This window comes from Myotis nattereri, assembly GCF_964212035.1.
Source record: "Myotis nattereri genome assembly, chromosome: 7".
NCBI lineage: Eukaryota > Metazoa > Chordata > Mammalia > Chiroptera > Vespertilionidae > Myotis > Myotis nattereri.
The window spans coordinates 11645887-11717975 of NC_138082.1; the positions used below are offsets into that span (position 1 = coordinate 11645887).

General features: G+C 39.8%; 1 protein-coding gene and 1 pseudogene across 2 annotated transcripts; one reads left to right on the plus strand and one right to left on the minus strand.

Moving 5' to 3' along the window:
* Positions 1-32763: 32763 nt before the first annotated feature.
* Positions 32764-51661, plus strand: ICOS (inducible T cell costimulator; the record flags this gene model as incomplete). The annotated part of the gene is made up of 5 exons (XM_081095135.1): positions 32764-32821; positions 46580-46909; positions 47829-47935; positions 49038-49122; positions 51621-51661. The coding sequence occupies 5 exons, from the start codon at positions 32764-32766 to the stop codon at positions 51659-51661; spliced, it is 621 nt and encodes a 206-aa protein (XP_080951261.1).
* Positions 51662-58435: 6774 nt separating this feature from the next.
* Positions 58436-59414, minus strand: LOC308522683 (glyceraldehyde-3-phosphate dehydrogenase-like; annotated as a pseudogene). The gene has a single exon. The product of its transcript is annotated as a glyceraldehyde-3-phosphate dehydrogenase-like (transcript).
* Positions 59415-72089: the final 12675 nt, after the last annotated feature.

Sequence of the window (72089 nt, forward strand, 5' to 3'; positions counted from 1 at the left end):
GAGATTTAAAAATTCAAGGGAAAAAAACAAATAAAATGAAACAGTTTCCTGTGTTTTTTTTTTTTTTCCTCCCTTTCTTCTTCTCTTTCTCAATTTTGAAAAAAAAAAAAAAAGTATAATAGTAACTGGAGGAATAATCTAAACCCTCTGGAATCAGAAGCTCAGCCTTACCTCCCAGCCAAATCTCTAAATTACTGCTTGGCAATTTGATTCATTTCTGAGTCCCACTCTCCTTTCTTCTTTAAAGGGCAGAGAAGATCATTGTACCTACTATCCAATGTTATTGTGTGGATTCAGGGTAGTACTGCCTTTGGGTGTGTCAGATTTTAAGTATTTTAAGCAGTCAGATCATGAAAGATTTTTTTTATCATATACAATTTATACAATCATGTCCCCATACAGCATAGTACTTAATTATTGTAAAAAAACAAAAACCAAACCAACCTTATTTCCTAAGGTTAATATCCTATATAAGCCTAATATGCTAAGTGTCCAGTCGGCCATTCAACCAATCAAAGTGTAATATGCTAATGATATGCTAAAGTTGATCAACAGCTTGATATGATGTGCACTGACCACCAGGGGCAGACAGTTAACCAGTAGGTTAGCTTGCTGCTGGGGCCCAGCAGATCAGGACTGAGTGAGATGAGCCGGACACACCCTGGAGCCCTCCTGCATTCCCTCCCCAGCTGGCCAACTTTCCGCATCCTTCCCTGGCCCCTATTGTGCACTGAGGGTGGGGTCCCTCGGCCTGGCCTACGCCCTTTCACAATCTGGGATGAGGGGCTACCTGGTTAATTTCATGCACCAGGCCTCTAGTATATATATAATTTACTGTAATAATAAAGCTTGGGAAACCATCCCCCAAGATTCCTGACAGCATCCCTCCCTACCTCCTACTACAGGGGTCCTCAAACTTTTTAAACAGGGGGCCAGTTCACTGTCCCTCAGACCATTGGAGGGCTGGACTATAGTTTAAAAAAAACACAAATTCCTATGCACACTGCAGATATCTTATTTTGAAGTAAAAAAACAAAACGGGAACAAATACAATATTTGTATTTGCATGTGGCCCGCGGGCCGTAGTTTGAGGACCCCTGCCCTCCTACAACTCCCCTGACCATTCAGTTCCCTTTGCTTAAGGGCTGTGATTCACCCTGCTGGACCCTGGAGATATGTGCCAGTTATGCAGGTGATGAGATTGCTCCAGAGGAGGGAATCTTGAGAGGCTAACTCTGCTAAACTGATAATACTTCAGTTCCTTGACAATGGCCTGGATAGTAAGTAGATATTGGGTGTTTTTACTTCTGGCTCCCCCACCCCCTGCCCCCGTTTATAGCCCAGTTTCAAATATGCTGCTTCTAATCTTTCTACCCCTTGCCACAGTTCTGAAGGAGATCAGGCTAATAATGTGCCAGGTCTGTGGTCTCAAAAATCAGATTCCCCCCTCTTTTTTTTTTTTTTTTTTGATCTGGTAGAAGATGAAGAGATAAATTCTCAGGTAGGATGGAGGCCACATGCACCTTTTTTGGGAGGTTTCCAGATACATTATTTGGTAGAAAAGGTTAAAAGCCTAAAAGGGTGGAACCAGATTCGATCTAAACAATGTGGTAATTAACCGACTTCTCTTTAATTTTTAAAAACAGGATATTGCTGCTCAGGTGTGTTACATTTGTGGTCTTATTGGGTGTTCTTCCTAGCATGGGTGCTGGCACAAGCCATAGAATCACATTCTCAAATAATGGCCACGCCTCCTTCCAGGCAATGTAATTGCAAAACGTGCTTTTCCTAAAAATCATTCCAGTTCATCCCTCAAAAGTTTGAGAGGACATTTTATGTAAGGCTGTGAACGGAGCCTTCATTTTCATGAGGCCTCTCTCGATTTCTTTAAATAGTGAGTTCCTCATCTGTCTTTCACTTCCCATTAGAAAGTGCTGACATTACTTTTATTTTTTTGTACACTTATTACTCGTTGTGACTTCTTTAGAGCTCCTTCTTATTTTTCTTCCTGTTATTTTGATTTTTTGAACATTTGGAGGGTGTTGGGTGTCAACACCAATGAACTGCAACCATAAGCTTTTAATCTTTTCATAGTGGGGAACCTATGGTCTTTACAACCACGAGCAGGGAGCTCTGTGGTTTGCCAAAATTCCGATCAGTAAGGAAGAGCCCCTTCCTCCACTCTATTCCATAGTACGGCTTTTCCCCTTCTGGCTGCATGATACTTGGAGAGCACCAGAGTTTGGGGAAATGCAAGATGGCTTCTGTCATCAAATCTCACAGGGACTCTTGCTTTCCAGAAAACCCACGAAAACATAGTTCTATTCTCATAAAACTCTCCACCTTTCCAAAATCCTTACGATTTAAGAATACACTTCTTTAAACCACATCTTTCCTTTTTATTATATTTTTCATTTCATTCTTTTTAAAAAATTTATCTTTATTGTTGAAAGTATTACAGGTTTCATGTGTGTGTGTGTGTGTGTGTGTGTGTGTGTGTGTGTGTGTGTGTGTGTGTTAATCCCATTGATCCCTTCCACCCCATACCTGCCTCTTCCAGGCCTTCTCCATACTATGGTCTGTATTGATGGGTTAAGCATATATGCCTATTCTTGTGCCAGGCTGTTTTAAGTACAGTAGCTTTGTAGTATAACTTGATATCTGATCTTGTGATTCCTCCAACTTTGTTCTTCTTTCTCAAGATTGCTGTGGCTATTCGGGGTCTTTTTAGATTCCATATAAAATTTTGAAGTGTTTGTTCTAGATCTGTGAAGTATGCCTTTGGTTTTTGAATAAGGATTGTATTGAATCTATAGATTGCTTTGGGTAATACGGACATTTTAATGATGTTGATTCTACCAATCCATGAACACTGCATATTCTTCTACTTGGTTATATCTTCCTCTCTCTTTTTTCAACATCCTGTAGTTTTCTGAGTACAGATCTTTTGCCTCCTTGGTTAAGTTTATTCCTAAGTATATTTTTATTTTATTTTATATTTTATTGATTTTTTTTTACAGAGAGGAAGAGAGAGGGATAGATAGAAACATCGAAGAGAGAGAAACATCAATCAGCTGCCTCCTGCACACTACCTACTGGGGATGTGCCCACAACCCAGGTAAATGCCCTTGACCGGAATCGAACCTGGAACTCTTGAGTCCGCAGGCCAGTGCTCTATCCACTGAGCCAAACTGGTTAGGGCTATTCCTAAGTATCTTAATTTTTTTGTTTCAATGGTAAAGGAATTGTTTTTTCATTTCTATTTCTGAGAGTTCATTATTTGTGTATAAAAATGCCATCAATTTTGGGGTATTAATTATGTACCTGCTACGTTGCCAAATTCATTTATTAAATCTACTAGTGGCCCTGCACATGAATCTGTGTGTGAGTAGCTCACTGCTGCTTGCCTCAGCTGGCCGCCCCGCCCACCGCCACTTGTACCTCTCCACCGCACATATCTCACTGCCCCGCTCTCCTGTAGCTCTGCCCCACCCCCTGTAGCTTTCCGCTGCTTGTAGCTCACTGCCCTGCCCTCCTGCTGATTGGTCGTTACATGAAGGTATCACAACCAATTTGCATATTACCCTATTATAAGTATAGATTCGCTTTTTGGTGGAGTTTTAAAGGTTTTCTATGTACAATATCACGTCATCTGCGAATAATGACAGTTCCACTGTCTGCACTGCCAAACTGATGTGCTGGAAATGACCTGTCAAATACAAGATCTGAAAAAAGCATTTCTGAGAATTTAGGTTCCCAGATGGAAAGTATTTTGTCTCCTGAATGTTTTTTTTCTGCTTATAAACAGATTTTCAGGTAATGGTCAGCTCTGCTTTTCCTCTGGAGACCTGAAGAGAGTATTCTCATAGGCACTCTCTGAGGCATACACTCTCACACACATATAGACACAATGACATATAGAAAGACACAAAAAGAGACACTCCCCTGAACTGGTCACTCAAAGACCATTTAATAAATGTGTGCACACTATTATCATGGATTTTCAAGGGAAATGCTACCTTCAGGTCCTGGTTTAGTTTTGGGTCAGCCCAGGCTGTATTAGGACTATCTGAGCCTGCATTTAACTGATAATACTTCTAATTAGGCACATGTTCTCTTTTCTGAGTTCTTAGTAACCCACTGAGTATAATTGGTTGTTAAATATGCTCAGAAGCATAGAAGACCCTGTAAACACCCTTTGAAAGTATTGGTCTTTGAGCATTGTTTTTGACCCTAAAAGAGTTTGTTTTAGGGATTAAAATTCACAGACATGCAGAGTTGAATACTGATAAACACTCATTTTCTGTAAGCTTATTCTTGACTTTGGCATATCACTCCCTATTCTGCAATGCTATAAATTCCTAAAACCAACCAAGGACATCATCATCACAGCCTCTGCATAGCTGGCCAAGAATAGTGAGAGTGAAATAGACTGGCTATGCCACAAGAAATTCATAGTTGAAATTTATTCAGCATATGCTCAGTATGATGAGCAAGAATACGGTTTTATCTGCCCTCTAATAAGACATTCAAGAGGAACATAAATATTAAACACTTTAAAGACATTATTTATAAAGCAAAGCATTTTCTAGTTATTTATTCATTCACTCAACAAATCTTTATTTACTTCACTGTTACTGGCAGTTCCAGTTCTAGGCACTGAATTTGCATCAGGAAAGAAACAGACAAGGATTCCTAGCCTCGTAGGATTTACACTCAGTAGCCTGGAAAAACATTTGGGAGTTGCAGTATCTATATGGTATTATAGGTATGGGACTGGAGAATATCACCAAGAAAGTGAACATAGATAGACATTTCTAAGGACTGGGGAGCACTCCAATAATTTGCAGTGAGGATGCTAAGGAGGATGGAGGAAATCCAGGAGAGTGAGGTGTTTTCTAAGTTAAGTGAAGTGTTTCAAAGAGGAGAAAATACACAAATGCATCATAGTAACAGGTGAGTACAATGAGGGTTCAGAATTAACTATAGAATTCAATGAAATGGAAGACATTGTTGATTCTGATAGAATCAGTTTTGATGGAGGGGTGGGGAGAAAGAACTTGACTAAAGCATGTTCAAGATAGAGTGAATAGAGAGAAATATATGGAATAATAATCTACACTAAAAGAAGACAAACATGCAAATTGACTATTCATTCACTATGCCTTAAGCCATGCCCACCAGCCAATCAGAGCGACTATATGCAAATTAACCCAACCAAGATGGCGGCTGGCAGCCATGGAGCTGGAGCAAACAAGAGGCTTGGTTGCCCCAAAGATGGAGGAAGCCAAGCTTCCTGCCTGCTGCGGCAGGCTCTGAGCTCCACTCAAAGCAACAAAGTTTCAATTATAGAAGGTAAATAAATCCCAGAATAAAAAAAAAAAAGAAAAAAAGGAGAGGCTGGGAGCTTCCGTCACCAGGGGGGCTTGGCCAGCCTGAAAACGGCCCTCAGCCCCTCACCCAGACTGGTCAGGCACCCCAGTGGGGACCCCCACCCTAAACGGGGTGTGGCCAGTCTGAAAACAGCCATCAGCCCCTCACCCAGGCTGGCCAAAACTTCATGGGGTGAAGGTCCCCACTGGGGGGGTTGACCAGCCTGCAAACAGCCATCAGCCCTTCACCCAGGCTGGCCAGACACCCCAGCGGTACCCCCACCCTGATCCGGGACACCCTTCAGGGCAAACGAGCCGGCCCCACCCATGCACCAGGCCTCTATCCTATATAATAAAAGGGTAATATGCAAACTGACCCTAACAGCAGAACGACTGGGAATGACTGGTCATTATGACACACATTGACCACCAGGGGGCAGACGCTCAATGCAGGAGCTGCCCCCTGGTGGTCAGTGCACTCAGCCACAAGCCAGGCTGAAGGCTGCCAGTACAGCGGTGGTGGTGGGAGCCTCTCCCACCTCCTCAGCAGTGCTAAGGATGTCTGACTGCAGCTTAGGCCTGCTCCCCGCTGGCAAGTGGACATCCCCTGAGGGCTCCCGGGTTGCCAGAGGGATGTCTGATTGCCAGCTTAGGCCCAATCCCCCGGGGAGCAGGCCTAAGCCAGCAGGAGGTCATCCCCTGAGGGGTCCCAGACTGCGAGAGGGCACAGGCCAGGCTGAGGGAACCCCCCCACCCCCCCAAGTGCACAAATTTTTGTGCACTGAGCCTCTAGTCTATATATAAAAGCCAAGTGACCGAATGGCAGAACGACCAGAATGACCAGAACAACCAGTGGCTATGACATGCACTGCAACGGTCAACCGGCCTGATTGGAGGTAGGGCCAGCCAGCCAACCACCCGTGGCCCCTCCCCCCCTGCTAGCCCCACCCCTAATCGGCCCCCCCATCCTGATCACTAAAGTGTGACCTTCAGTGATTCTAAGTAAGTAAATGCTCTCCAGCCTTCATAGACCAGGAACCTGAATGCAAGTGATCAGGAGAAAAACTGCTCACGGTTTGGATGTCAGTCAGGTGTCCAGGAGAGGTGCCCAGCACAACTGCCATCTTCCCCGTCCCCGATCGGCTCCCCCACCCCACCCCGATGCAGTCAGATGTCCAGGAGAGGTGCTCAGCACAACCACCATCTTCCTGCATTCTCTCTCCACTGCTTCCTACCAAAGGGGGCAGCCACATCACACCACGGTCTCTCTTTTGAGGGTTTGTCAACAAGGAACTAAATCTCATTACCTGTCTAGGGAGGGGCTTAGAAACGGAAGTGGTAAGTGTCCCTGACACTAAAGTGCCTCTGAAGCTTCAACTCATCCAAAAGCCAGCAGCAAACGTGTATATTCCCTGCAAAGATCTTTGACACGAATAACTCCCCCGGTCGGCCCCACCCCCCCAATTGGACCCTTCTACCCCGATCGGGGGTGTGCAGCCAGACCCTACCCGTCCACGAATTTGTGCACTGTGCCTCTACTACTACTACTAATAAATTGGTATCAAGGTAAATTCAGTTAAAGATATTACTTACTTGGTCTTTTTGTTCATTTATTTTGCAATGCCAATATCATGGCTATAACTAAAATCTGCAGCCTATTAGATAAAAATACTAGTCTTCAACAACTCTCTAAGTCATTTTTTTTTAAAACCTGGAATTTTAGACAAAGATTGTATTAGTTAGGATACTAATTTGGCAGCTACAACACAGGCCAAAATAGCAATTGCTCAAACAATATGAAAATCCCTCTCTTACTTAATGGTCTTAGTGAAGGAAGTCAAGATGACCAATAATGTTGGGGTCCTTCTTGCTCTGTCATGCTCAGCACATGGCTTCCATCTTGTGGTCTATTATGCTGCGCTAACTTCCACCATGACTTCCACATTCCAACAAACAGGAATAGGGAAGAGGATATTTCTATCTTTTTAAGGGTGTGACCTGTGAGTTATACATCACCTTCTCTTACATCCTATTGGCCACAACCTAGTCTCATGGCCACACCTAGGTGCAAGGGTAGCTGAGAAATGTAGGCTTTGGTTGTGTAGTTATGTGTCCAGCTAAATCTTACTATTACTAAAAATGAAAAGGGACAAGGTGATGGGGGACACTTAGCAATCTCTGTCACAAAGAATGATTGAAAAAAACTGAACTATGAAATGAAGACTTTATATATTTTTTCTATACAGTTAACTTGAGCATAATGATATTTAAGAAATAACTTAAAATTAAGTTTTTTCCCCATTATGAATTAGGCAAAATCAGTCATTTTCTGTGCTACAATGGTTATTTCCTTTTCTCTAGCTTGTATCTTATATCTACCAATCATGTAAAATTCTTATTTTATGAAAATACGTTTGGTTATGGTATAGTCTACAAAATGCCTGCTGCCAGCTATTTGTTTAATAAGGCACAACTTCTCTTTATTTTCGTATGTCACCTGCGATCTTTCCATTGCTTCTGCCCATCGTTTCATGCTTCAGTATCTTCCCAAAGAACATTTTGTAACCATTTTAAGAGATCAGTATTACTGAAATACCAAAACTGGACAAAGATATCCCAAGAAAAGAAAACTACAGCTGATATCCCTTACAAATATAGTTATAAAATCTTTAGCAAAGTAATAGCAAGATGAATCCACCACTATATAGGAAGAATTATACACTGGGACTAAATGGGATTGTCCCAAGAATGCAAAGTTGGTTTAACATACAAAAATAAATCAATGTAATGAACCATTAATGGATTAAAAGATTGTCTCAATAGATGCAGAAAAAGCATTTGACAACATCTAATATCGTTCATGATAAAAACACATAACAAACTACTAATAGAAGGGAGCTTCCTCAACCTGATAAAGGTCATCTATGAAAAACATCATACTTAATAGTGAAAGACCAAAGGCTCTTCTCCAAAGAACAGGAGAAGACAAGGATGCGTCTTCTTGCCACTTCTAACCAACATTGTATTGGACATTTTAGCCAGAGAAATTAAGGGAAAAAATGGAATAATGGAATAGAAGCACCTAGATTGGAAAGGAAGAAATAAAACTCTCTCATTTGCTTATGACACAATCATATATATATAATATATATATATATATATATATATATATATATATAGAAAACCTAAAGAATCCCCAAGAAATCAATAGTGCTAATATACAAGTTCAGCAAGGTTACAGAATATATGATCAATATCCAAAAATCTGTTGTGTCTACTCAAAGCATGATGAAGGTTGGTAGTTTGCTTCTTTTGGAAAATACAGTCACTTTCTGATGGGTATTCTAAGAAGTTCTTCAGAGTTGTACACACCATGGCGCTTCCTATGTAGTACTATGAAACCACCATCTGTCTGCGGCGTTTTGAGCTTTTCTGTCTAATTTCATGTTCACAATGGAGTAGTCTAGTGGTTTTCAAATGTCAGACCTAGAAGGAGGAGTACTTTTCTTTGACAAAGTTTCACTTGTCTGAAGTTAGATGAGAAAAACATGATTGATGTAGTGTACTTTTAATTCCATTTATATAACCTTTGTTACGTTGAGAATATGTTCTTTCTATGAATTTTTCTGGTACCTTATCCTATGATCTTTGTTGTTTAAAAAATTATTTATTTAATTTTATTATTTGGCAAAGTGAAAGTTAACAAAGTTCCCCACTGATTAATCAATTTACTTTGAAAATTTACTTGGTCAAATTCAAGACTCTTGAAATCATATGTGGAAACGATATTAGCTTTTTTAAACTATGTTTTTAGGGCTCTCTTCTTAATTGTATCTCTCCTCTTTCCTAGTCTCATATTTCTCTTTCTCTTCCTCTTTTTATTTTATCTAATAAGCTAGTCTTCTCAATTCTGTTATGAACTAGGGAAATGTTGGGGTGGGAAGAACCAGAAAATAGCTTGGAGGGTTTGAGATTGCTTAACTTGGAATCTTAATATCATTCCTCAAAAATAGAGAAGTTGTAATGTGAAGGGTATGGACCTTAAATATTTTTAGTCATTAAAATAGGAAGAACTGAGTTAAAATTGTTGAGCAACAGGAAGGAATTCAGGAAATGGAGCAGTTCTTAACCTTGGAACAGCCTTCTGAGATCCAGTTTGGAGTTTTCGCTCTATGGAATGCTGGCCAGGTCAATTTACATCTGTCCAAGTTTCAGAGATTAAAGCTTGGCCTGGTAACCTCTGGAGAATCATTCCAGCTATCTAATTACACAACATTTTGATGACTCACCCAACATTCCTGCATGGTTTATACATCACTACATGTGCTCTCAAAATTTCCAAGTTTTTAAAGTAAGGTCTATATAGCAGCACTGACCCAGGGGCTTAAAAATGTGTGCTGCAACCAATAAAGTGACAAGCAAGCAACCAAAGAAACCTGAAAACCAGTAGCCAGAGTTTGAAGTACTTCATTTCCAATGTTCTCTTGACTTGAATTATTTCATGATTATCTTGTTCATAATAATAAAAGCTGGCAAACCTTCTGCAGGCAAGCCAACAGAAGTTTTGGAGATTCCGAAGTGCTTTTTCTGTGTCTTCAGTAAAGTGAAATAAAAGGTTAAGTATTTTCTAAATATATCCTTTATCTAAAAAGGTATATATTTCACAACAGTAGACTTAGAACCAATAAGTGCCCGAATGGCACTCTGTTTTGTTCTGTTTGAGCTAAGAAAATGTTCTCCAAGTCTCTATGTAAGGGAAGGAATGAAGGTCTGTAGAGGTTAATTCTCCTGCTTAAGGTAATGCAATAAGGATTAGAAGCCAAATTTCTTGCCTATTATTCTTTCCATATCGTCAAACTGTCAGGATGTGTGCTCTGAAAAAACAAAACAAAACACAAACAAACAAAAAAACAACACAAAGAAACTTTAGAGAGGAAGAGTCAAGCAGGGCGAGAGAAATTGTGCCATGTCTCTGAAAGCCTTTTTAGTTTGCAAAATGGAACTCTGGCACTCCACATTTCAACAAATGGTATTGTTTCTCAAACTCACCTGTGTTCATAGACTCATGAAGTGTTGGAACCTGGGAAACGTTTGAGATTGTCTAATCTAGAAGCTTCCAAGGGACTCAAAGCTGCAGAACTCTTTCTTCAAATGAAAAATTCCATAGAAATCCATTCTAAAAGCACTTCCAAGTGAAGCTCCTCCCATTGAGATGGGGACAGGAAATGGGGGGCTGTATCACTCTCTCTGTCATTCCTCACCCCAGGAACCTCTGTGGTAGAGTATTGGGCTCTCTGGTTAGCAGTTTAAAGACCAACAGCCCAGTCTTTGGCTCTCATTTTACTCTGAGGAAATTGAAAATATACCTTTGTTTTCTTAAAGTATATCCTCAAGTAAATTCTTTTTATTATTGTTACTAGAGGCCCAGTGCACAAAATTTATGCACTGGGGGGGGCATCCCTCAGCCCAACCTGCACCCTCTCCAATCTGGGACCCCTTGGGGGATGTCCAACTGCCGGTTTAGGCCCGATCCCTGTGGGATCGGGCCTAAACCGGCAGTTGGACACCCCTCTCACAATCCAGGACTGCTGGCTCCTAACCATTTGCCTGTCTGCCTGCCTGATTGCCCCTAACCACTTCTGCCTGTCAGCCTGATCACCCCCTAACCATTCCCCTGCAGGCCTGATTGACACCTAACTGCTTTCCTGCCAGCCCGGTCGCCCCCAACTGCCCTCCCCGCAGAACTGGTTGCCCCCAACTGCCCTCCCTTGCCAGCCATCTTGTGACAATGTGGGGGCGGCCATCTTGTGATGACATGGGGTGGCCATCTTTTTGATATGAGGGCATGAGGGTCAATTTCCACATTACCTCTTTATTATATAGGATTGTTTAAAGTATTACATATATTTCCTTTTACCCCCATCAACTCCTCCCTGGCTACTCTCACCTCCCAGGACAAGCCCCCACTGCCCTGGTGTACATGTCCATTGGTTATGCTATCAAGTAAATTCTTAAGAAAGGGTGTGTGTAAGGCAAATACTTGATCCCTTTGCAAGTCTGAAAAAGTTTTTATTTGGCCCTTATACTTGATTATATATATGTAAGTTAAAAATAATTTTCCTTTAGAACTTTGAAGACATATTATCATTGGCACAGTAGTCCATGCCATCTGATTTTCTCATTTGGATGAATAAGAATTTGTAGGGAATATATTTTGCCTTTCTCTCTTATAGAATCTGATTAAAAAATTTTTAAAAAATTTTCTTTTGCTATATGCTTAGCCTTCCATATTTTTAATTATTTGTATGATGTGTAAAAGATACACATATATAAGTTTGTGTATGTAAAAAAAAAAAAATTCCTTATCACCCTTCACATGTTAACGTTCTCTGTAGTCGTTACATTTTGGATCTTATTTCATCTCTGTTTCTACAGAGAAATGATTCACTTTCATGGCAGCCAGCATTGTCAATCCCCTGCTGCTGTTGCCTTAAAATCCACTTTAAAAAAACACCTGGAGCTTTTAGAACATCTGTGGGTTCAGAGACACAGGAAGAGAGGGCAGGTACCATGAAAGCAGGAACTACCAGAAGCTGATTCTGAAGCTAGAGTCATAGCAAGAACCATTTTTCCTATGCCCATATGGTTGTGATGGTTAATTTTATGTGTCACTTTGACCAGGCCATAGGTGCTGAGATATTTGGACAAACATTATTCTGGGCATGTCTGGTAAGGTGTTTTTGAATGAGGTGAAGATGTAGATTGGTAGACTGAGTAAAGCAGTTCGCTATACTTGATAACGATAATAGATGACAATGTTACCGATTTTGTATTTACAATATTATACATTTTTGTCATTATTTCAGAGTGTACTCTCTACTGATAAAGTTTGCACCCAGCAGATGTGGCTCAGTGCTTGAGTGTTGACCCAGGAACCAGGAGGTCAGGGTTCAATTCCCAGTCAGGGCACATGCCCTGGTTGCAAGCTCAATCCCTAGTAGGGGGCATGCAGGAGGCAGCCAATCAATGATTCTCTCTTATTGATGTTTCTATCTCTCCCTCTCCCTTCTTCTCTCTGAAATAAATAAAAATATATTTAAAAAAACAGTTTGCTGTGAACCAGTATGCTGTGTTATACTGCAGCCCCAGACATCTTGTATTTACCACCTCTCTTTATTATTATTGATTATTATTATTGAAATCTTTATTGTTGAAAGTATTACATATGCCCCCCTTTTTTCCCTATTGACTCCTTTTAGCTTGCCCTCGCCCCCCACACCAGGCATTCACCACAGTATTTTCTGTCTTCATGGGTTATGCATATATGCATACAAGTTCTTTGGTTGATCTCTTCCTACCCACCCATTCACCCTGCTTCCCTCTGAGATTCAATAGGCTGTTCCATGCTTCTATGTCTCTGGATCTATTTTCGTCATCTGCTTATTTTGTTCATTAGATTCCACATGGGTTAGATCATGTGATAATTGTCTTTCTCACATCTCTTACATCATGTTCTCTTGTGCTTGATTTAATCTTGTGTTGTTTTGTACAGTAACAAGTTGTACAGTCTTGTGGTCTAGGAGCCATAGCCTCGGTGTGTAGTTTGCTATACCACCAGGTTTGCGTAAGTACACTCTATGATGCTTCCTCAACAACAAAATCGTCTAATGATGAATTTCTCAGAAGGTAAACCTTCATTATTCAGCACATGACTGTAGATCAGCGGAATGCAATGGAGATCCCATATAGACCCACATAAAGGTAGTCAAAAGGTCTTTGACAAAGGAGCAAAGGCCATCTATGGAGTAAAAATAATTTTTCAACAAATGATGCAGAAACAGCTGTACATCCCCATGGAAAAAATTAATCTAGACACAGACTTTAAGACTTTACAAAAATTAACTGAAAACAGATCATAGACCTAAGTGTAAAACAAAAAACTATAAAACTGCTAGACAATAACATGGGAGAAAAACCTGGATGATTTTGGGTATGGCAATGACTTATTAGCTACAACATCAAAGGCATAACCCATGAAAAAAATTGATTATCTAGTATAGTAATAGAATATGATAGATTCCCTCATTAAAATTAAAAACTCCTGTTCTAAATTTCTTTTCTTGTCTTATTACATAAACTATAACTACACTAGAATAATGTTGAATAACAGAGAATAATAGTTGGATTCCGAGCCCTGTTCCTGACTTTAATTTGAATACATCAGGAGTTTTAATCTTAAATGTAATGCTTACTTTTTATTTCTGTTAATAATCCAGGATTAGAAAGACACATATATAAGAATAAAGTATACTGAGAGCTTTTATTATAAAATAGGGGCCCGGTGCACGAAATTCGTGCACTGGGTGTGTGTGTGGGGGAGTGTCCCTCAGCCCAGTCTGCCCCCTCTCACATACTGGGAGCCCTTAGGCGTTGACCCCCATCACCCTCCAGTCGCAGGATCGGCCCCTTGCCCAGGCCTGACGCCTCTGACAGAGGCGTCAGGCCTGGGCAGGGGACCCTCATTTCCCCCATCACTGGTTCTGCCCCCAGCCCAGGCCTGATGCCCCCCACCTCTTAGCTCCCCCCTGGGTTTCCCATCACTGTCAGTGGCAGGAGGCTTCTTCCTGCTTTCCCTTTTGCCTCCCTGCATTGTGCCTACATATGCAAATTAGCCGCCAGTTGGCAGTTAATTTGCATATAGCCCTGATTAGCCAATGAAAAGGGTAGCGCCGTACGCCAATTACCATTTTTCTCTTTTATTAGTGTAGATGACTATTGAATTTTATCACATATCTATTAATTAATTTAAATTATTTAATTTTATTTATTGTATCTTTTGTGTAAGTTTCATAACTCTGTGTATATTTACTTATGCACATGCATAATTTTCATAGATGCATAAATGTATAATGTATGTACTGTTTACATCCTTACCACATTTTCTCCTATAATCTTGATTCGCAATCTAAGATGTACCCTTCCATCTTTTCTCATTCTTTACATATGTGCATTGTCTATTCTGTTTTGGAGTTTGCTTTTTTCACACAGCAATATGTCATGGAAATTCCTCCAAGTTAAACAGATGTCACATTTTAAACTTGCCCTCGCTATTTATTAATTGCATGTCCTTGGGTAGGGTCAGTAACTTTTCTGGTACATGAGGATAATTATTCCTCTATCCCAGGACCATTGTGAGAACCAGATGGTACCATATACATAAAGCACCAAACATGGAACCTGGCAGGTAGCAGGCTCCAAACAAGTGTTGCTTAATCTCAGGCCCAGCTTGGGGAGAGCAACCCTTTACCTTTCCCCTTTGGCAGCTGTGGTTTGGGCCTGGTAATTTATAACTCAGCCAATGTCTGATAACCTGCTGCGAGGCCATGAGGGTACCCTGGTGGTGTTCTGGTTCAGAGCAATGGTTCTGGAGCCTCTGGCCTGGTTTTGAATCTGTGCTGCCTTAACTTCCTCACTATGTTTGTGCCCTGGCACAAGTTGTGCTTCAATTGCCTCATTTTAAAAATGGAAAGAATAACAGTACCTAGCCATCCCACCCATCGTGGGCGTAAGTGAAAGGATGCATGTGACACGTGTGAGCGGGTGCCTGGTACAGTGGAAGCACTCGATAGGAACAGGTGAGTCAGTGAAAGGGCACAGCTTGGAAGTCAGTTGGCTTATCTCTGCCATTTGCTGGCTATGTGATTTGGAGTGAGTCTGGGTGAGCTCTCTAATCCCAGTCTTCATCTGTGAAACAAGGGTAGTCATACCCACTTCAGAGCATTGTTTTGAGAGTACAATAAGGTATGGCCGGTGGTCAAGGTATATAGCTCGAATCCAGGGCAGTCTGCTTTCCTCCGTCCATGTTAGTTATAGTCCCGCCTACGGCTGGGATGCGTTTGAGTCATCCTTCAAAGTTCTCTCAATTCCAAGCGTGGGCCTGCCAATGGACCTTCCGGATGTATGTTCTCAGTGAGCTGGGGCACGCCTGCTTCCTGACTGTCCACTCTCTCAAGTGGTTCATGACATATCCCAGCGGACGCTGGGGACATGCTGTGTTCTCAGCAGCCTCTGCTACTTCCTTTTGTTTCATTCTTGCCTGAAATATGCATCTTATTTCAAGTTACTCATCTTGCTCTGTGGGGTCCAGGTTTACTGCTGGTCAGACAGGCTCATGGGAAAGATAAGGTGTGTTTTCACTTAAAGGATGTGGGAATGGGACCAAGATGAGCCTGGTGGATGTGTATCAATTTCAGCTGGCTTTCTTACTCTAACTGGGATATGCAATTCTCCAAGGATATTTCCGTTTCCTTCTCAAATATCTGCAGAGAAGCTCTCTCACAACCCGCTACCCCCAAGGAAAGCAAGACAAAACATGCACAGGCAGTCATCTCCTTCAAAGCAAACACAAAATACTTTCAAGAGAATCATTCACTACCTCCGATAATTTGTCCATCTCTTCTTGCCGAGGTTTGCTTGCTTCTGATGTCAATACAGGAATTCACAAAATTTGCTCTATGGGCCTGTATTGAAACTGTTTTTTCCTCAGATCTTGCCCTTTAACACTGCACTGCACACAGTGCCTATGAAAGAAACTAGTTTCCTTCCACCAGAAAAAACAAAGCATCATGAAGCTGTGAATTTTGCATGAAGTATGGTTCAGCAGCACCCCCTAATGGCCATATTTGGGAACTGTAGAAGGCTCTGAGATGTGAAGGAATCTTGGAACCTCAAAGCAGGAAACTAACAGAAATAATTTTTCCCCCTCTTTTTAACACCTAGTAATAAGAGCTATGCCCGACCATTCCAAGTATGTTTAACTACATAAAACTTTAATTACCTCATTACTTATTTAAAAGGCAACTCAGCTGAACCAAGAGAAACAATTGCATCTCTCTGCTTTGGACCCAGGAGTCATTGAAATATTCCATCTGGGCCACATTCCCTTCTGTCCCATTTAAGCAGCACAGCCCGAGCAAGTGATGCCCAGTTCTACTCTCTTATTAAAGAAGGTTCTGTCACTCAGCCACCGGCGTGGGTCCTGATGAACACAGTGGACTCTGTATTCAACCACAGGCAGCCTCATTTTGATTTCACTGTCCTTGCTTTGGATGCTAAGCATTTATACGACTTGCAGAAGGAATTATCCCAGACAATTACAAATAGGTCCAATGCTCCGGTTTCTCCATTAGACATTCTAGCTCATTGAGAGCTGCTTTATATTCCCTACACAGATGACTAGGGCTCCCATACTTGGAGCCTAACCCATTTTGTACTTTGTACTAAAGTGACACCATTTTCTCCCTTTGGTAACTGAATAGGCACACCAGGGTCATTATCTTTTGTCATAACACCTGTGGATGGATACATCTCTACAGTATAGCACTGATTTATTTTTTAAAATATATTTTATTGATTTTTTACAGAGAGAAAGGGGGAGGGGTAGAGAGTTAGAAACATCTATGAGAGAGAAACATCGATCAGCTGCCTCATGTACACCTCCTACTGGGGATGTGCCTGCAACCAAGGTACATGCCCTTGACCGGAATCGAACCCGGGACCTTTCAGTCCGCAGGCCGGTGCTCTGTCTGGTTAGGGCTGATTTTTTTTTTTAAATTAAACATTAAAATATGACAAAATTGAACACTTAGGCAGTTGAGCCAACTGAAGACTATGTGAGTATAATGGAAAGAGAATGAATGAGTTACATGAATCCCAGACTCTGAAAGTTGCTATTTCCTTGAGCCTCAGTTATCTTATCTGTGAAATGGAACCGCTATAAGCATTCAATGAGTTAATGTGGATTGAATTCTTGGCATAGTGTATAGAAACTTAATGTCAATTCTCCCACATATGTCATGTAGCAAAAGAGAGAAAAGCAAAAACAGAGTTTACTCTTGAGAGAGCATGGCTTGTGGATTTGAATTAACTGATGCTATGGCTTTTAAAAAGTATAGCAGTTATAACCCTGGATGTCTCTACCTCTTCAAATTCTGAATCTGCCACTTACCAAGCCAAGGGACCTTGTGCAACATACAATCTCTTTGTTGCTCAGGCTCTGTTGGCTGCAGAGCAGGGATAATGACAGCATCTACCTTATCAGATTGTTTAGGGATTAAATGATTTAATAGAGGAAAGTGTTTACAAAGGAGTCTGGTGTAGAGTAGGTTCACAATAAATGCTAGTTGTTGTTAGTATTAAAAGGTGAAATACATCAAAAGGAAAAAATAGAGTTAAATCCATTTATTTCTGTTATGAGCATGCTCTTTTAAGTCACATACTTATTATTTTATGTATGGTATCAACCAGCACTGTGCAATAGAATAGTATTGTGAGCTACTTATGTAAGTGGCAGATGCTCAACGCAGGAGCTGCCCCCTGGTGGTCAGTGTGTTCTCACAGGGGCACAGGGGGAGTGCTGCTCAGCCAGAAGTCGGGATCATGGCTGGCGAGAGCAGCAGCAGTGCTGGGAGCCTCTCCTGCCTCCGTGGCAGCAGTAAGGATGTCTGACTGCTGGCTTAGGCCTGTTCCCCACGAGGTGCAGGCCTAGGCTGTCAGTTGGACATCCACCGAGCGCTCCCAGACTGCGAGAGGGCGCAGGCCGGGCTGAGGGACATCCCCCGCCCCTCCCCCAAGTGCATGGATTTCATGCACCAGGCCTCTAGTGTTAAATAAAAGTAGAAATCAGCAGTAACAAGACATGGTGACATCATGAACTCTTTGACAAGAAGCACTGATAAGGACTTCTCTCAGCTGTGATTTTTCTTTCCCAAAAGCCATAACCTCATTCCAATCATGATAAAATATAAGAAAACACCAACCTCATTTGAGGGACATTCTGTAAGATAACAGGCAAGTACTCTTCATAAGCATCAAGATCATGAAAGACAAGGAAAGACTGAGGAACTGGTATTGATTGGCAGAGACTAAGGCAACAAGACAACAAAGTTTGATGTGATATCTCAGCTTGGACCCTGAAACCACAAAAAGGACATCAGTGGAAAAAAGTGTGCAAATTGATCACAGATTGTTGTTTTGTTAATAGTATTGTCTCGATGTTAATTTCTTGGTGTTGATAACTGTACGGTGGTTATGTAATATATTAACCTGGGAGAAAACTAGCTGAAGAGTATATGGAAACTCTAACATTTGTGCAACTTTCCCATAAGTCTGAAATTGGTTGAAAATAATCTAAAAGTTAAAAAAAACCAAGTAATTTAGTTGTAATATTTTATTTAACCAAATGTATCCCAAAAATCACTTAAACATGTAACCAGCATAAAGTTGTTAATAAGAGATTTTATATATTTTTTGCACTGGCTTCAAAAATTGGGTGTATTTATACTGACAGTGCATCTCAATTTGAACTATCCATTTTTAAGTGTTTGGTAGCCATGTGTGTCTGAAAGCTGGCAAACTAGACGGCACAAGGGTAGATGCAGTGATGGGGTGTCATTTAGGGGACCATCGATTCTGGTTAGCATTTCTCTGAGGTAACATGTCTCTTGGCTCTTGTCCTGGTCCTTCCCTTTTACTCTTAGAGGCATTAGCCCCTGGGCTGAGGAGGGTTCAGGCGAACTAAAGTAGCCTAACACTGCTGGCTGGTCTCATGAGAAGATGCATTAATTTGTAAAGAGCATGGTCCTTTCCAGGGAATGAAATGCTCACAGCCCTAGTGCTGGCTAAAGTGTGGGAGAAACACCACTAGTTTAAAGAGGGGTGTAAGAAAAATGACTTCAGGTTGTACTTGGACATGTCATTAAATTACATTGACTCACAGAGTGAGAATATTATTTTTCCCATTTAAACTCTGTTTTCATTCCTTTTTTTTTAAAAAAAATCCTCACCTGAGGATATTTTTTTATTGATTTTTAGAGAGTGTGGAAGAGAGAGGGGAAGATAGAAACATCAATGTGAGAGAAACACATCGATTAGTTGCCTCCTGCATGAGCCCTGACCAGGGCTTGCGCGTGGGAGGATCCTGCAACCAAGGTATGTGCCCTTGACCAGACTCAAACCCGGGACCAAACTGGCTAGGGCTCTTTTCATTCCTTTTGATTACACCTAGGATCAAGTCTCATTTGGTGCCCCTGTATCTTTGCACATCCCAATGTTGGCTAATCTCAAACTCTCTCTGGCTAAAATTCAATGCAATACTTGTTTCTAGTTATTTATTTTTGTCATCACCTTTCATTTATGGGAAATAATATCAGCTTTCCATTTAATGACTGATAAGAAATTTCTTTAAGTTTTAAATAAAAATATATAAATATAGAAACATTTGATAAAGATACAAATATTAAGATAATTGTAACCCAAGTGGCCCTGGGAAATAGCAAAAACAGAAACAAAAACAAAACAAAACTCTCCTCCCCAAATCATCAAGTGACCACAAAAAGGTCTGAAATTTGGGGAGCTTGTAGGTCAAGTCTCAGAGGTTCCCCCTTAAAGAAACTTCTAAGACGACAATTAAGTCTGTGGAGGCAGAATGGAGCGTTTCAATAAATCAGCTCCCTCATTAAATCTTTCCTTAGGAAGATTGTTTTTCCTCTTATAGTCCTCTCTTCCTCTGGTTGTTGTCTCTCCTTCCCCCTTTCACATTATTTCTCATCCCTCTCATCTTTTCTCTGCTTCCTCTCACAGCCTCCTCTTTTATCTCCCACCCTTCGGCCCAAGTTCTGGCCCTCCTCACCCACTAATCACTGCTCACTTCTGACATGTGTTTTGACACCTGACCAGTCAGGATGCAGCTCCTGAGTCCTTGGGCTTTCGGCTTCCTTGTGGTCCCTTCCAAGGAGGCCCAGGGATACACAAGACGTTTCCTGGATATTCTTTAATCCCTTGAAGGTTATGTTAACAAGTTCTGGGCAACTGGAGGGTTCCATTCTCCACAGAGGGAAACGTTTCCCATGGCTTTCTTGGATCAGACAGGTAGGGTATGGTGTACGTACATTGTTTTTCCTATTTTATGCACCCAGGGGCGGCAGAATGGAACTTCTAGAACCTGACTCAGATAATTTATGTTCTTGAAGAATATTATTGCATCAAATTCTGGAGGAATCTAGGGAAAACACTGCCAATGTATCCAAACGAACTCTAACCAACAAGGCAGTCAGTTTAAAGATGATTTGGGAAAAAGTGATTTTCCCCTCTCCTCTCCCATTGTTCTGGCTGGAATTTGATAGGAAGAAAAGAGTCAATGGAGGTTTTCCCACTGTGAGATAGTAAAATACCTCAGATCCGAAAATAATGTCAAGTCCTGCTTTTAGCTTCTTTCAGGACTCTTCTCCTTTCTTATACCTCATATCAGCCGTCGTTTTTATATTCAGCTTTTGAGCACACATAATAAAAAATACCTTAACATTTTCATCAAGTCTTACAAGTCAAGGAAGAGAAAGTTCGAAGTAAGTTGTTGTTGTTTTAAAGTAATTAACCTCTACAGCAGTGGTTCACAACCTGTGGGTCGAACGACCCTTTCACAGGGGTCACCTAAGACCATCGGAAAACACATCTATAATTACAGATTGTTTTTGTGATTAATCACTATGCTTTAATTATGTTCCATTTGTAACAATAAAATTGGGGGTCCCCACAACATGAGGAACTGTATTAAAGGGTCGCGGCATCAGGAAGGTTGAGAACCACTGCTCTACAGCTTTAAAACAAAACCCAGCGAGCAAGCTGGTGCCACTAAACCCTCACCGCCCCTCACTGACTGCTTGACTGGCGTAGGGGGTAGAGCGGAGGCCTGCAGATCAAGGGTGAGAACTCATGCTATTTCTCTGCTCCCTTAACACCAGCGGCAGCCAACACTTACTGAGCAAGTAAACCATATTAGACACTAGCGGGAGTCCTTTGCTTGTGTTAAGTTATTTAATTCCCACAAACGAACGAACGAACGAGGCAGGTACTGTCGTTGTCTTCATTTTGCTGATGAAAAAACTTAACTTAGTTCTGTCACTCCCCCACGGTCCAGCAGCTAGTAAAACCAGAGCTCAGGTTCAGATCCAGAAGCCCAGCTCCCAGTTTCTGCACCGGGTGCCCCACCTTCTGGATGAAGCACTATTGCTCCAACAGTTTGGAGCCAGCAAGAGTCTGTGAAAGGAATCCAGTTCTTGTGTCTTGAAATCAAGTTGTATTTTACTGCAAAAATTTCTGGGCAGAGGGTGTAAAAACATCCCACTTAAGAATGCAGCAAAATGTCTAATTTTATGCATTTGGGAGAAAAACTCACTCCTATAAATTACTGTTAAGACCACGGAGCCTCACTAAATTAAATACAAATGAACAACTCTGGAATTTGGAACTAAAATGAGACAGGGAAACAAATGACTCCATTAATGGGTTTCTATCACTTATGATATTCCATCTTTGAGTCTGAGTTCTCTGAAACTTCAGCATTTTGGTTTTCATTTTCTTTGTTTTTTAATCTGTCCCAAACCTACTTGGTGCTTTTACATTTATTTCTAAGGCAGTGAGTTCCCAAGGACAAATATCAAAGGCGAATTCTATTACTTTTTAATAATTGCATTAGAAGCAGGGGGCATGCTGGCAGTATTTATTCCCATAGACAGAAGGAGAAAATGTGACTGTGTGGGGCTCTTTCTTTGCTTTGCTTTCTGTTGCTGTTTAGACTTTCCCTGTTCATGTAAGATACTGCCAACAACAAACTAAATAGATCAATCTTTAGCAAACAACGCCTACAAATTAAGGGGTTTGGGGTAGATCAGGGTATGAACTCCAAGGGAGCCAGAAGTTTTAGATAGGGCTTTATAAGTAACCTTCATTGGAGTAGCACCATCTACCGGTTAGCTATGGAACTAACCTCTACACTCCAGGAATCCTGTCTTACCTATTTTATGTCTTGCTCTTCACATCAGTTGAATTTCCATACCCTTTGTTCCGTGATCCTTGCACAGTATCATTGTGTGAGAAGCGATAAGCCCTCATATGACAGATCCTTGTTGAGAAATGGAGCTTTGTCCGAATATTTGGTAGGATGGGTAAGTAGTCCAGCCAAAATTGAATTCCAAAAAGAAGCAAGGAACTAAATGCACTGGCAATTTTGCTGCCTAAACTAATAGATCTGATGGCACATATTGATGGACAGGTTTTAAAACATGGTCACCCCCCTCAGTTGCCTAAGTTGCAGCTTCATGATGCTGAAACGATTGATTTGGTTTTCTTGGTCTGGTGGAGGAGGCTTTTTTTTTTTTTTTTTTTCCTGAAGAGAAGTCTTTAGCTTAGAAACCAAGAGGGGGGGTGTATTCCTTTGCTAGGGCTGCCATAACAACGTGCCACAGACTGGGTGGCTTAACCAATGGAAATTTCTCACAATGCTGGACACTGTACGTCCAAGATCAAAGTGTTGGCAGGATAGGCTTCGTCTGAGAGCCACGAGGAAAGGATCTATGCCAGGCCTCAATACTTGGCTTTTACTTTAATTAAATACTTTTTTAGTAACTTTATTTTCTGTCAACCTTATTTCCATTTTCTGTTTAAGAGTCTGTGGAAGAATAGCTTCAGACCACTCAGTGGTTGTCCCTACCCCTTCAGTGGCCTGCGTGGTGGGGGCTGCAGGCTGGTCTTCTGTGGCAGGCTGAGCTCCAGGCTTTAGTGGGAAACGGCTGAACAGGCACAGAGGGCACCTGTATCTTCAGACCAGTCTGTAACCTCGGGCTGAGCAGCAGTGAACTTGGGAGCTGGAGCAGTCCATCCACCCTGACACTCCTCCTTGGTCACAGGCTTTTCAGCAGCGGCCTGCTCTTCCTTTTGATTTTTTGGTCAAAATTATTTTTATTGATTTCAGAGAGGAAGGGAGAGGGAGCGAGAGATAGAAATATCAGTGATGAGAGAGAATCATTGATCGGCTGCCTCCTGCATGCCCCCTACTGGGGATCGACCCACAACCCGGGCATGTGCCCTTGACCAGAGTCAAACCCGGGAGCCTTCAGTCCGCAGATCAACGCTCTATCCATTGAGCCAAACTGGCCAGGGCTGCTCTTCTTTTTGAATCTCTTCAAGATCTCTATGGAAGTAGAGACCAGGAGCCCCAGCCCAACCACATGAGCTAAGAGTTGGGAAAGAGTGGCCCCTAAAGGAAAATCCAGGTGCTGTTACCGGAAAAGAGGAAAAGGAACACTGGGCAGACGAAGGCAGCAGAAGTCTGCAAAGATAGAAAGATGTTTCCTTCATCGTGACACCGGGGATAAAATAAGTGCTCAAGCACAGTGTGAGAACTCACTGTGATAGGATGTATAACCAGACATTTACACTAAATCACTGACAGTGATGAACAGAAGCTTTTTCATTTCATCATTGAAAATAAAGGAGAAAAATGAGAGTCTATAACACTCACTGTTTGATAGTTTGAGGTAACTACCCAAGGCCTTGAATAGTTACCTCGTTTGCAACAAAAATGAAACACATTGAGTGAGAAGGACCTTTCCCACTCTGCTCTGTGTTTTGGGAGGCAGAACCAACTGACCACTCAACCTCTGGTTTCCATTAGCTTTCAGCTGTGAGAACTCTGGTGGGAGAGGGTAGGGCAGGAGGAAAGCAAGGTGGAGGAGTTATTCCCTAGGCCTCCCTTCAAAACCGTATCTCCCATCAGAAAGCCCTTCTCACAGCTACAGCTACTCCTACAACTGCAGATTCTGGTAACGTTCCCTCTCCTTGACCTTCAGATCTAGGGGTGGTAATGGCTTCCTTCTGTTGCTTGCCCTGGTATGTTTCTCCATCACTTACTGGTTTTCTTTAACCCTGCGTACACCTTTCAAATAATCTCTTTATTAAACTTTCTTCAGTTGCTCCTGCTTGAGTTTACTGCCTATTTCCTTTGAGGAAGGGAGGTGCCCCATAGATCTAAGGACCAATTTTGTCAAGAAATTAATAGTAAAAGCCTGACTATATATGTATTGTTAGTTCAGGAGTAAGGCAAGGAAAGGCCTTTATCTCACCCCATCCCTTACCTATTGATGTTACTCATTGATGGGTGAATTTCCTGTAAGTGGAGATAAAGCCTTTCATTGCAATATTAAGGAGAGGAATGTAATGTGCAAATCTCCCTGTTTTAAAATTCCTTCCCTCTATAAATAATTGATATCAGATCCTTTCCTGAAAGATAAGGCTGGTGATAGAGGGAAATGGAACATTGAGGCAGAGCCTGATAAGGATAAAGAAAATGGTGACAACACAATGAAGGATCCATGGAGGGAAAGACTTTGTGTACCCAAGATAGACTATTGCAATTTATAATTTTGAAAACTAACCCTAATCACTTATAATACTAGCAAATTAATATTCTGGTGCCTATTCTTTGAATTTTTTCTATGTATAGTTTTTATTTATGGCATTACATATTTTTGTTGGTAAATTTTTATGCAAGAAATTTATATGTATACGTAATATATATGTAATACATATAAGTTGCTTTTTTCCACTTGGTGTATCATGAACATTTTCTAATGACGTCAAAAAATTCTTAATTTGTACATCTGGCAATTATACTTTTGATAGCATTGGACTCTGCTGGATATAACCTTCTCTTTCTCTTTTTTTTTCTTGGCTTAAAAGATGAACATTACTTTTTTTCTTAAAAAGAAAAAGCAGTTTTTCCACCAGTAGGTGTCATCATTCACAAAAGCTCACCCAGGAAACCTAACATAATTTGACTTAACCTCTGTACTATCTACTGAATTCCAGTATTATGTTCTAGCCAATTTGAGCCACTGGGAAGAGCTGCTACCTTTGCCCTTAAGGGAGAGAGGGGGGGGGGGAGAGAGAGAGAGAGAGAGAGAGAGAGAGAGAGAGAGAGAGAGAGAGAGAGAGAAAGAGAGAGACAGAGAGAAAGTAAGTTTTGGAAGACAGCTATGCTCACCACTATACCACCAACACCAACTAGAGAGAGAAAGTTTTGAAATGGAATGCATTACATAGGCTTGGAGTGATCATTTTATTTCCTAAAAATACATCAATTACTCTAAGAGGTTATTAAAATCCTACACTGAATAGCCACCCAAAGAAAGCCAATGAAGCTATTGTTATGTTTTTCTCCAAGAGGTTTGCCAATCTTACTTAATCCCATGTATAAAAATTCAAGATGAGTCAAAATGTAATAAGATATTTTAAAACATAAAAAAATTATTAAAAAGTCATGAAATTTTAAGCTGGTAAACTATGATTATACGAACTAGATTATTTTGCTATCATGTAATAGTTCTTAAGAGCTTTCCTATGCATTACCTTTTCGTCTGCACTAGAATCCTCTGAGGTTACAAATGAGTAAACTTCTGTTCAGAAAAGGCCCTAGATTAGCTCAGGGCCACACAGCTGGTAAATGATAAAGACAGGTCTGGAGCAAGGATCTTCTAACTTGTATATGTATATGTATATGTATATGTATATGTATATGTATATGTATATGTATATGTATATGTATATCTATGTGTATGTGTATGTGTATGTGTATGTGTATGTGTATATGTATATGTATATGTATATGTATATGTATATGTATATGTATGTACTGCCAAATGCATGTTATCCTTTGAAGCAGAGGTTAAAAATTTGGTAGTGCATGGCCAAACTGGACCTTCAGATATGTTTGTTCGCCTCCTATAGTGTTGGCTCACACTGTATTTTAAATGTTTTGAATAAGTTGCAAAATGTAAATATTGGGATATTTCCCACAAAGACTTGACTTTCATATTTATTTGGAAAAAAAATTAGAAGATATGGCTATATTGGACTCACATTCCCTTGCGGCAATGTACACTGGATCTGATTGGCTGCTTCTCTTAATTTGTGTGCTCTGTAATTTTTCCCAATTTCCACCACTCCTTATTGCCTTATAGCAGGTCTATTTCATTCATTTTTCTATGTCCACCTGGCCTTTGTATGTATATAAGTTTGTGAGTCTTTTTATGAGTTTTAGTCTTTTGGAAGGATTATGTACTCATTTTAAAAATGTTATTGTGGTTCAAAACATTTTTGAAGTGGGACCACAGGGTCAAATGGGAGTTCCATTTTTAGTTTTTTGAGGAAACTCCATACTGTCTTTCACAGTGGCTGTACCAGTCTGCATTCCCACCAGCAGTGCACGAGTGTTCCTTTTTCTCCACATCCTCTCCAGCACTTGTGTCATATGTTGATTTGTTGATGATAGCCATTCTGACAGGTGTGAGATGGTACCTCATTGTTGTTTTGATTTGCATCTCTCGGATGATTAGTGACTTTGAGCATGTTTTCATGTGTCTCTTGGCTTTCTGAATGTCCTCTTTTGAAAGGCGTCTATTTAGGTCCTTTGCCCATTTTTTGATTGGATTGTTTATCTTCCTTTTGTTGAGTTGTATGAGTTCCCTATAAATGTTGGAAATTAAACCCTTTTTAGTGATAACATTGGCAAATATGTTCTCCCATGTAGTGGGCTTTCTTGTTGTTTTGTTGATGGTTTCTTTTGCTGTGCAGAAGCTTTTTATTTTGATGTAGTCCCATTTATTTATTTTCTCTTTAGTTTCCAATGCCCTAGGATCTGTATTGGTTAAGAAATTGCTTCAGCATATGTCTGAGGTTTTGTTGTCTTTGGATTCTTCTAGTATTGTTATGGTTTCCCGTCCAATCAGGAAGGATATATGCACCCCTATGTTGATAGCAGTACAATTCACAATAGCTAAGCTCTGGAAACAGCCTAAGTGCCCATCAGTAGATGAATGGACTAGAAAACTGTGGTACATCTACACGATGGAATACTATGCTGCTGTAAAAAAGAAGGAACTCTTACCATTTGCAACAGCATGGAGGGAACTGGAGAGCATTATGCTAAGTGAAATAAGCCAGTCAATGAAGGAGAAATACCACATGATCTCACTCAGTTATGGATAATAAAGACCATTATAAACTTATGAACAAAAATAGATACAGAGGCAGAGCTGCCTCAAACAGACTGTCAAACTACAGCGGGAAGGCCGGGAGGGTTGGGGGGCAGGAGGGAGGGAGGGTAAGAGATCAACTGAAGGACTTGTATGCATGCGTATAAGCATAACCAATGGACATAAACACTGGGGGGTAGGGGAGGCGATAGGATTGTCAAGGGCGGGGGAAAAAAGGAGACATATATAATATTCTTTGTAATACTTTAAGCAATAAAAAATAAAAAATAAAAAAAATAAACTTCCAAAAAAATTATTTTGAAATAGCTTTCAGAATCAGATTAAGAGTCACAGAAGAAAAATGGTGTTGGTCTTTTAGCCCATTTAATTTTTTTAAATTAACAAGTGACTTTATCTGCTTGATCACTCAGGGAGAGTAGATAGAATGAGGAAAGCCAAGGAACTGAAGCTCAATTTCTGGGGAATATATCAACATCAACATTTAGGAGAAGAGAGGAATTACAACTGGCAGGAACACCCAAGCTGAAAGGGGTCTAAGAGATGGGAGTTAAAAAGAAGAGAGCAATGATTCTGATCATACATGGGGACCACAGAGTAGCTTCAATGAAGTGTTGTTTGAAATTAAGAAGATAAAGATTTTTCTTCTGAGAGTATAGATTTTAAATTTAACATAGAATAAATCAGAGTAGAGGTATACAAAGCAACCTAAAATAAGCAGAATGGTCCTTCGTTCTGGTAACTCAGTCAGGAATGGGTAGAACTGTTTAAAGATAAAGTATAACATCAACATAAAGTGAGTATAGCATCAAGTGATTCACAGAGGTGAAGGAAGGGAAGGATAGAGAGTGTTGGTTGGAGTTGGCAATGTGGAATCCATGAGTGGGCTTTGGGAAAACAGTTTCAGTAGAATGTTAGAGACAGAAACCCATCTACAGTGGGTTGAGGAGCATCTAGGAAGCACCGAGGGGCAGAGACTGAGTGTGGACTTGTCTTTATTAAGAAAGAAGAGAGAAATGTCTGTGACAGGGGTTATAGTATCTGAGGAAATGTGCTTGTATGTGTTAATGATTAGATAAATCATATCATTAGGGGATTTATAAATGAAGGGAAGGAGCTAAGAAGGCAGTTCAGGACCAAAAGACAGGACTGAGGGAATGGGGTCCAGGGGTGTTTTATAATGGTTTGAGTGATAGCACCATCATCAGAATGAAAGCTTTGCTGCCAAAGTGACTAAGATGGATATTTATGTTACAAGTATCAGTCATATCACGTCATAGTCGTATCTTACACTGAGATTTATTTATTATTTGTGGAAATGTGCAATTGGTTTTCTGAGCTTTATGGGGCTAATTAATAACTTTTAAATGAGAAAATATGATTTGGCTGTTAAAATAGGAGGTTCTTTTGTTTGATGACTTGGATGGACAAATGATCAGATAAGAGCTAAATGAGGATGATTTTTTTTTTGAGGATGATTATTTTTTATATTTGTTGGATTAATTTCAACATGAAATACAAAAACATCTTGATAATTTTCTGCCCTCACATTTTGCATTATGATTCAAAGAGCAAAGTGTTAGTTGGCAGTAGTTCCTTCAAACATCAAAAATTCTTCAAATACTCATTCAGTTGAGACAGTTAGGGAGCATCTGCTGTGCCCCAGGCCCTGTGTTGGGCATTGCAAATATGGCTGCAAAGAAGGCATCTTTGGTCTTTGTTCTGATGCTGCTCACAGTAGGGGCTGTAAGAAAGCAAACAGGCCTTTACAGTAGCATGATGAGTTCTAGAATGGGGGACACAGAGGGGCTTTAGGAGGATGCAGAAAAGCTACCTAATGGATACTAGTTATGGAAGTGGTTGGAAGTGAAACGAATGGATCAGGAAAGGCTTTTTTTGATGAATTGATGGGCATGTAAGCAAAGATCTGAAGAATGGTAGGATTTCTGCAGAAGAAAAGAAGCTGGGCTGGTGAGGAGGGGAGTTGGGGCAAGAAGAGGGCTCCTGGCAGGTGGGGGAAGCCTTAGCTTGGGAATGTGGAGAAGGCAGCATCATTCAATAGTTCTGGCACTGTCAGTGCAGGAGGAAGAAGGAACAAATGTGTCAGGAGAGGAGGCTGAGCTGGAGGCCTATCATAAAGGGTCCTATGAGGAGGTTGGGCCTTACCTTAGACTGACAGGATGCTAAGCAGGGAAGCACAGATGAGTTAGATTTACATTTTATAAAGATTACTTTCTCTGGTTGGTGTGGAGGTGGATTGAAATGGAACAAGGGGACAGGAAGACCAGGAGAAATATGCTGGAGGCCTGATCTGAGGCAGTGACCCTGGCAAGAGAGAGAAAAACACATGGCAGACAGAAGAAAATAGAAGAATGGGGCTTATTGGTAAACTAGAGGCCCGGTGCATGAAATTCACGAACAGGGAGGGTCCCTAGGCCTGAGATCAGGGCCTTCCAGTTGCTTGGCCAGGGCCTCCATTCATTCTGCGCTGCCCCCTGGTGGTCAGTGCATGTTATAGTGAGCGATCAAGCTCCTGGTCTCCCAGTAGAACTCCTGAGGAGACACTTTGCAAATTAGCCTTTTATAGGCATAGATTAGTGGAGAGTGGAGAGGGCCGACACACAGATTCCTGGCTAAGTGTCTGGCTGGTGTTGCCACTCAACAATCAAGGGAATGAGTGAGGAGAAGCAATTTTGATGAGGAAGAACCCTCTCTTTCCAGGCTTTTCTATCTCAAAAAGGCAAGCCAAGTTCAGGTGACACACAGGTGCTTTGGGCTGCTTTTTAACCCATTGTTTGGATTCAATGGCCTCCGTGTGTGGGTCCCCTAAACATGTAGATGTTGCTCTCCGTGAGTTTCAAGCAGAGCAAAAGAAAGATATTTACCGGTGAAACTTCAGAAAAGCAAGCACACACTATCTTGAACTCTGGTGCCCACAAGATAAGTCATAATAAACATTCTACTTTTAATGTAACAGATTTTCCATTCCCCACCTTTGCCCCAGGCATCTGCACACACAAATCAAAACCTTCTTAAGTCATGGAATAATAAAAAAAAAATAACATAAAAGCAACTGAGAGTGCTTCCTGTGCGGTGAATGGAAATTTTTTGCCCATTTTATTTTGCAGGCACACGAAAAGTAGTTCTGAATATTTAAAACCATAAGTAATTGTATTTATTGTTGTGTAATTTTCTCTTCTTGAGATAAAAATGTCACACCTATATTTTGTTAGGAAATCTCTTGTGTTCAAATATTTTGGAACTTTGTCTAGGTCCTAAAAGTACCCTTCTTCTGTCAAAATATGAGGCCAAAAAAAATCATGTACCAGTAATTTCTGGCTAGATAAATGAAGACTAACGTGAGACTATAGTGTGGTCATTAAGTGTGGAATTCAAAGTTTCCTTATCTGGGACTGACGTGTGTGGTTCAATCACTTATCGACTGTGTGATCCGAGGCAAGTTACTTAATTTCTCTATCAGTTTCCTCACCTCTAAAATGGGAATAATAATGGGATCTATCTTATAGTGGTGAGAACTAAATGAGGTAATTATGTGAGGCACAATGTCTGACACACAGCATGTGCTCAATAAATGTTCATTACTCCCTGTCCATCTTACCCCCTGCATAACTAGTTGAACTCTAGATCTGTGGCAGCTTTTATCAAATAAAGTAAAAGCTCTCCATACTGTACTTAGTTCCAGAGCTCGACCACAAGAAGGTTAGAAAAAGTCAGTTATCCTTCACTGCCTGTGTCTTTGCTGGAAAAAGACTCCAATGTAATGACCATGCATCTGGAGGCGTTTCCTCTTGATGCTGCCCAGGGTACAGTGGAAGGGAAAGGGAGGAATCAGGGTAGCAGGTTCCTAGGGGTTCTGGGGGTCCAATCTTTACTGTTCAGGCCAGCTCAGTCTCTCACATAGCTTCTTTCACACCCACTACTGAGGCCCATGGGCCCTAAAAATTGTGCCTGGGAAAACAGCAGCAGCAGCTTAGGGAAATCACTGCAGAATCAGCCCCCTACTTTGCCTCTGGAGTCCCTTGGCTCTGGTCCAGTATCCCTAATGAGTCCCCTATAGCCCCAAACCTGGGTTCTACTTTAACGTCTGGACATTTTAGACTGACACCTCTGCTGTCCTGCCCAACTGATTCCAACTTTACCTGGATGTCACCTCTGCAGGCTAAGAGTTGGTTCTGCCGGTCACTTCTCAGAAACCCAGCATGGATTCAATCTCCTGGAAGCTGGTTTAGACACTGGGTGGTATTCTCAGAAGCCTTGGCACTAACGGTTCTACCTGCTTGGTTAAGACTGAGGACTCCGGAGACAGTGACCCTGGAGCCAGTGGCTCCTCATATTCCAGCCCTCCCTCGTACTAATCATACAAGGTAGGCCAGGGACTTTACACTCTTGTGCCCCAGTTTTCCTTATCTGTAAAATGGGTGATTAGTAGTTCCCATTTCATAGGATGGTTAAGAGGATTAAATAGATTAATAGATGTACAAAGTATAATATAAATATATATACACAACGAATTCACTGAAATACTTGTGAGACAATGTAAAAATATTAGCTATATTTATATTACATTTTATGCATGTTAAATATATTATATACTATTTGTACTTAATTTTATACATGTTTTGTATTAACATGTGTTCTTTCACATAAAACATTTGTGTACATATAAATACTATTATTTATATTATTATTACTGCTGTTATTGTCTACTCTATCCTCCTACAGGGATAGAGAAATCATGGTAGGCTTTTCCATTTTCTTGCTTTCATCTGAGGTTGTAAATGTGGAGTCCCTGGTTTCTACAGACTCCTTTGTAATATGCAGAGCAGGGTTTATGTTGGATTAAAACTGACTCCATCATTTGGAAAACGATAATTAACAGTGAATGCCATGTAAATATTGTTTCTCAGCTTACTAAGTTACTCTTCTTTCAGGTATCTTCATTACAATTTCTGTAATATCATTTATTTCTTGTCCTATTTCAAACTTTCAACCAAATAGAAGACAAAAATGTGTCAAAATATGTTATTCATCATGTGGCTATTTTTAGATTCTGCTAACCCAATAACTAATTTTCAGAAAAGTAGGGTGGTTCTGAAAAGAATAGGCATTGTCTCTGTCACTTGTTTTATTGGAACCACAATGAGGGTAGACTTTTCCTATGTCGTCAAAATCCTAAACAATCCATGAGTAGCAATAATACCTCTCCTACAGCCACTGCCATCAATTAAAAGTCACATCCTTGCTTAGGGAGGTGGGTGGGGGAGAGGGGTAGGGTCATTGGAGGAAAGGAGGGGGCATTTTAATACTTTCAACAATAAAGATAAATTTAAAAAAAGTCACATCCTTGCCTTGATGGTAAGTGTGACATTGCATCAACCCCCACAAAGCCACTTCCTTTCCAGCAAGTAGAAAACATCTAGGAACATGAATTTTGCTCTTATTTTTTTCAGCTCTGTAGAAGAGGATTTTATCTGTTCTTGGCAAAGATGAAGTCGGACCTTTGGTATTTCTTTCTCTTCTGCTTCCAAGTTGAAGTTCTAACAGGTGAGTGGTCTATTGAATATTTCTTATTATGTTATAACTTAGTAAGTGACAGTAGGAAAAATCAAAGGTAGAAAATTTACGCATCAAATAGAAAAAATTTTTTTTTGAAAGTAAGAACAATTGCAGAAGGGCCCAAGTACATGGATGGCTAAGGGCATTTGTCACTCATGTCACTGTTGATGACATTGAGTTTGTACTGCTTCCTTTGATATTATGTTTTAAGATAAAGAAAAAGGTTTCATCAGTCCATTAAAATTTTAAATTACCTGCTTGGAGTTACCTTTTAGTGGATAAAGTAGAAGAGTGACCTACTATTCTCAGAGAAAGATGAAAGGCAGAATGACTTGTGTCAACGGAATGAAAATGAAAAGTCCTGACATTGGGCTGGGAATTATTTCTGAAGGAGAAAATGAAATGGAAGGACTTTGAGAATAGGATTTTGATTTTAATCTTATCTGGGTGGTCTATTGTTAGAAATGCCCAGGCCTCCACAGAGTTTTCTCAACAGAAAGTGTCAGAATCCCTCTAAAAGGCCAAGGAGTAGTGGATGATGTAAAAACACACCACAGCCCTTGTAGACATTAAAAAAATAATAGTTCTGAAGTCCTCAATTCTTTCCATCAGGTGGCACATGTCAGACTCTATTTAAACAATTTAAATAATACTATCTACTAAATTGAACTAATATATGTGTTTCTACTGCTTCTTACCCTGTAGATTTTATTGAGTATTACATTTATTTTATCCTTAACTCTGAGCCATGTTTTTGAGGCTGGGAAAAGAAAAGTGAAATTATATTAAGTTGGGGAGTTCCATTAACACTAAAAGTGAAATCACCACTTTTAGTAGGTATAATCTTATCTAGAAATAATAAATTTTTTTAGTGGTACAAAAAATACACTAATTTTTTTCCAAAAAAAAAAAAAAAACCCACCCAAAAGTAGATTGGTCATATGTTTGATCTTGTAGTGGCTCAAGGTGGCTCAAATGCTCTTGTAAAGAAGAATGAGGAAATAGGGTCTACTTATAAGTCCCAAGGGCAGTTTGGGACAACTTGCTTATCTAACTGTGGCTTTTCTACAACCCAATGGAACCCTTTAGTGACATAAACAACAAACAAATAGCTTCAGAATTAATATTCATTCACTTACTCATCAATTTATTCATACTGCACCAAACACTTACTTTAAGTGTTTGGGACAATTATATACCCAATATATCCTGAAGGAAAATACATATCTGAAAATACCTTCCGAATCTAGCCTAATGCATTAAGTGGCTCTTTAAGAGTGTGGACTCTGGTTTCAGATTATTTAGGTCCTAATTATGGCTTTACCATATATTGACTCTATAACCGTGGGCCAGTAATTTAAAACCACAGTTTCTTCATCTGTAAAATAAGGAAAAAATAGACAATCTGACAGAAAAGGCTGCTATGAACAACAAATGACATAGTGCGTGCAATGCATTTAACACAGTACTCCATACATAAGAAGCACTCCATGCTAGTAAGTTATTGCTATTATTTTTGGAAGCTTTTGAAAGCTTAGATATTTATATAACTTCTAGACCTATTGGGCTTCAGAGAATTGGCTGGGAATCACTCAGTACTGAAACCAGGAAAGTCGGTGTTCGTGCTACCTGTCACTAGCAGAACCAGTAAGTAGAGACAAGGCTGAATCCTTATGGCGCTTAATTCAGATGGCCCTCGATCTGAGAAGATGGTGTGCTATACACCCTAAAGCCTGTCTCCCAGCTCATCTCAAGCTGACCCTTTCTATGAGAAGAAAAAAGTAGGTAAAGGATTTGGAATTCAGGAAAACAATTGATAAGGGGTTTGGAATTCAGGGAAAATGACTAATCAGATAAAAGCTGCAATCTGGTGGTTTTCCGAGCATCCCTTCATCTGACGACTGGTGATTATCTGTGTCTGGGGAGCTGATGTTCTCTCCCTGGAGCACAATGACTCAGATACCTTCTAGGTCCCTCACAGTCCTCCTGGGGCACAGAGGTGGAATTGCTTGCGGGCCTCCTGAAGTCAGGGCAAGTCCAGCCATCCATTCCAGTCCCTGGAACAATAGCTTTCTACATGCATTAATTACCAGGCCCATTAACTATATAACTAAAGCTAAGATTTTTAAATTCTTGAGTTCCCCATCATTATGAGTCTTTGTCTTTGGACTGGGAAACAAGCATCCTCCGATATCCAGTAAATAGGATCTCTTGCCCTGCCTTTCTTGCTCTTCTCAGCCTGTTGCAGGACAGTTACCAACCATGCTTACCCTCTGTACTTCTCTATGTACAGTAGGTCTTCGGGTTACGTCGGAGATCCGTTCCTACGGCGCGACGTAACGTGATTTTTGCCATAAGTTGGAACCCACCTACTTAAGCACCTATGTCACTCATGTGGAGCACATACACAGCAGTAATGAGGTGAAACAGTAAACAAATTTAAAAGAAAGATAACAATTCCTGACCTTTACTTGTGGTAAATAAATGATAAAAAAACATAAAGCACATATGTAACAGACGTCGAAATGACGGAACTTTTTTTTTTTTTAATAAATAAATGGGAGATGGCGACGTAATCATGAAACGACGTACGTCGAGCCTGACATAACCCAAGGACTGTCTGTACTTATTCATTTAACATTATTGAGCTTCTAATATGTTCCGGGTCCTGGGGTTATTTGGGGGACCATGATGCAGTCCTTATTCTTTCATTAAAAATATATTTTCATTGATTTCAGAGAAGAAGGGAGAGGGAGAGAGAGATAGAAGCAACACGATCAGAGAGAATCATTGATCAGCTGCCTCCTGCACGCCCCCTATTGGGGATCAAGCAAGCCTGAATCCATGGCATGTGTCCTGATGGGGAATCAAACAATGACCTCCTGGTTCATAGGTTGACCCTCAACCACTGAGAAACACTGGCAGGGCAGCAGTCCTTATTCTTGTGAAGCTCATATTAAATGAGAAAGATGGGCAAAATAATTATGTTCTAAACATATATGAATTATAAGTATATTGGTTTAAGCAAAATATTATTGAGAGAATAGAAATAGGAGTTGTTATTTTTAGGGGTGTGTGTGTCTCAGGTACCAATTCAAAATAGTTCTTAAAGAATGAATAAGGGTTTCTAGGCAGATAAAGGGGTAATAGGATATTCTAGTCTATGGAAATGGAAGCAACAATGTAAAAAGAATGGCCAAAAATTTTGGTATGGCTTGAATATACTGTCTGAGATTGTCAAAGGATTTTGTGTCATGGCAAAAATTTTTGACTATTTTTACCTCATAAGGAACAATGTAATAGAACCTTTTAAGCTGGGGAGTGAAATGCTTTTTGGAAATACAATTTTGGGAGCAACCTGGAGGAGGGACTCAGAGGGTAGAGACTGCTATTGATAAAGACAGTCAAGAAAATGCTTTCACAGATGAGGGAAGACACTGAAAGATCTGAATTGGCAATGGGAGGGGAGGTAAACAATGGAATTCATAGGCATCCTTGAGCTGTGGTGACCAATTGGATCAGGAGAGTCAGAGGGGGAGAAATAGGATGACTCTGAGATTCTGAGAGTTGGACAAGTGACTCCTTCAAAGAATGAGGTTTTGGTTTGTGAGTGGATATTGAATTCAGTTTGGAAATGCTAATTTTGGTGTGTCAGGGGATTTCCAGGTGGAGATGTTGAAAGGAAATTGGAAATATTCCCTGAAGCCAAGGGGAGGGGTGGACTTGAGAGAAAGGTGTGAGTCACTGGAGCCTTAAATGTAAACAAGTTCACCCAGTGACCACCTTGTCTGTGTGCCCTAAGGACTTTGCACAACAGTTGAAGGATGGGAAGTATGTGGATATTCATGAGTACTGATAAAATCCTCTCTCCCTCTCCCTGGAAGAGAGTTGGGTCTATTTTAATCTCATGTGATTTTCCTAGGCGGACAATTTCAAATCAATGGCAATGAAATAACTAAAGAAGTAACTTGTTTGCAAATTAATTACTTAGTGAGTATTTGCTGCAGAGTTTTATTTTTATTTTTATTTTTTTTCTATTTTTTTTTTTATTGCTTAAAGTATTACAAAGGGTATTACATATGTGTCCATTTTATCACCCCGCCCTAGACAGTCCCCTAGCCTCCCCTATCCCCCAGTGTCTTATGTCCATTGGTTATGCTTATATGCATGCATACAAGTCCTTTAGTTGATCTCTTACCCCCCTACCTCCTGCCCCCCAACCCTCCCCTGCCTTCCTGCTGCAGTTTGACAATCTGTTTGAGGCTGCTCTGCCTCTGTATCTATTATTGTTCAAAAGTTTATAATGGTCTCTATTATCCATGAATGAGTGAGATCATGTGGTATTTTTCCTTCATTGACTGGCTTATTTCACTTAGCATAATGCTCTCCAGTTCCATCCATGACGTTGCAAATGGTAAGAGTTCCTTCCTTTTTACAGCAGCATAGTATTCCATCGTGTAGATGTACCACAGTTTTCTAATCCATTCATCTACTGATGGGCACTTAGGCTGTTTCCAGATCTTAGCTATGGTGAATTGTGCTGCTATGAACATAGGGGTGCATATATCCTTTCTGATTGGTGTTTCTGGTTTCTTGGGATATATTCCTAGAAGTGGGATCACAGGGTCAAATGGGAGTTCCATTTTCAGTTTTTTAAGGAAACTCCATACTGTCTTCCATAGTGGCTGCACCAGTCTGCTGCAGAGTTTTATATCACCTCTGGGATTTTTCAATTTTCTTGAAGAAAATCGGTTTTTACTAGAAGAAAATTAATCTTTCATTTAACTTAGAGGACAAAGCTTGTTTTATTACACAGTACAAAGTTCCTTGGAGAGTATGGAGCATATAAACAATTCACATGTTCCGTGTGTGTGTGTGTGTGTGTGTGTGTGTATGCTTTTTTATTTTTTATTTTACATTTTCTCCTTTTCCACATTTTTGGCCTTTTCCCTTGTTAATGTTAAGTGTTTGGAGTGGGCTTATTTTGCCTCCTCTTCCTATTGATTTCAATCACGTATGGGTGCCTTTGAACAATAATACAAATATAGAAATGATGTATGTATTACATTTTTAGCTAGTAGACTCATAAGAAATGACAATGCTTTTATGAAAGGTGAAAAAAGTGGTAGAAAGCACATTTTTAGAATTTCTTAGTAAAAGATCAAATGTTACAGAAACCTAAAATAATCATTGCAATTTGTAGAACTTGCCTCTATGTCACATTCCTGTGCTGTGCTCAGCTAAAGCTTATCATGGTTTGATTACAGAAAATGTGTTTAATAAGCACTATCAATAATGTGAACTCAGGAGGTCTTATCTTTCTATCACCCTGACACCTCTGGGAGGTTTGTGGTTAGAAGTCTGAGTTTAGGAGACCAAAGGCAAATTGCTGATTTGTCTCACATCACTGCATTGTGTGAATTTTCTGAATGTTTTTGTTAAAAGATTTTCAACTAGGGATAATACAACTGCGTACAAAGAGTCGTGGCAGGATGGGTTCAAACAAGACTGTCTTATACTGAAGAAATGAAATAGTTTAGATATTAAATGAATCAACTTGCAAATAAACTTTTGGACCATAGGGCAATTCTCAGGGGAATACATTTTTCATCAGAGAATTTTCTTAACAGCTCCCCCAAAAACAAAGTTGCAAATGCTTTTATACTCTGAAAAAAATTGAAAACCTAAAGAAGTCACCTAATATAAAGATTCTGTCTTTTCTCTTGAAAACATTAGTCTACGGATATCAATAGTAATATTATAAAAATCATAGTTAGCAGCAGTTAACAGGGTTGAACCTCTTTTGGGAAGATTGTACCCTACAGACATGTAGTCAACGTGATCAAGCAGATATAGTACCTGTTCTCTAGATCTGTGATTTTCAGCTGGTGTGCAGCAAGAATTTTTAAAACTTGCAATACCTGACTATTTAGTCAGGGGCATTAAACTCTTCCCCTTAGATTTTGAAATAAAAATAAATGACAACAGCCAACACAACAATAGCCATCTGGTGTGAATGAGTCAAAATTAAACTTTTTTTGTCAGATTGGCAAAAAAATATATCTTTTGGGGTGCCACAGAATTTTAGTAATTAGTTTACGTGTGCCATGAAATGAAAAATGTTGAGAATCGCTGCTCTGCGGTATTTATAATCTGAGAATACCAACAAGAAGTAAACAGATATAATATCAACACAAAAACTAAGACTTAATAACCAGATTTTAAGACTCATTACCAGGATTCAAGAGAACATATTCCTATTTGTATATAATGTATTAAATGCTAAAAGACATAGCATGGTCTTTATCAAAGATAAAGATATATCACAAATCATTCACGTGCTGTGGTTAAGAAACTTCTAGGTGTGTTAGAATACTCATTGGTCCCAGAACCCCTGTACATTGGACAAATATAATGACTGTGCACTCTGGCGGTCCTGATAACCAACCAGATTTAAACCTGACCTTCCCTCACATAAAAGAGTCAAGAAAATCATTAATCATTTAAACATGTCTTTATGAACTTGGGAGATACAGGTAAAGAACCTGTTTCTTCGAAGCTCAAACAGATAATTTACATTAGAATGTGATATCCTTGTTGAAGAGGTGTCTTTTATGCTTGATTGTATATTTGCATGTCCTTGTTTCCAGAAGAAAGGCAACATGGTATAGCTAACCTTGGGATCATATCCCACCAATGAGCTATAATCCTGGGAAAGATGATCCCTTTTTTGGTTCCAGTTTAGCTTGATAAATGTAAATGTAAAATGAAAGGCTTAACTGGATCATTTCTAAGAGCCCATTGGTTCTTATATTCTATAGTCAATGCTTCATCTCCCAGATTTATAAATATCTACATATTTATCCATCCATCCATCCATCCATCCATCCATCCATCCATCCATCCATCCAAGAGGTATTTCCTGTGATCTACTACATACCAGGCACTATTACAGAAACTTGGGATGTATCTCTATAATAAGATGAACAAGACCCCTGATTTTAAAGATTACATTATGGTGGGGTAACTAGACAATAAACAAGTAAACAAATAAACCAGATAATTTCAGATAATGATAAATACTTCATCTCTGGTAATATGCTATAAAATGACTTGGGGTGTGTTTTGGATTGAGTGGTCAATGGTTGCTGGAGAAGTAAGAAGCATATGAAGATCAGAGAGAACATTCCAGGCAAAGAAACAATAATTTCAAAGCCCTAGGGACCAGCTTCTTGTGTTTGAGGACTAGGAAAAAGAGCACCGTGACTATAATTCAGAGAAATAGAGTGGGTCATGCGTGTCATTGAAACCAAGGTAAGGAGTTAGATTTTATTCTAAGTGAAATGGGACGTCCCTACATGTTTTATAGGCATGGCAATGGCACTATCCAGTTGTGTGTGTTAGAAAATAATACTGGTTTCCTTGAGGAAAATGAATGGTACATGGGAAAGAATGACAGCAGAGAGTTAGGAAGCTCTTGTAGTCCCAGAGAGAGAGATGATGCTGGTTTGGACAGTTGTAGTTTAGATGGAGAAGTGAATACATTCTACTGGGCATAAAACAGGAAATTAAACTTTCTTCCTGTAGACAGATTTTTAACAGTGGTGAACACTCAATCTGTGGTGAACACTTTATCTTCATGTGGTTGCCTGCTTCCATAAACCTTTCCTTGGTTGTTGCTAGTGACACTCCCACCTTAAATTAAACCCCAAATATTTCATGCACCCAAGAAGTTATGTGACCTTATAGACAAATAATTTAAACTGCCCAAGCCATCAGTTATCTTTACATGGAAGAACCAGACTTGATATATGATTTCTAAGTTTACTAGGTCTGACTGCATATGATGCTGGGTAGAAGTTGATGTTACAGGAAATGTGTATAAGAATGTGGGGGTGTTTACTGGTATAAGGGTGTCTGAAACATGGACAAGCAATGTATGTAAGAATGTATGGGTATCTGAGATGGAGATGGTATGTTAGGGAGAATGAGGCGAGTGTGGGAGAGGACATTTTGAAGGATGGTTTTATATTAAGAGTTGGTATCTGGAGAAAATTTAAGCATGGGAGAAAGGAACAAAGGGCAAGATGAAAGAGATTGGGGAAGGGGACACTTGCAATTTTTAATTATTGATGTAGAAGAGGAACTGATCAAGCAGATTTAACACCCAAGCACTGGCTATCAAAATGGTGGTTGAATATTAGCCTTGGAGATAAAAACATTCAGGATGAAGAAAAGATTCTAGCTGCTTCTCTTGTTGTATAAATTAATATACAGATTTTCCTTAAAGTGTCTGTCTATCCATTAAATGCTTCAGTCATGGTTACAGGTATAATCTCCTTTTGATACTGTTTTTCAAATGTCACCAAAGACTAAGGAGAATTTGTGATTAGGTATTTGAGTGTATCTGTTCTATAGATGCCAGAATAATTATGAAGCAATCCATTAAATGCCATACCTAGTTTCTTTAGTTGAAATCATTCAAATTACAAACAGATTTGCCAAGTGGTTTTCCAGATGGAGAACTTAAGCATTGAGTATGTAGAAACTTAAGTCAGGCTTTTTATCACTACATCTATATCTATAAAAGCCTAAGTGACCGTCTGACCATTTGACCATCTGACCGGTAGCTATGATGTGTACTGACCACCAAGGGGCAGATGCTCAATGCAGGAGCTGCCGAGATGTGGTGACCTGGCTGCTGCAGTTCTTGGGTGACGTACCTGGAACCAGAGAGAAGGAAGCCCGATTCCAAGGTGTATCACCCTCTTGCAATCTGGGACCCCATGGGAGATGTTGGGGAGCTGGTTTCGGCCTCATCCCCACAGGCCAGGCTGAGAGACCCCACCAGTGCACAAATTCATGCACTGGGCCTCTAGTTTGATGATAAAAAGGTGACTAGGTAATTTTTACATGAATTATGATAAAATAAAAAATTAAGAATGTCCAGTAGAAATGACACTTAGGAGGGAATCTCCAGTTACTCCTCTGATGTCAATGGCACACACCGTTGGCCGTGTCACTCAAGAAAACTTGAGGTAGTCTTCCTAGCCCTACCAAAATACTTCTCATTTTTCCTAACTCCATGAAATAGCCCACTAAGATGCTGGGACAGAGAGGGGATTATAGGAACATGGTTTCTTCTCTGGAAGACCCAACAGCAAAGAAATAGCTTTCTTGCAGTCTCAGATGGTATGTTCTGATCCTGGATCCATGGTGACTAAGGGTTAGAAAGAACTTTAAGATGTTTCAGTCTCACTGCCTAACCCTAACTGTAACCATGAACCTAACCCTTTCACAGATGAAGAGACTGAAGTCAAGAGGGGTACTCTAGTCAGAGTCTTGCTAATGCCAGGGCCTGAATTTGCCTCTGGTTTCCTTGGGAATCACTGAATTGAACTTCTTCCTTCTTGTACCGCCAACCATTTTGTGTGGACACAAAAGGGGAAAAAATTGATGACAAAATCATCTTCAGAAATAGAGAGCAATGCATTTATGTCTGTTTGTACACACAGTAGCTGCAGAAACTTTTAGTCCAACATGTCTTTGTGGTTTACTTACTGCTGTTATAAAGTCCTTGGGAAATTTACTTTGATTATTTCTAAAGGAACTGAGAACCAGCCCACTGATTTTATCTTCTATAGCAGACAGTAGAGACATAAGCATCAAAACAATAGCAGCAACATAATTTACTCAGACAAATAAGTCCCCAAGCAAAACAACTTTCATTTTTATATAATACAGACTTCATCTCTACTCATGCTATTGGTTTTTTCCCATTTGCTTATATTATCCCCTCTATTTTTAAAATGAAATAAGCATTGTTTTTATATACTTTAAAAAATTTAATTCTAGAACAAAACATCTATAAAGAAAAGTGAGCAAACATAAATGTCTTGTTGATGAGTAAGTTATAAAGCATACTACCTCATTCCTACAATCACTACAGGTCAAGAAATACAACATTGTCAGCACATAGAAGTCTTCCATGCCTGTATTTTCCTTCCTGGTTTCAACTATTCCAACTCTTCTCCCCTTTTAGACTGAACTTTGTGATATTCACTGAGGTTATATATTCTGTTTCTATCTATTCTTTTAGTCATTATCACAACATGCATACTTCACTTATCAAAGTTTCAAGTTACACACACCTTTTATTGTCTTTCTAGACAGTATGTTCTAGGTCAGTGGTCAGCAAACTCATTAGTCAACAGAGCCAAATATCAACAGTACAACGATTGAAATTTCTTTTGAGAGCCAAATTTTTTAAACTTAAACTATATAGGTAGGTACATTGTTATTAACTTATTAGGGTACTCCTAAGCTGGCCTTTGCTAGATACGTCCTCAATCTGATTGAGGTACGTTTGCTGAGGTCAACCCCTTTCAACTCTCCCATCCACACTTGTCATCTGAAACAAGTATACAAGACGAGTGTGGAGGGGAGAGTTGGAAGGGGTCGACCTCAGTGAATGTATCTCCCCTGCGCTGAGTATCCCGCGGCCTGCCTGTGCCGTGTCTCCTGTCGCCCGACTGACCGACACCCCCCACTTCTTCTAATGCCACTTCTTCAAAATAGACTCGCCCAGGCCGAAAACCGACTTCTGTGCATGGGCCACGAAGTTTCAATCGCACTATATGTGCGCGCCCGCACGTGGTATTTTGGGGAAGAGCCACACTCAAGGAGCCAAAGAGTCGCATGTGGCTCGTGAGCTGCGGTTTGCCGACCACTGTTCTAGGCTGATGGGTAGTTTCACCACGTTGAAGATATAAGACATAATTTCACTGTATCATGGCTTTTATGGTTGTTGCAACATCACCTGTCAATCTAATAGGTGCTTCTTTGAAGACAATCAATCTTTTTTTTTCTCTCCCTCTTGCTGTTTTTAGGATTTTCATTATGCTATGTGTAGATGTAAGTATTTTGAAAACACCTGCTAGTGATTTGTTGGGATTCTTGAATCTGTGGATTATGACTGCACTGTGAATAAATTTTCTAACCTATTTTTTCAGTTTATCAGCTCTCTCATTGGCTTTAATACTCTTAACCTTTCCATTGAGTTTTTAATCTGTATGGTTTTTGCCAGTGTTAGTTGTTGATTTTTGTTTTATTCAAATTAGTTGATATTTTTTTGAGTTTTCTGTGCTCTGCAGGTATTATTATAAGTTTGTCTTTTGTTTCCTTAAACATAGTAAGCTCAGTTGTTTTATTTTGTGGGTCTGATAATTCAAATATATAATTGTTTGTGGATTTGTTTTTGTAGTCTGTTGTTTCTGTTATCTTGTTTCCCTTTGTGTCTGATTATTTTTTATGGTGTGTTTGTCATTGTATTTAAATATTATTCGTAGATATGATTTGACGCCTGTAAATTTTTTCTTCCTGGAATAGTTTGCATTTTTATTTTCAAAAGCCTCTGGGTAATAATAATAATCTAAAATCACCTTAAACAAAATGTAAGAATTGAGATAAACCATTGAAGAGATTCAAAGGTGGGTTATAATCTGCATGAGGGCTGGTTTACTTCTGGTTTACCTGTACTCCAAGGATGTAACCTTTTGGGATCCCAGCGTATTGAGGAAAGGGTTTTCTACTAGATCCCTCACTTTTCACACTCTGGGAGTTGAAACATGAAAACAAAAGTTTGAATCTGGGAAAACAGCAAATGCTTTCAGAGTAAAGTAGCTCCTAAGCTCTGCTTATCTCTCTGAGTTCTAGTTCTTCAAATTTAACTAGTATCTTCTTTTCTTTTAATAATATTTCAGGATATTTTGTTCAGAATTTTAGTTTTTGGTGTGTGGGGTGAGTTTGAATAAACTGGACTGCCATAACTGAAAGCTAGAATACCTGTGTGTATATTCACAAGCAAACCTCAAGTTGAAAATCTATTCCCAAGTAATATGAGAGCTATACATTGAAGTCTACAGATATTAAGAAAAATAAGTAACTGTGGCAAATCTTAAATAAAATTAAGGCAACTGTGATAAATCTTAAATAAAATTAATAAAAAATCTTACGTAAAATTTTGAATAAAATTTGTGCGAGTAGAGTTGTAGTAAATGAATCCTCCTGCATAATGCTAGTCATATTATAAATTGGAGCAGTTCTTTCAGCATTAGTAAATGCTTTAACAAATTATGATAGATTAACACTATGGCCTTTTATACCATCATTATAAAGGATAATTATGATGACTATGTCAAAATGGAATATATATAACATTAAATGACAATGGAGGAAAACAAAATAATATGCTTGTTATATAAAACAAATATGTATCTGGATGAAAAAAAAGAAAAAATATTTCAGAATAAAGATAGAGATTTTAAAACAAGTAGAAAACTCGTGATAATATTTTCCCTAAACAATTTCAGCATAAAAATTTCTCACATTAAAAGAAAAGAAGAAAAAAAGAAAGGCAATGAGCAGTTTGAACTTACCCTATATAATAAAAGGGTAATATGCAAATTGACTGAACGAGAGAATGACAGGTCACTATGATGCACACTGACAACCAGGGGGCAGATGCTCAATACAGAAGCTGCCACCTGGTGGTCAGTGCACTCCCACAGCGGGAGCACTGCTCAGCCACGGGTCTAAGCTGTCAGTTGGACATTCCCCAAGAGCTCCCAGACTGTGAAAGAGTGCAGGTCAGGTTGAGTAATCTAATAACTGAGAATCTGTAGCCAGGCCAAAACCCTTTCAGTCTCCTCCTTCTGTGATCCCTATGTAGCTCACAAAAACAACCTTGGCTTCCTAGAAGATTAAAATTACTTTGAAAAAATGAAACAGCAAGCAAAAATCTGGGGCCTTACTTTTTTAATTTTTTTTTTTATCAGACTTTAATTTAGTTTTCAATGGATGAGGTTCCAAAAAGACACACATTTCTGTCATTTGAAAATGATGCATCTGTTCTTTCACACTCTAGCAAGAGGGTATAATATCAATGTATGTTTAAATATAATCACTTATTTTTAGTTTAAGCTATTTGTACTTTTAAGATTTTTTTCTTAACTGCATCATTCCCAAAATCTCTTCCCCAAACTTTCGTTGTTTGACTAAGTGCAAATCCTCCCTCAATTTCAATATTAAAAATCATTTCCTCAAAGTGGCATTTTCTTATTTAAAAAAATATTTTTATTGCTTTCAGAGAAGAAAGGAGAGGGAGAGAGAGATAGAAACATCACTGATGAGAGAGTATCATCGATTGGCTGCCTTCTGCATGCTCCCTACTGGGGATCAAGCCCACTACCTGGGCATGTGCCCTGACTGGGAATCGAACAGTGACCTCCTGGTTTATAGGTCGATGCTCAATCACTGAACCATGCTAGCCAGGAAAAGTGGCATTTTCTGATTCAACAATAGAAATTAGAACCAATCTCACCACCTTTATTCAATTAGTACTCCATTCCTTACACAAATTATGGTACATTATTACATATTTATTTATTTACCATCTTCTTCCAAAATGGAAACTGCCAAAGGGCAGGAACCATATCTGTTTCATTCATACTCTGTACATATATTATCTGATACACTGCATATTATATATTCATATATGACAAGCTTCCAGTTAGGCTTCTTCTAGGGCACAGTTTTAACTATTAAGTTCTTTTTTTGTTGTGAAGTTTTTTCATTTTTATGCAATAGAGGTGAATTTATGAAGAGATTACTTTTGTATTCAAATATAATTATTAGGGCAACCTATTCCTAAAATGTTGCTTTTGCTTTTTTTTTCTTTTTATCCAGAAGAAATCGATGATTTTGCCAAGTCTAAAATATTTACATTTCACAATGGAGGTGTACAAATGTTATGCAAATGCTCTGAGAACGTCCAGCAATTTAGAATGGAGTTGTTGAAAGGGACGCAAATAATCTGTGATTTCAGTAAGACAAAGGGAAGCGGAAACACCGTATCCAATCAGAGTCTGAAATTCTGTCAATCATCCAATAACAGTGTCTCTTATTTTCTGAATAACTTGGACAGTTCTCATGACAGCTATTACTCCTGCAGACTATCAATTTTTGATCCTCCTCCTTTTCAAATGAAGTTGAAGAGCGAATATTTGCATATTTACGGTAAGACATTGTTTTCATCTTCTGGATGTAACTGTACATATGCATTTTGACTTTTCTTGTTAATGAAAACAAACAAATAAGTATATTTTGTGTTGGAGTTCATTTAGGTGCAATTGATGACAATTACTTATGATGAAAATATGTAAGAGATGATTTATTAATAATAATAGATATTAATCAGTAATATGCAATTTGATAATGTAGATTGCTGAGTTAGAAATAGATCATGTTGTCTCTAAAACAAATATGCCATTGCCCGGCAGGCATGGCTCAGTGGTTTGACCTATGAACAAGGAAGTCGCAGTTCGATTCCCGGTCAGGGCAAATGCCTGGGTTGCAGACTCAATCCCCAGTGTGGGGCATGCAGGAGGCAGCCAATCAATGACTCTTTCTCATCATTGTTGTTTCTACCTCTCCCTCTTCCTTCCTCTCTGAAATCAATAAAAATATAAAAAGCAAGACACATATGCCATCAAAAATCATGAAAAATGAAGACAAATATCCAAACCCATCGCTTAATGACTATTGCTTCTATTCACATAAGGCTTAAGGTTGTGGTTTTTGCTGAATTTGCAGAACACAGTGAAATGACTGAAAAGAACAGTTTTATGTCATTACTTTTTCTACTTATTTTTTTGCAAAAATATAGACAGAAAAGTCCTTTTTATTAGCCACATTTGTAAACATATTTGTGTGTACAGTCTTTTAGGTTTTAGTTTTTGGATCCTTGCTATCATACTAAAATGATGTTGTTTACTATTTACTGGGTTTCATGGTTGCAATGAAGACAAGCTCATTTGATTAAATCGTTCTTTTACATTTGTTAAAAAACACACAAAACATCACCTTGGGATTCAGCAGTGAAAGAGGGGATTTGATTTTTAGAATTTGTTCTTAACATTTCTTTTTTCTAACCCAGAGTCGCAGCTTTGTTGCCAGCTGAAGTTCTGGTTACCCATAGGATGTGCAGCTTTTGTTGTTGTCTACATTTTTGGATGCACATTTTTATGTTGGTTTAAAAATAAGGTGAGCAATGTCTATCTTTTCTTGCATCAATTTTACTGAGGAATATCAATGGTTATTTACTCATAGAAGTACATATTACTCTTACGAGAGTAAATGGATCAACAGGTAGACTACTTTTTCTCTCTCAAGATATACCTACTAACTAAACTACTAACTTGGAACAGAAGCTTATTTTATAACTGCTTCAGTTCAAAATTTATTCGATGGCTTACAAAGAGATATGTTGTTATTATTCAACAAGGATGAGACAATTGAGGCCCATAAAAGACAAAAAGTCATGAGGAAGGTAAACACATAAAAATAGATGCTTCTTGCTTTTAAAAATTATTTAATGTGGGCTGCACATTTTATTCTAAACTACCTAAGAGTCGGAACAAAGATGAAACCATTCTGTTTCACTCCACTGGCTAATTAAGAAATAGTCAAAAAAAGGAGACATGTTTAATACCCTTTGTACTACTTTAAGCAATAAACAAAATTTAAAAAAAGAAATAATCAGTGAGAAAATCTTATAAGGTACCAGTAGTAGCTGAGAAGTAAATGGCTAGTTTGTTTCCATGGGAAATTATTAGGGCTCCTTATTTTAAAAGAAAAACCACTGAAAAGCCATGCAGAATGATAAAACAACAACAATAATGACAACAAGAATCTGTGCCTAAAATATCCTTTGTAGTCTTTTGCAATACACGTTCTCAGAGAACTTATACCTCCCTGCATGATGCAAGCCTGCTAATACCCAAGTGTATCCACAGTGTGATCATTGACCGGACGGTGAGTATATTTGTGCCAAATGGAATATGAAAAGAGAGATAAAAAGGAAGAGAATGAGATAGAGCCCATGATCTAATTCTACGGAGGAAAGAACAGTAAAGGCCAAAATGAGGAAGTCAGCTTTTTTTATTATTTAAAGCCCTTTTCATGTTGTTCTCCTACTTAGTCAAAAGCCAGGACCCTAAGTCCCATTATAACATTTCTCACATACCTCTCCGACAAAGAATAGAAGACAGTCAGCAAATAAACCGAAACAAACAAACGAACAAATAACAGGGACGGAGATGGGGGAGAGCAGATGACCAACCTGTTTTCTGACTTTCTCTTTCAGAAGCATCGATCCAGTGTGCATGATGCGAACAGTGAGTACATGTTCATGGCAGCGGTGAACACGGCGAAGAAGCCAGGGCGCACAGGTACAGCAACATTCAGGGCTTAGGGCAGGGAAGAGCTGTCTTCATAGTAAGCCTGGAATTTTCATTTATGATTTTTAAAAAATATATTTTTATTGATTTCAGAGAGGAAGCGAGAGGGAGAAAGAGATAGAAACATCAATGATGAGAGAGAATCATTGATCAGCTGCCTCCTGCACACCCCCTGTTGGGCTTGTGCCCTGACTGGGAATTGACCCCTGACCTCCTGGTTCATAGATCGATGCACAGCCACTGAGCCACACAGGGCTTAATTTATGATTTTAGCGGCAGGAATAATGCCTCTAAGCCTGACTTTTTGTATTTTCTGTGAAAAACTGAATTTTTATTTTACCTGATTTTATGTTTTTCTCCAGTGAATTGAAAACAAACAAGGTTATAAACTACTATTAAAATTAAACAAGTTCATAAATCACTATTGTACCAAAGAAATTTTCCAATTGATATTTTAAAAATTGAGATGATTCAAACTCTCCCTTGTTAAAAAAAGTTCATTAAGTCATACAATGAGATTTACTGAATATCAATTAAGTGCAAAAATCACTGTGGGAGATATATAGATACATGGAGATTTTAGACTGAGATTTGGAAGCCAGATCTGGGTTGGTGTTAGCATGGGGAGGAAGGAGGAATTGGTGAAGATATTGTTAAAATGTGCAAGTTTAAAGAACTTGTGTATATCACAGAAGGCCAGTTAGGTGGGAATTTCACCTTTTCCATTCAGATTAAGCATTGTTAACTTGAGTGTCATTACGTTGAGGAGCATTCAGAAAAGTTGAAGCATCTATTGTAGAAAAGGTGTAAATTTTATGCTTTAGAGGTTGCAATGATATAAGGTATATGATGAGATGGAAGCCATTGCATTTTTGCCACAACTCAGTGGTGCAGAACTTACATTAAAGAAACACACAAAACATCTGCCATAGAATTAAAGTATAGGGAGGAAGCTAAATGCTCTTTTAGTCCATCTCACTTTTCAGATGCAAGAAATTATTGATGCTCAGGGTGGGTGTTCAGTGACATCTTTGTTCCCCAGAGATTGATACCATAGCTTTGACACTAGCAAAGAGCTTGTGTTTCATATAACTTTGCTATTTAAAAAAAAAATCATTTCTCTTAATCTCTGTGCTCTTAATAATGTGTCTGCTTTAGTATGGAATCCTTAAAACAGACCCTGAGACAGAGACTTGTGGCAAGTAATTTAGGTGGAAAGTGACTCCAAGAAGAAGGGGTGAGGGAACAGGGAGAGTGAGACAGGTAAGGAGGAAACGCAAATGGAGGTTGCATTACTGAGATCTCAGCTAGAGGCCACAGGATCTCTGAGGAGTGTACAGATGTCTTCCATAAGTGGGGCTTTATCCACTGGCTCCCACCCCCACTGCTTTCGGGTTGCCTACAGAGCACCTTAATCTTCCACGTCCCAAAACTTCTGTGTTTGGGATGAGGGGCTCAGAAGTCTTCAGAGAAAGCCCTGAGGCAGAAAAGCAGAGAAATGCACCATGGACTATTGTGCTAGAACCATCAGTATGCACAAAGGTGTCCACCCCTTGAGGCTGAAATCAGAGGTGGGTGGTTTCATTTTCCACCTACCAAGCCTAGTATATCTCTTCTAATTGGGTTTAAACAAATAACTATGCAAATGGCCAGAGAGTAAGTTTCTTGAGGGGAAGCAGGACCTTCCTTCTCTATATCCCGAAAGGATTACACATATCCAATTCCAAGCAGAGCCTGACACAGCACCTCTGGCAAATATTTATTGAAAGATTATTATGTGATGATCTCACTCATTTATGGATAATTAAGACCATTATAAACTGATGAACAAAAATAGATACAGAGGCAGAGCAACATCGAACAGACTGTCAAACTACAGCGGGAAGTCCGGGGAGGGTTCGGAGGGTGGGTAAGAGATCAACCGAAGGACTTGTATGCATGCATATAAGCATAACCAATGGACACAAGACACTGGGGGGAAGGGGAGGCCAGGGGAAGGTCAAGGGGAGAGAAAAAAAGGAGACATATGTAATACTCTTTGTAATACTTTAAGCAATAAAACAAAATAAAAAAAGAAAGATTATTATGTGAATAGCACTGTGCTGAGTAATGTGTGCTGGGCAGAGGGCAGGAAGACCCCAGTCCTTGTGTGCAGTTTGTAATGTCATTGGGAGAGGTGATATGTTTACATGGATGGTGGAGTTACGTGTTAATGTCAAAAGTACGTAATTGCGAAGCGTACATTTCAGATAATATCTGTTATATAGGAGTTGAGAGTGGGCTGAGCAAAACTGTATGGAAAATGTGGACCTGGTGCTGGGTCTTGACTGATAAAGAAAAGTTTGGATGGGGTGTGTCTGTGTGCGTGTGCGTGTGCATGCATGTGTGCTTGTGCACGTGTTTATAAGAGACAGAAAAGGGGGAAACTTGAGGAAGGAAATTGGCACATGGAGAGCTTTAAAAGAATTTATGCTACATTGTTGTTACAGATGTTGCTCATAACTTGGGACTCTCTAGCACCCAGGCATGAACCATGTTGGTCATCTCCCTGCTACTTGAAGTGCAAGATTTCCTCATTTCCTGGACCCTGGAGAGTCTGGCTTGATTCGACTACATACATCTTCTACTGATGTTTTGTTCAACCTGGACCAGCAACTATATCAGTCAACAGGGATATTAACAGACTGCCTCAGAGCTGCTGAGTTCTATGGGAACAAACACCCCCTTGCAACTTTATAGAAAGCCGGGGTCACGTGTACCAACAAACAGACCTGGCTGGGATGGAATCACTTTCACATCTGCTTCTAGCCAGTAAAACAAACACATCTACAAACATTGTTAAAATACGCCAAGGGCACTGAATCCACAAAGCAAACGGGCCTCTGAGGGCCAGCATCAGTCCGCAGTTCACTAACAGACTACCTCTTCTTCTTGTAGGATGAGCTTCCCGTTTTAAATCAGACAGTAGAGGAGTTGCTTCAAAACTGTAGCTATTTTATTTCTGAGGCATCAATGTGTGACTATAATGTACTGATGCATTAGTGCATAGTACTCTTCTCCAACCTCTGAACTCCCGTCCGCCACTCCAAGAGTTTAGATACCTTCTGCTCTCAATTTTTCTTTTAAAAATATTTCTACATGACTATTTGATAGATGCTCTGAGGAGGGAGCTATGTTTATGTTTTTTCCTCTACTGCTCCATAAAATACATAATATAATATATATATACATACATACATATATATACACATATATACACACATATATAATTATATAATGATATAATTATATAATATATAAATATATGAGTATAATATATGAATATATATATATACATATATATATATATATATATACACACACATACACACACACACACACACTGATGAATATGGTTTACTTATATTCTTCCTACAAGAATAGACATCTTTTTGTCCCTAGATTCAGTTAACATGGTGTATTTTCTTGACTTGGTATTAGTGGTAGGAAACATTGGCCAGAATGGAAAGTGACTTCATTTTATGATCCTGTTTTCTACCATTACCTATGTTTTCAAGGTGCTATTAAATTACAAGCTGGGCTATATTTGTAATCAAGGTCCTGGGGTAGAGACAATGATCTACTCAGTATCAAAGCTGCGGTCTCCGGAGGTCACTGCCAAACTCCGGCCCTGCTGCCTCCACTCTCCACTGGCTGAAATGAGCCCCATCAGCCTGGAGCAGCCATCAGACCTGGATGGAATTCCATGGGTTGAGAGACTCCCCTGAGCGAGGGCCAACCAGGTGCTGTTGGCCTCAGAGGCTGACGTCATCCTGGGACCACCGCGGGCGAGCCTGCATTTGTCCCTCCAGGATTTGTGAAGAAGCATCAGCATGATGGCCTCGCCTAGAAACCATGCCACTTGGAAGCTGGCCTGGCCCTTCAAGACAGATTTGGTTGGAAGATGCTTAGATATGTGTAACGTGGTTATTCTTAGCCTGGATATTTTCTCTACTTCCTGTGTGCATGCCAAAGATTTCTGAACCAGCCAATGTGTATTCAACGATAGTTTTAACTGTAGGTGAAAATGGGGTTACGGTCGTTTTAAAATGTGTAGTTGCCTGCTTATAGTTTATTTTTTTTTAAAAAAAAGTAAGATCCGATATGTCATTAAGCATGCTTATATTATTTTAAGCATGTGTAATGCTAGATGTGTACAGTACAATACTGAATTTGTAATTTGAATCAAGTAAGATGTTCTTTGTTTTCAGCGGACTTGAACAACCTGGCTGGCTTTGCAGAGGTGTTTCCTAAGGCAGCTTTCTGTGTGGGGGATCAGGGTGGGGAGGCCCTTCATGTGGCGTGGTTGCCCAAGCCGTGCCCTGAAGCATCTGCATCCTCAGCATGGCACATTTCAAAGTGAATTGCTGAAGGATACAATTTCTGTGAAATAAAAACTGGTTTGAAGAGGAGCTGCTTATGAAATGGATTTTAGCAGTAGCAGGAAACTAAATAATAAACATTTGATATTCAGCAACTGACCTCTCAGTGTTTTCTTGGGGGAGGGAAATGATTTACCTTAGCACATTTCCCCTTAGTCTTCCTTTTCTGGTGTTATTTATATATTTATAAATAAATATATAAATTGATTGATTCTTTATTGATTGATTCTTTATTGTTTAAAGTATTACATATGTCTCCTTTTCCCCCAATTGACCTCTCCCCGGCCATCCCCATCCCCCTAGTGTCTGTGTCCATTGGTTATGCTTATATGCATACAAGTCCTTTGGTTGATCTCTTTACCTGCCCCCCCCCACACACACACATTTACACACCTTCCCCTACCATCCCTCTGAAGTTTGATGGTCTGTTCAATGATTTTTTATCTCTGGATCTATTTTTGATTATCAATTTATGTTGTTCATTATATTCCACAAATAAGTGAGATCATGTGATATTTATCTTTCTCCAACTGGCTTATTTAACGCTTAGCATAATGCTCTCCATGTCCATCCATGCTGTTGTGAATGGTAAGAGTTCCTTCCTTTTTACAGCAGCGGAGTATCCCATAGTGTAGATGTACCACTGTCTTTTAATCCACTCATCTGCTGATGGACACTTAGGCTGTTTCCAAATCTTAGCTATGGTGAATTGTGCTGCTATGAACATAGGGTTGCATATATCCTTCCTGATTGGTGTTTCTGATTTCTTGGGATATATTCCTACAAGTGGGATTATTGGGTCAAGTGGAAGTTCCATTTTTAAATTTTTGAGGAAACTTCATACTGTTCTCCACAGTGGTTGCATCAGTCTGCATTCCCACCAGCAGTGCATGAGGGTTTCTTTTTCTCCACATTCTCACCAGCACTTGTTGTTTGTTGATTTGTTGATGATAGCCATTCTGACAGGTGTGAGATGGTGCCTCATTGTCGTTTTGATTTGTATCTCTAAGGTGATTAGTGACTTTGAGCCTGTTTTCATATGTCTCTTGGCCTTCTGTATGTCCCCTTTTGAAAAGTGTCTATTTAAGTCCTTTCCCCTTCTTCTTGAAGATAGTTCTATTGTTTAGAATAGCCACTCTTTTCATTTTCTTTCTTTTTTCTTTGTTCTTTCCTTTCTATTTTAATTTAAGTTCTTTATTGTTGAACGTATTACATAGGTCTCCTTTTTTACCCCATTGTCCTCTCCCTGCCCGCTCCTCGCCCCCCCCCCCCTGCCCCCAGCACATGCCTTCACCCCCCTACTGTCTGTGTCTATTGGTTATGCTTATATGCATGCATACAAGTCCTTTGGTTGATCTCTTATCCTCCCCCCTCCTCTGAGGTTTGACGGTCTGTTATATGTTTCTATGTCTCTGGATTTATTTTTGTTCATCAGCTTTTGTTGTTCATTATATTCCACAAATGAGTGAGATCATGTGACACTTATTCTTCTCTGACTGGCTTATTAAATCTTTTTGAAACAACCACAGGCTTATAAAAAAGTTGGAAGTACAGCCAAACATTGTTCTTTTTCTGAGGAAGTTTCTGACCTAATGCCCTATCACCTGTGAATAATAGTATCTATTTCCTATAAGCAAGCATACTTCCCTCCATAATCATAATCCATCAACATTGGAAAGTTCACATTGATACATTGCTACCATCTGATCCTCAAGCTGCATTCAAGTTTTTCCAGATGCTCCTATAATTATTTTATAGCAAAATATTCCATTTATAGCAGAATCTCCCCCTGCATTTAGTTTTCACATCTCTATCGTGTCCTTCACTGCGGACAATTCCTCTGTCTATACTTTCATGGCCTTGGCTCTTTTGAAGATTACAAACCATTCTTTTGTAGAATGTTCCTTGATTTGAGTCAGTTTGATGTTTCTTCATAATTAAAAAAACAACAACAGGTGATTGATTTTTGGCAAAAATAACAAATAAGTGATGCTCCATTCTTTTAATGTGGATTTTGGTCACTTAACTGAGGTGTTGTTTGTCGAGTTCTCCACTGTAAAGCACTCTTTCCTCTTTATTTAGAGGTACTTTGAAATTTTGTAACTTCTGTTTTTTCACCAAAATTTCAATTTATTCATTTATACTTATATGGTTTCCTGATTTGGCCAATGGGTAGACATGTGTTACTATCATTATTTTACTTTTATGCATAAATTGTCCCATCCGTGGGAGACTGTTCAAACTAGTTCTTGAGTTCTTCTAACAAGTCCCCATCATTCTTTCAGCACTTCCTTGCTTTCTGGCAGAACTAGGCATTCCAGATGCAGCTCATGTTTTCGCTGTCCCAGAGCTGGAACCCACAGTTTCTCCAAGGAGGCCTGGTATTTTTGGAGTAAGCAATGATTTTAGCAGCCAAGATCTAGGCAGTTATGCTTATTACTATTGGGATTTCCATGCTCTTAGGCTCCGCAGTGAATAGAACAGGGATCCACATACACACACACACACATATAGATGTAAATGTGTGTGCATATATATCTCTATGGATATGTATACATATATAATATGCATATTTACATATAGATGTCTATATATGTATACACATATACAAATATATGTATAAGCACAATATATGTAAATATAGAGTATGTGTATGTGTGCATATGTATGTGTATGTGTACATACACATTTACATCTATATTTATATCTGTAATTATCAATATATGTTGAGATCCATAGGTTCATACTCATGCCTTTAACTCCAATACAACCCTATAGGGCTCACCTTACATTTATTCCTTTCTATTATTTGTCCCTCTTATGACAGTGAGAAACCTGACTCTCATCATTTTTTTTCCCCAAACCTCATTCGAGGATATGTTTTCATTGACTTTAGAAAGAGAGGAAGGGAGAGTGAAAGAGAGAGAAACATCAATGTGAGAGAGAGAGACATTGATTGATTGCCTCTTGTAGGCACCCTGACCAGAGATCAAACCTGCACCTTTTTTGGTTTGTGGTATGATGCTCCAACCAACTGAGCCACTCGGCCAGGGCTCATTATCCTTAAAATGTTTACTTATTTGCTCAATCCACCAGTATGAAATCAATCTCCCATTTTGGTAGTACCCCCACCCCTATGTGGTAGCTTCCTGTCTCAGCATTGGCTCTGACTCTTCCATCCAGTGCACACACTCCAGGAAGTGGCTTGGGCTCTGCCTCTCCAGGCTTGGCTCTCCCACCCCATGGATGCCCTTCTCACCCTTTTTGGGCTCTAACACCTTAGGCTGGGTGGTCTTTCCATCCCTAGCTCAGTGCCACAGTGGCTCCTTTGGCCGGGGGTGGCTAACCTTATGGCCTGTGTTAAGTTCCAATTGTCTGTAGTGATTATTGATCTGATACTCTTTATTGGCAGCCATTCATTCCACGTGTCTCTTTCTTACTTCCCTATTGATGTTTCTTTCACTTTCCACATAAACTGCTTACTTCCCTCTTAGTGTTTCTTTAATTTCCCACATAACCCGCTAGTCTCAGCCTCTGTTGTGGGGAAACTCCAACTTAGACACCCTTTGTCCCTCCAGACCTAGAGGAAACAGTGGTTTTCTGCCCATGCTTCATCTTCTCTTGTTTGTTCCTTGATTTCATCTGTATCTTTGGAAACCTTCCCTTCATTATCCTCTTAACCTTTAGGTTATTTCTTATTTCTGTAGAGGCTCTGACTGAATCACACCCAGACACAGCCTGTTCCTCTGCTCCACTCCCCTTCTGAGACCCAGAGTCCTCCTAGGATCTGACCTCCTTCTTTAGGGGCATCAGCTTGAATTCAAAATGAGTGGAAATCCCCACCTTCTTATAGCTTTTTCTTTGTTAAATTTACATTCTTCATATTAGTTACATGGAAAGAAATGACTTTCAAACAAAAATAAGTTTTAACAGAAAATATATCTTTTCCCAGTCTTTTGAGAACATGCTAAAATGGGGATAGGTTTAATTTGCAAAGCACAGAAAAAGTTCATTAAAACACACACATGCACACACACACACACACACACACACACACACACACACACACCCTTTCCTCATTATCATTGCCTCCTACATGCCTGGAGACAGCTCTTTAACATTTCCTTCCTCCTTTCCTTCTCCTAAAGCAGCATGTCAAACTCAAAGGGTAACACAGGCCAAATAAACAAAGTTTAAGTTTATGTGGGCCGCAAAAAAACAAAAGCTTCAATGTTCATAGAAAGGTAGGTTTATTTTGAGGGAGACATGCTGAATACAAAGGGCTGAAATAAATGAGTCATCGTTAACATAAAATAATAGAACATTTTTAATAAAAATTAATATATTTTCTTGAACATTAACTTACCAGACACTGAATAACTGCACAAATTAATAAGCGTAATGCGAATAAACCTATTTTTCTTGTTCTCCGAAAGCAAAATATTTCCTGTTGCACACACCAAACAAGTCAGTATAAGACTAATGACAAGTGGCAATTGGCTGCTAAAATATTCGCTGCTAGTATTAGTGGAGAGAAATGATGCGCCTGTGTGTAAGGCGCATAAGGGAAATGAGGGCAACACGGTTATAGTAACCAGTCATCAGCGAATGTTGTAGTTCGTTATTAATAATTATGTATAACAGGATATGGTAAAAATGGAGTTATGAATTCTTTCTTGGCTGGGTACAGTGAACTTTATTGATGGTGCATGACAAAGTAGGGCTCCCTACACACCTCCCCTTCTTCAGGGGGTCTGGGATGGGAACAGTGGTCAGGAGATTCTCAGTGTGGGGGAGGGGGGGTCGATCTGGGGCAAGGACTCCCCACAGCTGAGAGCCTCTCTTCCTCTCACTGGGACTGGTGGTCCAGGGGACTCTTACTCCTAGGAGGCCTTGTGGACCATAAGGTTCACCACCCTGTTGCTGTAGCCAAATTTATTGTCAGACCAGGAAATGAGCTTGACAAAGTGGTCGTTGAGAGCAACACCAGCCCCAGAATCAAAGGTGGAGGAGTGGTGTCACTGTTAAAGTCACAGGAGACAACCTGGTCCTCAGTATAGCCCAGGATGTCCTTGAGGGGGCCCTCTGATGCCTGCTTCACTACCTTCTTGATATCATCGTATTTGGCAGCTTTCTCCAGGCAGCAGGTCGGATCCACAACCGACACATTGGGGGTGGGGACATGGAAGGCCATGCCAGTGAGCTTCCCATTCAGCTCAGGGATGACCTTGCCCACAGCCTTGGCAGTACCAGTAGAAGCAGGGATGATGTTCTGGGTAGTTCTTCGGCCATCACACCACAGCTTCCCAGAAGGGCCATCCATGGTCCTCTGGGTGGCGGTGATGGCATGGACTGTGGTCATGAGTCCCTCTTCGATACCAAAGTTGTCATGGATGACCCTGACCACCAGGGCCAAGCAGGAGGAATTGCTAACAATCTTGAGGGAGTTGTCATCCTTCATGGTTCACGCCCATCACAAACATGGGGGCATTCACAGAAGGGGCAGAGATGATGACCCTCTAGGCTCCGCCCTTCAAGTGAGCCCCAGCCTTCTCCATGGTAGTGAAGACACCAGAGGACCCCACAACATACTCAGCACCAGCATCACCCAATTTGATGTTGGCGGGATCTCACTCCTGGAAGATGGAGATGGACTTTCCATTGATGACAAGCTTCCCGTTCTCAGCCTTGACTGTGCCTTTGAACTTGCCATGAGTAGAATCTTACTGGAACATGTAGACCATGTAGTTGAGGTCAATCAAGGGGTCATTGATTGCGACACTATCCACTTTGCCAGTTAAAAGCAGCCCTGGTGACTAGGCACCCAATGCGGCCAAATCCGTTCACTCCGACCTTCACCATCATGTCTCAGGTTGTGGCTGCTGGCACCACTCAGGAAGAGAGGCTGTCTGACGAGCAGGAGGAGCAGAGAGCTAAGTTAAGAAATTTATTAAAATGTTCTTTACATACTGTTATATTGGCTGGGCCGCAAAAATATTCTTGTGAGCTGCATGTAGCCTGTGGGCTGCGAGTTTGACATGCTTGTCCTAAAGCCTAGTCTAAGCAGCCTGCACATCTCTTCTATCTCCTCCCTATATTTTCCCATTCCAAGAATCTGATGAAATAGCTTTTTCTTTTTCCTAATTCATATTGCCCCTGTATTCATTTTCTATAGCTGCGTAATGAATGAGCAGGAACTTGGTGGTTTAAAACAACATAACTTGAGTCTTACAGTCCTGGAGGTCACCAGTCTGAAATCAGTTTCTCTGGGATAATCCCAAGGTGTTGGTGGGTCTGGTCCTTCTGGAGGCTCCAGAGGAGAATCCATTTTCTTGTTTTTCAAAGCTTCTGGTGACTGGCATCATTCTTTGTCTTGTCATCACTCCAATCTCTGTAGTCGCACTGCTCTCTCCACTTCTGTCATTGAATCTGCCTCTGCTTTGTCTTATAAGGGCACTTATAAGGGCATTTAGGGCTCATATTGATAATCCAGGATGATCCTCCATAACTTTTAATATCCTTAATCATACCTGCAAGCATCTGTAGAGTCCTTTTGGCATATGAGGTAATTCACAGGTTCCAGGTTTAGGACTTGGATGAACCCTTTCATGGACCATTATTTAGCCTATCACAGTCCCCTAACCACCATGGTTTGGGGTTGGGGCATTCCCTATGAATCTTTCCTTCCACTCCCAACCTAGGTTCTTATACTTAGGATTGCCCACCCTCTGCTCTAATTTTTTCTTTCTGAAATTCCACACCTTAGATTCTTTCTCTGGCCAATGGGAAATGCTCTAAGTCATGCTTAGGTTTAGATGTCAGCCCACTCAATGGCTGACACTCATTACTCTTAGCAGAGTAAATGCTAAGGTGGTGAGAGAACAGGTCAGTATGAACTTCAGTTCTGTGCACAATGGTGACCTCAACTTTGTCAATTCTAGTTTCCTTTACGTGATGTTTATGGAAAGGAGCGGTAGACCCCATTGGTTGTTTGCTAGTTGGTCCATTATAATAAACACATTGCTGAAGAACAGTCTATACTTGGAAGTCAGTACAATTTGAACCCATGTTAAGAAAAGACTCAATTGCCTCACTAAGCCACAAGCATGTCCTGTTTTTTTGTGCCACTGGGTTCCAGTTACTGTGAAATAAAATTGTCTTCTCTATTTACCTGGCAGGACCTGCCAGAATCTTAAAAGAAGCTGACATTAGTGTTTAATGGCTGTTCACTTTATTAATGTGGAAAGTGAACTAGACTTAATTAAATTGTTTTGGGTCAGAGTTTTTCCTTTAATGGAAATCAGGGTGGGGATCTTCTATTTTCCTCCATCCCATGGTATATATTAAATGCTGTGGAGTCTGACTTTATTTCCTAGCAACAGTCAAGAAAAATGGCTATTTCTGGGAAGCATTCCTCTTTTAACATAAAGAAACCCAAGTGAATTAACATAAAAAATATGGGAACCATCGACTGCCTTCCAGTTGAAGCTTACTAGATCCAGCCTAACATTTCTCCAACAGATCTTTGAGAGTAAATTCTGTTGGTATGTGATGAGCAAAGGAGTGATTTAAAATGATCAAAATGCCTACATACCCTTCTCTTCACTGATTAAACCCCCACTCATTCACCCTAAAGGAATATTTATGTTGAATTTTTGTATTTCAGAAAAATGTTGCAGAAAGTCAACTGTCCAGATTTTCAAATGTCTAGAATAATCCATTTCAAGTGAGTGAAAGCAAGGTCTAAGCCGGTATCAAATATTATCATAAAGAAAGGTGTTTATAAAGCTCAGAACAGCCACAGAATCTCCACAGGCTCTCCTCCAACCACAGAGTCTCCAAAGATCCACAGTCTAACTTTATAGATGGTCTGAAGAAGTAAAATGACTTGCTATGATTATAATCCTAGTATCAGAAGCAGACCAAAAATGTATTAAAAATGCCTCTTATTTTTGACACCATTGTTTTTCTCATTTCCCACTTGCTTTATTTTACTCAGTCCAACTTCAAATACCCTATATCCTCCCCATAAACATTCATCCTCCCCTCATATCATCCATCTTCCTCCTACACAAAGAAGACTGAAGAGGATAAAGAAGGCTGGGCAGCAAGTGAAGGAGAACCTTCTATGGAAGGAGGTTTGTCAATTCATTTTCCTTTTCCTTCTTCTCCCTCTTCATCAAGACTCATCCCTACCTCCAAACCCCCTGCTTGTCCCCCAGTGTTCTCTCAACACTCCACTCTGCCCCTGACTCCTGAGACAATGATACAACCCTCTTCGTCATCTAAGTTTTAACCGCACACAGAAAGCTACGGCTAAAACTGTTTTTGGATGAAAGGGTCAGTGGAAATGAGGGCTAGAAATCTGACTTCTGGGACTCAGGCCATATCCTTTCACTTCCCACTAAATTTTCTGTTTATTTGCAGCTCTACTAATCATCATTGCTAAAACCTGAGAGTAAGGTAATTACTTTCTCATTACTCCAGCAAGAAAATAACTTGACAGCAATAATCTTTGCCTTTAAGGTTTCTTTTGGAAAGCATTTTATGTAAGAGACGTAGTTACTGTCAGTCACTAAAGTTTCAGAACCTTACACCAAACTTATCAGAATCTCTATTTTACTGTGATACCACAACTCCAGCTAGTGTCATCCACTTACCTAACTACCAGTCAAAATATGGTCCAGTTTTAGGTTCTGGACTGGTTCTGGTCTGCCACTGGTTTGGATATATGAAACAAATAAAATAAACACATTGAAAAATCTGTTTAGCATCACTATTTATCAGGACAATAGAAATTCAAACCACAACAATATGGTACTACCCACTCACTGGTATGGCCAAAATTAAAGCGTGGCTAGATAGGGAGCAACTGCAACTCTCATTCATTGCTAGTGTGAATGCAAAATGGTAACATCACTTTAGAAAATGGTTTGGCAATTTATTGTAAATTTAGCATACCCTTACCATATGACCTACCAATTCATAGTGGGAATCATCCCAAAATAAATGAAAATACAGATTATCATAAAAACCTGCAAACAAATATTCATAGCTTTATCTATAATAATAATGTTAATAAATGTTCACAGCATTATCTATAACAATATAAGTGTAATATGCTAATTAGACCAGATGTCATTCCGGATGACCTTCTGGATGAAGCCACGGCGGCAAGGGCCAAGTCCTTTGCACAGATTTTGTGCATTGGGTCTCTAGTTCATAATAACTAAAAAATGAGAACATCCAAAATGTCCCTTAACTGCTGATACTCAAGTCCAAAATTCATAGTACTCCTATTTGTGATAAGTAAGAAAATGATCCATTTAAGCATTAGGTTTAATATATAGAATTTAAAATGAGTCTTTGGGGAAAAATTTACAGGGCAGAAGAGAAAAATGAACCCCCAGAGATAGGTCCTATGCTTGAAAAAAAAAGAAGCAAAATGAAATTTTACTAAAAGCCTTTGATATCCAAACTCTGAGGGAAGACAATATGCTTTGCGAATACAGGGTAAAAAAAAAAAAAAAAAAAAAAAAAATCAGCTTTTACAAGATCCTTAGGAGGAAAATATTCTTAAACATGATAGGAGCTTCAGTTTAGAGCTCTACTGAGATTGAGACTCCAGCAGAAAAAAAAAATGTAGTAAGTAAGGTAACATCATTTCTAGAAAACAGGTTTGACAAGCCCAAGCAATTCTATTTCAAGAAATAGGAGTAGCAGCCTTTACGTCATAGGACTTAAGATGTTTGCTCTGAAATCGGTGTGATAATGATGGTCTAAATAGATACCACACTAGGTATGGCACCTGGGCACCAGAAATACAAGACTTGAAGAGGAAATGCAAATATCTTGTGACGGGTGCTGTAACCGCTGTAAATTTCTACACTTTCTAAGAAGGCTATCTCGTCTCCTACACCTCTCTCTGATGGAAAAGATAAATTAATCTCTCTTGAGAAATTTCTCCCAATTGGGTTTAATTTTATAGTCATGAACTTTAGATAATTGACGTAAACTGACTGACATCTTGGCAAGACTAACATTGAGATCTTCTCTCTGACTATTCTTTCCTCAGGGCCATGACTCACTGCTATGGTTCTTTGGCCACATTAGTGTGGGTCCAGACTAAGTATTATGCTCAAGAAATAGTTTCACCTGAGAAACTTTCGAGGGGCTGGGTTTTGTTTTGCTTTAAATTTTACGACCACAGTACTGCCTGTCATGATAATCTAGGTGTGTCTTTGGATTCTTGAAATGTTGGGGAATACAAGAAATTACACTTATTTAAGTGATAAAAATCCCAGTCAGCAGTGGTTGAAAGAACCCAGATTCTACCAGATATTTGAGACTAAGTCCTTTAGCTGAGCCTAGGTAGAATAAGAACTTGGGGAGGAAGAATTAAGGGTCTTAATTCTTTTGCACATTAAATTGTTAGAAGTTGAACTTGTAATGTAATCTTTGGACTTCACAATTTCTTCTGGGAACTTCACAATGGGAGGGAGTTTATGTGCAAATTTTGGGCATACTTATGTTGTTGGGAATTTGTTAGTGGAATATATTAGTGTTGCCATTGAATTGTAACGTCTAACCTCTGGAGAGCTATATTGGGCAGGGTAGTTGGGTATAATTTGAGTTGGGAAATAGAAAAGGGAGCAAAATCTCAGCCATGGATGAGGTGTAGCTTTGGAGTTAATCTAATGAATGTACTCCCTGGGAGCACTTTTAGGCTCCCACAGGAGGATACCAATGGAGCAGTAGGTGGTATTTAGGGATGGTCTTCTAGAGAATTGATAGTTGAGATTTTATAGATCAGATGTCATTATTCTTCCCAAGTTTTAGAGAGTCCAGTAGCTTCAGAGAAAGAGGAAAAGTTTGAAAAAATATATTTTGGCCAATGTAATAAGGAATAGAAAATAGAAACCATGTTTTCTATCTTGACTTGAGCTTTTTAAAAAATATATTGGTATTGATTTCAGAGAGGAAGGGATAGGGAGAAAGAGATAGAAACATCAATGATGAGAGAGAATCATTGATTGGCTGCCTCCTGCTTGCCTCCTACTGGGGGATCTTGACTGGAATCGAACCTGGGACCCTTTGGTCTGTAGTCTCACACTCTATCCACTGAGCCAAACTGGTTAGGGCAGACTTAAGCTTTTCCAAGAAAGGCAGATCTTCTTGGGATGGCAGTGGTTCCACAAACAGGCTCACAGGACAAGGTACAGGGTAGTCACAGACGTTATCTACTATCTTTACCTTTTAATTCAGGTTCCCAGAAGCCCCTTTCCTCTGATGGGGCAGCTCTGTGGTGGAAGATGAGTCCCTGATGTCTGCTTGACTCTGGGGTCATATGTTTACTTGGGTTGAGATGACTTTCTTTGATTCTGAACACTCTCACATATTCTTTCCTCTATTCTCCCCGGCTTCTCATCCCACCTCCTTCACCCTCTGCTGCTCGTAGGGTCAGCAAGGGGAGCTTGTAGCCACAGAGAGCTTTCCTCACTTCTTTGTGGAAAATAGATTACTAAGAATTTGGGAACACAAAACAAATGCAATAGCTTTTCTTCCATGTAATCCTAGAGGTATCCAAGAGCAATATGTAAATGAACTTTGATGTGCTCATACATATGACCTCGAAAAGAAGTGTCATCTATTTTCCTGTCTTCTATTTAATTCTTAAAGTATTCAGAGATGGATATTTCCTATATAGTTTATTTTCAGTAATTTTCACTAGAATGTGCTTATTTATTCAAATTTAACCCAATTTCTTCATTTGTTAATGAAAATAACTCACACTATTAATGAATGCCTATTAGGATAAGCCCACCAACCCTCTCATGATACCATTAACAAACCTCTTCTCTACTTTTTCTTCTTTAGGCCAAATGGAACTAATTTTTCCCCCCTTCATCTGATTTCCAAAAGGTGGTTTCAATTTCTTTCTTTTGAATGTATTATTGGTAAAGCAGGGGTGGGACATTAAGTCAAGTTCCGCCCATAAAAGATCCTTAACTCAAATTACCAGTCACTGAGTTTTGAAACTTCTGATGCTGAGGCTTATTTGAAGTCTTTTGGGTTTTCCCCTCCTTTTATTGTCTTCATTATCAACAGCAAACTCTGGTGCCTGAAGGCACTGAATATTAAAATTTCAAACACCCCACCCAACTCAAACTCTGCCTGCTAAGCACCTTGAGCCACAGCTGGCTATGGGGGTTGAGGGTGCAACTAAGGGCCATTTACTAAGAAGCTAGCAAAAGGCAGAAAACAATGCACAGGGAGATAATGTGACTGAATTCTGGTGCCTATAATCAAGCTCTGCCACCTCAACAAAGAACAAAACAAAAGCTCTTGCTAAGCATTTTTTTTTTCATGGTATAATTTGCTTTTCTAAAGAATTGGTACTTACTGTTGCTGTAGATTGAATTAACATGAATCTTTACTGAAGACAAAACTGAATTTTTAAAAAAGATACCTTAAAAAATAGGTTAGGACATACTTTTTTAATTATATGCTTGAAAAAAAAGTTTATGATGTGCTTCTACACCTTTCACTAATAATCTGTCTAAAATTAGTCAAATTTTTATTCTTATAACTAACGTGAGCTTTTTGGCTTTCACACCTCACACCTCTTCATTTTCCCACTGTTATCACTAGCTTTGAATTTTCCAGTTTTTAAAAAAATATTATCACCTTCACTGTTGCCAGCCTCTTTGTACTCAGGGAGAGGGAGCTTGGAGTGTGTTACAGGTGAGGCTGGACTGAAGCTGAGGGTCCTTGCAAGTGAGGCCTCTGTGTGATTACATCATAATTATACCCCATCCCATTTAGTTTTAACCTTCACACATAATTTTTCTTATTGTCTGTGCACCTATCATCACACATTCAAATCATTTCAATGACAGTCAGATATACTTTAGGTCTCATTTCCCTCATTTACAAAATAGTTTCCGATGTTTACTATTCTAGCATTTAAAAATTTTTAGCTCCATCCCCTGCTCTTGAATTTTAGCATTTCTTAAAATCTTTCCTGGTGATAATTTTAAAGATGATCAGAGTCTGCGTTGTTTTAGTTCACCGCTGAACACTTGTACTTCAGGTCTTTATTTTCCTCAATTAGTTAAGAGAACAATCCTTGTATGCAAAAGTACAATAATTACATTCACAAGATGATTTTTTTGAAAAAAATATTTTTATTGATTTTTTACAGAGTGGAAGGGAGAGGGATAGAGAGTTAGAAACATCGATGAGAGAAAAACATCGATCAGCTGCCTCCTGCACACTCCCCACTGGGAATGTGCCTGCAACCAAGGTACATGCCCTTGACAGGAATCGAATCTGGGACCCTCCAGTCTGCAGGCCGATGCTCTATCCACTGAGCAAAACCAGTCAGAGCCACAAGATGAATTTATATTTAAAACTTTCTTCAGTAAGGTCTGGTACTTAAAGCTGCATAGTCAGGGATTTAACAATTTACTTCTCTAATTTCTGGGAAACTCTTAGATCTCCCAAAGTCACTGTGAAAACCATTCTACTCACAAGATATTTTCCACCTTCATCTTTTACTGTTTGACAACTTGCTTAGGAAGGCAGTAGTCTGTTTAGATTTTTACTTCAATTTGGGAGTCCCTGCCGGGAGCCGGTCCATGCAAAACAGACAGAACTAAGAAGACAGAACCAAGAGAGACAGAACCTAGGCACAGAACCTACACAGAACGTTCTCTAGAGACAGAAGAACTTCGCTGGAGAGAACATGGAAAAAGATCCTGGACAGAAACTGGCCTCAGAATCTAGAGACAGAACCTAGCGAGAGAACATGGCAAAAGATCCTGGACTGAACCTGACTACAGAAATTGGCAAGAGAACCTGACTAGAACCTGGTGACTGAACCTGGCTGGAGAACCTGGACAGAACCTGGCTGGAGAACCTAGCGAGGGAACATGGCTACAGAGCCTGGCTGGAGAACCTGGAGAACCTAGCAAGAGAACATGGACACAGAACCTGGCCGGAGATCTGAAGCAGAACCTCTCTGGAGATCCAGACCAGAACTTGGCTGGAGATCCTTGCTGGAGATCCTGGCTAGGCTGCTGATCAACTGAACACTGTCTCCGTGTCCTTCCTTCTTCGCCGACTCCGTCTACGCCTTTGGGAACCCCTGGACCTGCTGGGGTTGGACCCCGGCATCTGGCGCCCGAACAGGGACCCCTTAGGTAAGCGCCCCGCACTTGGGACAGATTGGACTCCACCATAGGAAGAGGGTGGATAGTCTTCGCCGACTCCGTCCACACCTTTGGGAACCCCTGGAACAGGATTCCCCTAGGTAAGCCGCCCCCCCCCCCATTGAGAACCCCCACATTCGGGACGGATAGGACTCCACCAGGGTACTTCAGACCCCCCTATAGAGGATAAGTAGGGTAAGAAGGTGGATAGTACAGAACTTAGATTGAGAAGATGTGCCATACTGAGTCCAAAGAAAGAAGACTCTGTATTGATTCTTAGATTGAGAAGATGTGCCATACGGTGTCCAAAGAAAGAAGACTCTATATTGATCTTTAGATTAAGAAGATGTGCCATACTGAGTCTAAAGAAAAAAGACTCTGTATTGATCTTTTAACATATATGCTTGCTAGCAGAGGAATTAAGGTTACTCCCAGTCAGACAGAACGTTTTATACAAGAAATATGTCCATGCTTTTCTGAGGAAGGAAAGGTAAATGTAATGGCATGGGAGAAGGTAGGCCCAAGGAGCCTTATCCTTAACCCCACTGCAGCCTTTCCACCCCGGGAAAGTGCAGGATTGGCAAGCTCTCCCTGGGGTGATAGATCAGGACTCAGGTAATAGCGGAAAGCGCCAATCCTACTCTTAAAATGGATACAAGAGAGCATTTGGGGGTTTTTCTTTTTAATGCCTGCTTTTAAAAAATAAAAAAGGGGGAATTTGCCGGGAGCTGGTCCATGCTTGCTGTTTCAAGGGACCTGGCATATATGGCATACTGTTCTTAATATGTTTGCTCACCTTCTAGGCACTATGTGTTTTAACCAAGGTCACCTCTCTGAGAAAGGTTGTTTCCCCAGATAGGGATTTTCCCCTGAAGTTAGGGAGGGAATAAAATCCCTTACCTAAGTGCCAGGCGGGTAATTAATCACTTTAACTATGAACAATCATGCTTAAGCTACATAATCTTTACTCCCTGGAATGGAGATAAGAAACGCCCTAACCTTTGTAATAGAGATTGATAGGATTGGAATCAACTGGTATAAATACAGATGTAACAAGACAGCAGAACACAGAACTTAGAACACAGAACTTAGAACACAGAACCAAGGAAGACAGAACCTACACAGAACCTAGAGACAGAAGAACTACGCTGGAGAGAACATGGCAAAAGATCCTGGACTGAACCTGACTACAGAAATTGGCAAGAGAACCTGACTAGAACCTGTTGACTGAACCTGGCTGGAGAACCTGGACAGAACCTGGCAGGAGAACCTAGCGAGGGAACATGGCTACAGAACCTGGCTGGAGAACCTGGAGAACCTAGCAAGAGAACATGGACACAGAACCTGGCTGGAGAACCTGGAGAACCTAGCAAGAGAACATGGACACAGAACCTGGCTAGAGATCCTAGGCAGAACCTCTCTGGAGATCCAGACCAGAACTTGGCTGGAGATCCTGGCTGGAGATCCTGGCTAGGCTGCTGATCAACTGAACGTTGTCTCCATGTCATTCCTTCTTCTCCGACTCCGTCCACGCCTTTGGGGACCCCTGGACCTGCTGGGGCTGGACCCCGACAAGTCCCCACTTTTACATTTTTATTTATATATTGTGCCTCTTTCCCCCCTTGATATTTGGATGGAGGGAAGGGGATTACCCCCATGAAAATGGGTAGAAAGGAATGACTTTGCAAACTAAAAGAAGCAGTTTTATTGGTGGCAATCCAACATGGGGGATATGTTTAAATTAGTAACTACCTCATTCCTAGTTTTTAGAATAAGAATATATGTGATACAAGCTTCTTCTATGAGATGTTCAAGGGGGAAATAACGTTAAAAATGTTATAAATGAAGTTGAATTGCTTCTTGGACTTAAATAGCAATTATAAGTGAGCAATTTTAAAATCAGAAACATTTGAGTGTAATTTCTTACAAAACATGGGTAGAGACTTTTAGAAAGAGTATTTCAAAGTAATTACTGTCTTTTGTGACCAATTGTCAGTCTTTTAAGAATTTATAGTGATTTTAAATTAAGCTACATTGGGGAAAAAAACCCACAAAGCAATGTAGTCTTCAAACACTTAGCCCAAAAGTAGAAGAGCATTTTAATCGCTGAGTATGTCACATCTAAGGGAGGTCAGGGCTGGGACTGAAAAAGGAGATGAGAGCTGCTGAATGGTGTAACTGCACAGGTTGGCATATGCACAGTTACAGAGTGAGGTGAGGTACTAACCAGGATTGGACAGGTGGATCCATAGGTTGTGTCCTAGGACATGAGTAAGTTAGGAATGCCAGGCAGATGAAGAAATCAAATGGGATCCAGGAGGAATGCCTATTCCTCAAAGAGCTAACAACCAGGGTAGGAAAATGTAGCTAAAGGAGTTGCTGCTAAAAGCTCTAGAGACTGGACACACAGGTAGCAGGAAATGGGTTAAAGCTGATGTAAACATAAATGTAGCAAATAATAGGAAGATGTGTTCACATGAAGGCCCTTACTAAATCTGAGGACAAGGAAGGCACTCACCCCGCTGTGCTCCTGACTTGGCACTTTAAAGTTTCTCTGCCCAACTTCTGACTTAACAATGTTTATTTAGTACCTACTATATAAAGGGCACAGGAAATGCAAAAACATAGACTCAAGAAGAGCTTGCTTCTCTTGAGCATTCACAGCTATTGACTCATCACTCTTCCTATGTTCCCCATCTTCTTACTATTCCTCCCTATGTGATGCTATCTTTTCTCTCTTTCACTGGCCTCTTTTTCCATTTCTTTTCTTCCAAGTTTTTTCTTTTCTTGATATTCAACATATTTCTAAAGATTAATATATTTTCCCTAAAAAGGATGACCATATTTCCAAGTACTTGCATTTTTCTCTCTGAACTCTCTATCATTTCATTTGTTATATATAAATTACTCAGTACTAAGAGGGGGTATAAAAATCAGTATGATATCTATGGAAACACTCATTTACTTATTTATTCAATAACCATTTATTGAGTGCTTAATGAGTGCTAAACATTATTTGAGACGCTGGAGGTACAGACATGATTAAGATGAATGTTTTGTCCTCAAGAACTAACAGTCTAGGGGAAGAGTAAAACACACAAACACATAAGGGCCTCAGAGGCTTAAGTGAATGACTGTGAGGGCTAGCAAATTCATAGAAACTTTTTAGAAGCACATCATGGCCTAACATCACTCCTGTCTTCATCTTATTTTTCTAACATTTGCCAAATTTTAAAATAAATTTTTTTTGCTATCTCAGTATGTATTTCTTCTTGTTTTGTTATGTATGTGTTATAAATAAATATGATAAATAGAAGTCTATACTCAGGGAAGGTACATTTTGAGGTGGGTTTTGAAAGATGGAGTTCAGGTAGTGAGAATAAAAGAGGCAGAATGTACAGTATGTGTAAAAGCATAGGGAGGTGAAAATCTTGAGGTGTTTAGATAATGGTGATAGTTTTTATTTTGTGGGAAAATGGAGTACCTGAAAAGAAGTGGCAAGCAACTACTGGAAGGAAAATAAGTTCTGGTCATCCTAAGGAGATTGGGCCTTATCCTGTGTACAGTTTAAAAAGTTGTAGCCAATGCCAAACAACTTTGAAATAATTTTTTTGTTATTGTTTTTAATCCTCACCTGTAGTAGAGCTCAGGAAGTATGTCTCAGCGCTGTGGCTGTTGCAATGGTGTGAGCACACTCCACCATGACATGCTTCCTCGGCACACCAGGAAGTAGCAATGCCCGCCTGAACTAACTCCTAGAGCCACGTGCACAGTACCCCAGCCTTTCAGCCATTGGTCGCCTATAGCCATGTGTCTCCCTCTGATTGGTCGCCTATAGCAACGTGTCTCCCTCTGATTGGTCGCCTATAGCAACGTGTCTCCCTCTGATTGGTCCCCTCATGCTATATATACCCCTGTAGTTCCTCAATTAAACGGATCTGTGTCAATGAACCTGGTCCCCGGGGTCGTGCATGCAGACGCCCTAGCGCGTTGGGGCCCCGTCGTCCTCACCCCCGAGGGATCCCCTGCTTCACTCACCCAAGGATATTTTTTTTCATTGATTTTTAGAGAGAGTGGAAGGGAGGGAGGAAGGGGGAGAAAAGGGATCTGGAGGAAAGGAAACCCTTGTATACTGTTGGTGGGATTATAAATTGCTGTATTCACTATGGAAAACAGTATGGAGGTTCCTAAAAATTTAAAAATAAAACTACCATATGATATAGCAATTCTACTTCTGGGTATTTATCAGAAGGAAATTAAATTACTGTCTTGAAAAGATATATGCATCCCCATGTTAATTGCAGCCAAGGTATGGAAACATGTT